The sequence below is a fragment of the Ostrea edulis genome, chromosome 10, assembly GCF_947568905.1.
Source record: "Ostrea edulis chromosome 10, xbOstEdul1.1, whole genome shotgun sequence".
Classification (NCBI taxonomy): Eukaryota; Metazoa; Mollusca; class Bivalvia; order Ostreida; family Ostreidae; genus Ostrea; species Ostrea edulis.
In genome coordinates, this window is record NC_079173.1 from 24,447,401 (window position 1) to 24,519,489 (window position 72,089).

Consider the following 72,089-nt stretch of genomic DNA (forward strand, 5'->3'; position numbering starts at 1 on the left):
TTTCATAACATCTGTAATGAATGTTTTAATATCAAATTTATTTTGTTATAGAATAAAAGCTACTTTGGAAAAGAACTTGTAAGAAATGATGTTTTTTAATAGTTATTGGTACAGTATACGTTTTACATTACGACCCCAGAGTCGAGGCCTCTGCTGGTGGACTGTTAGTCCCCGAGGGTTTCTACAGCCCAGTAGCTGAATACTTCGTTACTAGCTTGAAAATACGGATGTATATTTAATTGCTGTGATAAAATTTAAAAATTCATTTCAAAATTAAGGATTATCTCCCTCATGCATAGCTCTGATCCTTAGACGAGTTTGACTCTAGTCTTTGGTACTCTGGGGTGTTTTTTTTGGGGGTTGTTGTTGGGTTTTTTTGTTTTTTTTAGTTCTTACAAGTTTGTTGTTATTTCGGATTTCCAATATTTCAGCTTGAGCATCACTGAAGAGACATTATTTATTATCGAAATGCGCATCTGGTACATCAAAATTGGTTCCGTATAAGTTTTACCTTATTTCAGATTATGTACCTGACAACGCCCACACCAGATTTGACGTTATTATAAATATGATTCAATACAGTTGCACTAATACAAGGAAAGAAACGATTCTCGTATTCATAGGGGGACTTTTTCTACTTTATATAGATTGAAGATTAAAAAGATAAAGAAAAAATACATAACCTTGGCTTTCACTTCCAGGGTCAAAATTTCAAACACATGTATATGCTTCGATAATGATTGTTTTTCTATAATAGAATTTTTGATAGCAGATTGATTGTATATTGTTTAACGTCCCTCTCGAGGATTTTTCACTCAAATGGACATGATAGAGGACACTTAAACTAATTAGAAATGTCACGTAAAATTTCACATAAGATGGTATATCGAGGGACTCTCGAGAATATCTCACTCATATGGAGACGTCACCATTGCCGGTGAAGGGTTGCAAAATTTAGGCTTATGCTCGACGCTTTCGGCCTTTGAGCAGAGAGGGATCTTTATCGTGCCACACCTGGTGTGACACGGGGTCTCGGTTTTTGCGGTCTCATCCGAAGAACCGCCCCATTTAGTCGCCTCATACAACAAGCAAGGGGTACTGAGGACCTATTCTAACCTGGATCCCCCAGGACTCTTCACATGAAATAATGTATATAAGTATGCTTAAAATCTTCATATCAGTTATTTTGAAATGCCTTTTATCACTTTACAAAGTTGAACGTCCAATTCTGTGGAATGAATCCCGTGGAGATCCGGGTTAGAATATCTCCTCAGTACCCCTTGCTTGCACGATAAAGACTCCTCCCTGCTCAATGGCCATAAACGCCGAGCATAGGCTTAATGTTGCATCCCTTCACCGGCAATGGTGACGTCTCCACATGAGTGAAAGATCCTCGAGAGGGACGTTAAATACTAATAAATCAATCTTTCGAATAAAATATTGATTACATGCATTTTCCATGATTTATCACGTTGACGTTATCTCCCTTAGAAGAGTCACGGGGCACCTCGTAATCTTGCTTCCGACAACTAGTAGCCGCTCCCAGCTGAAACTTCCAAACGTGGTTCAGTTAGTATATGACGTCACAATCATTGACAATGTTATTACTTTAATGAGTTTTTCAAGAGATTGTTTAAAGCAATATTAGCTGTCATTTTATTATCGGAAATTTTTGTTGTAAAATTGTGATTTACTATTTCCATGACAAAAAGCAATAAGGTTTATAAACTTTGGCACCTCGTAAACTTGTTTCCGACAGCTAGTAGCCGCTCCCAGCTGAAACTTCCAAACGTGGTGTAGTTTGTATATGACGTCACGAGCAATTGACAATGTTACTGAGTTAAAAACTATCATTTTATCATCGGAAATTTTTGTTGTTAATTGTGATTTACTATTTCAATGACAGAAAGCAATAAGGTTTATAAACTTTTGTTATTAATATTTGATTTGGAAAACTTATTCAGAGGATCTGCATTAAGCAAAATTACATTATTGTCTTTCCGTACAAAAATTAATGTCTATATATTCAATAGAACTGAAATCTTTATTTTGATAAAATCTTAGTTTGATTGATTTTGGTTAAAGTTACATGTACATACAAAACTATCATAATAACACATGTTTATGACGAAATGAAATTTTCAGATTTAGAACTAATATGGTCTTAAGAAATAAATGTTTGCGCTTATTGGGGTACATGCTGACGTGAAACTTTGCAGCTTGTGTATGTTTCAAAAATTTAAATTTATTTTTATGATATACCTGTACATGTATTTACATTCTAATTTCATTTCTGTTAGTATTCTCAGCCGTTACAATAAACACACTATATCTATCAACATTCATACGCGCATTGTTCACAATTGTAACGCATTCATGAGGAAATGACTATCACTGCAATTTGTAAAGATATGAAAGGCAAACACATATTGGAAATGCAAATATTTGAAGGTAATGGGATAAATTTTTCACAGTACAGCAATAATTAATTCCCCCTGAATACAGTGGGCGCAGAACACCGTGCGATCCTCCATTCATTGCATCATTATCAGGAATAGCTATTCAAGAATGTACTGTAAGTACGAGTTAATAACAAAAAATTATTTAGTGTTGTTACTGACTAGTGATATGATTGTACAATAATTTTAGTCAATGATTATACATGTATTTTTGTGTTCCTTGTGCGATATTTCGCAGTCCTAAACATCTTTAGATTATGTTAATTTAGTCTAAGTTCATTGTTCTAATTTTGTATATAATCATATAATGTCAGCAAAAAGAATAGTTTAATTTAGTCTCAATCTAATTAAAATTAGATCTTCCATCCGCTCCCCAGTTTTCGATACGTCGCGTGGACCGACGTATCGAAAACTGGGGAGCGGATGGAAGATCTAATTTTAATTAGATTGATTTAGTCTTAGCTTAATTCTGTAACTTTGTATATATGATGTCAGCAGAAAGAATAGTTTAATCTAAGCTCAATGTTGTCATTTTGTACATAAAATGTTAGACAGAAAGAATAGTTTAACCTACGCTCGATGTTGTAATTTTGTATATATAATATCAGCAAAAAGAATAGTTTAATCTAGTCCAAGCTCAATGCTGTAATTGTGTATATACAATGTCAGCAAAAAAAAAATAGTTTAATTGATTGGTTGTATATTATATCTACACTATGATTGATTGGTTGTATATTATATCTACACTATGGTTGATTGGTTGTATATTATATTAACACTATGATTGGTTGTATATTATATCTACACTATGGTTGATTGGTTGTATATTATATCTACACTATGGTTGATTGGTTGTATATTATATTAACACTATGATTGGTTGTATACTATATCACACTATGATTGATTGGTTGTATATTATATTAACACTATGATTGGTTGTATATTATATCTACACTATGGTTGATTGGTTGTATATTATATCTACACTATGATTGATTGGTTGTATATTATATAACACTATGATTGATTGGTTGTATATTATATCACACTATGATTGATTGGTTGTATATTATATTAACACTATGATTGGTTGTATATTATATCTACACTATGGTTGATTGGTTGTATATTATATTAACACTATGATTGGTTGTATATTATATCACACTATGATTGATTGGTTGTATATTATATTAACACTATGATTGGTTGTATATTATATCACACTATGATTGATTGGTTGTATATTATATTAACACTATGATTGGTTGTATATTATATCTACACTATGGTTGATTGGTTGTATATTATATCTACACTATGATTGATTGGTTGTATATTATATTAACACTATGATTGGTTGTATATTATATCTACACTATGATTGATTGGTTGTATATTATATCTACACTATGGTTGATTGGTTGTATATTATATCTACATTATGGTTGGTTGTATATTATATCTACACTATGATTGATTGGTTGTATATTATATCTACACTATGATTGATTGGTTGTATATTATATCTACACTATGATTGATTGGTTGTATATTATATCTACACTATGATTGATTGGTTGTATATTATATCTACATTATGGTTGGTTGTATATTATATCTACACTATGATTGATTGGTTGTATATTATATCTACACTATGATTAATTGGTTGTATATTATATCTACACTATGGTTGATTGGTTGTATATTATATCTACATTATGGTTGGTTGTATATTATATCTACACTAGGACTGATTGGTTGTGTATTGTTTAACGTCCCTCGCAAGAATCTTTCACTCATATAGAGACGTCAACATTGCCGGGAAGGACTGTAATATTATTGTCTATCCTCAATCCTTACAGTCTTTGAGCAGGCAGGAATCTTTGTCATGCCACACCTGCTGTGACACGGGGCCTCAGATTTTACGGTCTCATCCGAAAACCCGCCCCATTTAGTCGCCTCTTAAGACAAGCAAGGGGCACGGAAGACCTATTCTAGCCCGGATCCCCACGCTTTGATTGCTTCCCTATTACATGTATAAGAGAAAAGAAAACGGGAGTCTACATTATCAGACGTACACGATATCCGTTTATGAAAGGTGAAGATAACGAGCAGTGATAAATCTCATAACTCCTATAAGCAATACGAAATAGAGAGTTGGGCAAACACGGACCCCTGGATATACCAGTGGTGGGATCAGGTGCCTAGGAGTGAGCATCCCCTGTCGACCCATCACACCCGCTGTGAGCCCTATATCTTGATCAGGTTTCGTGCGCCATTTTAAAATTTTGTGTGCGCGTATCCCAGAGTGTTCCTTGATCAATTAAGACTTTGATGTTATGATATTGCTTACGAATACATTTTGTGAAACGCAAAATGGTTTTGTATACATGTATAAAAATGGTGAAAAGGACATGTTTCACGCTGTTTGAATCAACTGTTTTAATGAATTTTGTTCAAATATAAATACATAGGGTTCAACTTACGATCTGAGGAACGAGATTTCCTAGCATCGTGTGACCAACACGCCAGACCGCTCAACCATCTGGGTAAGTCAAAAAACTTTCTTTCGATGATGATGGAATTCTCGCCACGCTGACACTCGTTACACGATCATTGAAATTGGGCATGGAATACAGTTACCTGACGTAAATTAAAAGGTGAAGATGACGAACAGTGAGCGATTAATCTCATAACTCTTATAAGCAATTAAAAATAGAGAGTTAGAGAAGGATATAACACAGGTGGGTCAGGTGCCTAGGAAGAGTAAGCATACTCTGTCGATTGGTCACACCCGCCTTGAGCCCTATGTCCCGATCAGGTAAACGGAGTAATCCGTAGTCAATGTGTCAATTGGTATGAAACACATCAGACAGCATTTGACCCAATGGCAGGTTGTATTGGCAAACTTGATCGTTATAACGGCCTTAGAATTTGCGAAATGCTGCCTAGATTTAAAAGCTGACCTTACGCAGAACAAGCTTTTGCTTACCGAATCAGTTGAAAAATATACACACCATATGTAGGTGATAATGGAATAGTGCTACCTAAATATAGGAAATAAGTTAAGAAGCTGAAATCATCCCGTTTGTCATAAAGTTGAGTTGTTAGTTGGTCGATAATATCTCTTTTCAATAAAATATCTAAATACGTAGCAAATGTGGAGGATTATGTGGTGTCTTTTATTTCGAGTTCAATGAGATGTATTGAATCGACATACAATGTACAAATGAAAATGAATATTGTTGATAGATAAAACGTAGTCGATATACATGTATCTAAATGTCAAGTTGAAGGCAACAGAACGAGATATGTTTCCTTTCATGTTGAAGCTTTTGAATAAATCCTGCATCATAAGAATAAAAAAAATGTCAGCTAACAAAGGAGCACAATTCGTGTCCATGGGAATACCAATAGACTGTTGGAAGACCTGATCACCAAAGACTATGAAAATACTGTCAATAAAGAACTCCAGCATATTTTTATTTTCAACTTCCGAGTACTTGTGCGTGGAATCAGATTGATGTTTGACAAAGTAATTTTTTGGATGACTAAGAAGATATTACTTCATTTGAAATATTTTCTATTGTTGATTGATTGTGTATTGTAATGAACTCCTAAATTAACATAACTGCCCTAATTGGAAAAAAATTCAATATCAAGTTCAGAAAAATTCACTTTATTTTTGAAACCGAATATGCCTAGGGTTGAACACACAACCTGTGAAACAAAATCCCTTAGTATGGTGTGAACAGCACGCTCGACCATCTACGCAAGTCAAAAACCTTGCTTTTCATGACGATGAAATTCTCACCACGCTGCCACCCGATGCACGATTCTGAATGATCGTATAACGAGTTCATTGCTATCTTTATGCTTTATATAAAACTAGATGACACCCCGCGCAAATCATAATTGAATACATGTAATGTCGCATAAAGGAAGGGCTTTTTAAATGCGTGTTTGAATTGTTGCACACGTGAATTGAACCATAGCGTTAATTCAAATGAATTTTAAGAACAGTTTTTGAACAATTGCGTGCATTAGTTATGTTACATTTATTGATATCATGCATATACAGTAAATAAGACTTGATTATTAGGAAGTCACTTGGAGGTCCAAATCAAATGTTCCTTATGTAACATTCATATATATGCAAGGTGAAGATAACGAACAGTGATCAATCTCATAACTCCTATAAGCAATACAAATTAGATAGTTGGGCAAACACGGACCCCTGGACACACCAGTGGTGGGATCAGGTGCCTAGGAGGAGTAAGCATCCCCTGTTGACATATAATATATATATATATATATATATATATATATATATATATAGTTTATATAATTGTAATTTCTTATGTTCATTATTTTGTGAACTTTACCTTAGGTGCTGCCTGATCCTTATTAGGCCTATGTTATACATAATAAAATACTGTTTAAAAAATAAATGACCTCTCTCCGTATTGAAAATTAGGTAATGATTTTACGAATGCAACTGTAATCCGTCATGCCGAATAGTTGACCTGAGACAAAATGAACGGTCATTCAAAATCGGTATTGCGAATGTGTTTATAATGGTAGTTTTTGTCCAGTGCGACAATTTAATGGCACAATTATGAATACGTGTCGTTTCGTTTCGTCAAACGCAATAATCGAAAACATAGTGCGCTATATGAATGACAAACAGAAAACCTGTAAACAGTGATTCGATTTCTTGGACATTGTCAAGTAGTGCACAACCTAATTTCGCTAAAATGTTTTAACTTTAAACTTAAAAGGTGCACTTTTCCCAGAACAGTACCGGACCATTCGATATCTGACATATTGGACAGTTTTCGACTTATTACCTACTTTCAAGATCTTTCTCATCACAAAACATGCTCAACCAAAATAAAAAAAAACCTGTTTGTGTTTATCCATGTGTTCACGCATATCAGTAACTGTTGATAGTTTATTACAAAAAGTCGAAACAGTGATTTCTGTAATCAGATAAATATCGTATTAAAAAAATAATCGATGTATCAGAACGTTGGTCTCTGGGAGGAGGGGATGTCCTTCGTTGAATGAGATGTATATGTATATAAGCAATATGATTATAATTAAACCTTCATAAAATGATAAATATGGACTTATTCAAAACTATTATAAGTGAAAGGTGAAGATAACGAACAGGAATCAATCTGATAACTCCTATAAGCAATACAAAATAGAGAGTTGGGCACACAGACCCCTGAACACACCAGAGGTGCCTAGGGGGAGTAAGCATCCTCTATCGACCGGTCACACCCGCCGTGAGCCCTATATCTTGATCAGGTAAATGGAGTTATCTGTAGTCAGAATCAGTGTGTCAAGAACGGACGAACAATTGGTATGAAACACTTCAGACATCATTTGGCCCAATGATAGGCTATATTGGCAAACTTGATCGTTACATTTTATAACGACAAAGAATTTGCGAAATGCTGATTTTAAACGAGACTGTTGAAACCCTTACAACTTGTTTGTCAGTAGGCTGCCTCGATATAAAAACTGCATACGCAGAACAAGTTCTTGCGTATCGAATCGGTTGTAATCATTGCATAACTAACACTGAACACCTACATGTACACAATCTTATGCTGATCATGTTGTAAACCAATCTCAACTGTTCGACTTATCGGAAAGACCCGAAAATGTGCGATTGGTTACATGAATTATGTGAAACGAACAGGCATATCTTGTTTATTCAACAGTTATCAAAACTTATTATACCCCCCGCAACAAGTTGTGTGTGTGTGGGGGGGGGGGGGGGGGGTATACTGGAATCGGGTTGTCCGTCTGTCTGTCTGTCCGTCTGTAGACGCAATGGTTTCCGGACTCTAAAGCATTATCCTTTCCACCTACCGTCACCATATCATATATATGGACTACCATGAGATGAAGATGTTTCCTATCGATTTTGGGGTCAAAAGGTCAAAGGTCAAGCCCACTGGACATCGAAGTAGCAATATGGTTTCCGGGCTCTAAAGCGTTATCCTTTCCACCTGCAGTCACCATATCATACATATGGACTACCCATGGGATGAAGATGTTCCCTATCGATTTTGGGGTCAAAAGGTCAAAGGTCAAGCACACTGGACATCGAAATAGCAATATGGTTTCCGGGCTATAAAGCGTTATCCTTTCCACCTACAGTCACCATATCATACATATGGACTACCCATGGGATGAAGATGTTCCCTATCGATTTTGGGGTCAAAATGTCAAAGGTCACGCGCACTGGACATCGAAGTAGCAATATGGTTCGGTTTGTCATGCCATTTGTTTTTTACACTCAGAAAAGAGGTAGTTTATACCTATTACCAACACCCTTTGGGAGATTGGGGTTAGCGGGGGGTATTCTTAGTGAGCATTGCTCACAGTACCTCTTGTTTCTTCTGTAAGATCAAAATCAAGCATTGATAAACAGCGGATAGACATGTGCTTCCTATCGTATTATCTGAAGTTGACACGGCCTCTCACCTCTGTCGGCGCGAGTTCGAATCCCGCTCGCGCCGGTAAGAGAGAAAGTTTCCCAGTTTACTTTCGGAAGGTCGGTGGTCTCTTCCCAGGTACATTGTATCTGGGTTCTCTCTTCCACCAATAAAACCTGGGCCACCAGATAACTGAAAAATTGTTGAGTGTGGCGGAAAACATCAACCAATCTTAAAGTTGTCGTTAGCAAAACTGGCTTAGATCCGCCACTGTACTCTTATTTTCCTATTTCAGGTTAGTTTATCGAAAATGTAAGTAGGATTTTAATTAATTTTACGATATTCACTGATCAAGTCATATTCTATTATATATAATAGCTTTGGAACTTCACTCCATATATGATACGATATTAAAGGTGCAAGCAGTAACTCTGGAGCAAGCTTTTCAGATTTTATTGGCATACTTTGTTGATTTATAAGTACAGATATTCTAAATGCAGTGTGTATCTTGTATGGCCCTCTTAGACTTACGTCAAGTAACTGTATCCCTTTTTCATTATCAATGATCGTGTAGCGAGTGACAGTGTGGTGAGAATCCCATCGTCATCGAAAGCAAGTTTTGATATGAGTCTAGCACGCTGATCACACGATGTTAGGAGAGTTGGTTCCGCAGGTCTTGAGTACAACCCTGGACGGGCGGAAGTGGGTATTAGAATATAGTGAATGTTTCTGTGCTTGATATAAAATATTTCTTCGTATCGAAAAGATATTGAATTATTTTCAATATTTCTTCAATGAAGGCAGTTATGCTTATTTAGGAGTTCACTGCAATCATCTATTAGGGGTGAAACGATACATCGCGATGCGGCCGAATCGCGATGTAGAGGTCTCGATTCGATGTTCGATTTATTCCGGGTCTGCTTCAGTTCGATACGGTTCTAGAATCATAGCATACATTGTTTTTGATAACACGGTTTCTGATTGGCCAATGGAATTGAATATTGCCCAATCAACGAACGAGTAAACTTTGCTGTACCAAAATCGACACAGTCGAGTTGAAAAATGCACCCTCAATGTATAAATCCTGGGTATAGTGACAGTTCGGCTTTAGGACAAGTGATAAGAGTGTTGCTTTATGTTAAACGTTTTTATATTATGTAGAATTTATCTGCAGACAACAATAATTACAATAAACATAAAAAAATCTAAGCATTATAAAGAATTTGGAACATGCTATTGTATCGAATAAAAAATCATCGAATCGAGACTAAAGTATCGAATCGAATCGAGAAGGTACTGTATCGTTTCACCCTATCATTTATGTGCGTTTTTCAGAATGTGTGCGATATTGGAATGTAGAAGTATTGCCAAAACGGCGTAAAACCATAAACAATCAATCAATCAGAATGTATAAAACGAAATAATAATAAAAACTTCAAAGTCCACTAATCAGTACAATTGACAATGCTCATTATATATTGCCATTTCTTGATTTGAATTGAACACATTTAATATCAAATGGATTTTTGATTTGACTAAGTATATGTATAATGTATGTATATACATGCCTGTACATCACATGTACGTAAAACAATGTAAAAGTCAAACTCTGTATGAAATAGAAACATATAATCATTACTTTGATGTAAACGGATGTGAAAGCAAGCAGAAATTAAAGGCACAGCCTCCAACAGTTATTGAATTAATCATACTAATCGTGCATATATTATATACTGCATCCACAATTTAAAACATTTCCATTCTTCATTGTCAAAATTCCAATTCGATTGCGCAATACTATGAATGTGCTAGTTTCTTCTGAGTCCGTTACGTCACAAACAGGTGCTCTAGCACTAAGGTCAGTATCCAAAGGGTTGGTATAATTAGTAGACCTTTGAGAAATACCGCTGTCACAGGTCCCCATACATACTGAGTACGACACCCCGGCAGGGAAAAGAATATCTTGATCAAATCCCAGATCAGAAAATGACACAAATTCTTCATGCCTACAACATTTTTGAGTATCCGATACTGAGGAACAATTATGTATAAATCGTTTAGATCGATGGTTATGCCTAAATCGGTATATAAGAAATGGCCTATGAACTCTCAATTTCTTTTGCTTCTTTTTCTTCTTTGTGTGTCTCTGTTTCCTTTTATTGCCTTTTCCTTTATTTTTCTTAGTCTTCTTCCGTTTTCGACGTGATGGATGAGTTTTTAACGGAAATGTTATCTTCGTTCGGCTGTTGCATCGTTTACAGTCTATGCACATAGATAGCGTTCTGTTGTTCCGGTTTTCCACACTTTTCATCACAGATAGCGGAAGTGACACTTTATACCATGCTGTGTCACTTGGCCGAACTTTTAATTTGGCGACAGTCGTCTTTCGTTTAGTTCCGGATAGTAGAGAAAATACTTTTAAGACAACCCGTCTTGTTCTTTTACGACGTTTTTTAACTTTGAAATAGATGTAAATATCTGCTCCAAGTATATCAACACCCTCCTCCAAGTACTCATCGGGAACTCTAAACGTCATACACTTTGGGTCCATTGTGGTTTCTAAAAATAGACACAACCTATTTAATGATTTATCAGTCTCCTCTGTATCTCTACACTGTTTACACGAATATATACGTAATATCATTTCTTTGATCTTACGACTTAGAATATGTCCTCAGAACCCCCTTGCTTGTCGTAAGAGGCGACTATATAGGGCGGTTCTTCGGATGAGACCACAAAAACCGAGGTCCCGTGTCACAGCAGGTGTGTCACGATAAAGATTCCTCCCTGCTCAAAGGGCATAAGCTCAGAGCAACGGCATTAGTGACGTCTCCATATGAGTGAAATATTCTCTCTCGAGAGACGTTAAACAATATATAATCAACCAATCATATACATGTATACTTAGCTACAATAATGTAGCCCTATCCGAGTTGGTTTTTTTTTTCCTTCTGACGTTTTCGGGATAAGGCTACAGTTCCAAAGGATCTCCGTAATGATGCAAAATAATTCTATGAATAACCGATAATAAACTCCGTGTATTAGTCTCAAATGTTGTTTACACCAAAAGGAGTACCAACTTTGTGCTTGGGCATTTCTAATAAAGGTGTTTTTCATTAAACATCATGTACAGCATGCTAAATTCTTCGTCTGCTCCGTCATACTTGTTATCGCGAGATCTCGTAGGTGGATTTACTGAAAAACCTAAACATTGACAATTTGCGCGAAAATGTAGTTACTCGAGCCACTCCGACAAAGAAAGGAAAATCATTTGGTTGCGGAAAGAATTTACATTCTGCTATTCATTTTTAAACTTGATATTAAATCTAAACCTTTTTAATACCGACATAATAGCTTTTTCCTCCGTACTTGTCCATTGATGTAAATACTACCTTATATGGCATATGCAAATAACTTAACAATCGGAAGTTGAAACTTCAGTACATCAACCATGGTGAACAAATATGAATCGAGAAATTAGAATATACCGAAATTGTTGAAAACAGTAGAATAGATCCTCACAAGTCGTAAGTTGCAGGTTGTCAATTTATACCATTACGGAGATCCTAAGGAGTTGTAGCCCTCTACCCCCCACCCCAAGAAAAATATCGGAGAGGGCTACATTATTGCAGCTAATGTATACTGTATATATGAATATTTCTTTATTGGATACAGTGGAGAGAAAGGATGTAATTATACATGGATTACCAATATCTTTATCAACACCGATAGCTAAATAAAAATGGAATATGAAAGCTAAATATAATCCAATGTTCCACAAACAACCCCGCTAATGGGAGTTTAAAATACAAACTTTAATAGTAATTATATAAAAAAAATATATAGATTTTTCAATATCTAGTTCATGCATAAATCTTTAAGTGTTGACGTCATTAAGTAACACAAATAGTCATATGAATGGTGTAAAATTAACGATTTTAGGGGTAAATTAAAATAAAATGAATAGGGTAATTAAAGGGACTGATTCACGATTTTCCCCAAAAATTTCTTTTTCACTTTTAATGATCAAAATTTACTGTCTAATGTGTTTAAAAGAGTTCACATAAAAATTAAGGCTGTACATTATCAAAGAAGCTCAATTTAGAGAGTTTATTGTTTGTTTTGTAAACAAAGATTGCGGTATGTTATTGTTAATGAAATTTTCAAAAGAAATGGTTATCGATGTAAGTTTATTATACATGTATCTTCCACATTTTGAGCATTTGGGGGGCAAATGTGTCATCTAAAAGTTAAAATTTGTGACTATGCAAAATTAAGATGCTTTATATTACAAAATCAATATTTCACTTGTTTGTTTGTATACATAAAAAGACTCGAGTCTTTGTTTACATAACACAGATTTAAGGCTAAAATATTGCTTTAATTCATTCTTGCATTCAGAAGGTCAAGATTTTGGCTGTCAATATTAAATAAGTTATATTTTTAATGTTTACCATCAAAAATGAAAAGTATTTTTATCAATAATCGTGAATCAGTCCCTTTAAATCTAAATTATTTTCATCTGTGTGGATTGGTTGTAATAGTTAAATGCACAGTACCATAGATCCCTTATTTTACGCGAGTAATTGATATCGCGAAATGACTCGAATATAGTACTTGCCCTATTAGTATGTTTCCAAAGAGAATTTCCTCTATATAAAATTATTTCATACAAAATCATATATTTTCAAACAATTTTCCTGAACGCATTTCTTGATCAATTTTGATGAAATGAAAGGTACTGATCGCAGAAGTATTCACATTATCGTCTAATAAATTCAACATAATTATGCAATAATCTATTGTAAAGATATGACAATTCTTAAACGAAGTTTAATTTGAGAGTATTTACTCTTTATATAAGTACGTGTAATTTTGGAATAAAAAATCAGCATTATGAATAAACTGTTATCTCTCTGCAATATTTCATCGTAACATTTCTTTTCTAAATTATGACTGTTACTTCTGATATTTCTGATCAAAATGGTGTTAGTTTCATTCAAATAGAGGGAAAATTGGCTCATGGGGAAGATTTTGAAAATATATATAGTTCTGTATGACATATGTAGTGGAAATGTTCTTTTGGGGACATACTAAAGGTCAAGTATTGTGCATCAATCGCGATAACATAAATTCGCAAGCGCTCTGTTGATCAAGAGTCGTGTAATTTAGCAATGTAGAAATAAGAGCGAGTAATTTTATTTTGTGAGTGATATTTCTCGCGAAATTACTCGATGATAAATTCCTCGCGTATATTTAAGAATTTGCATTAACACCTGTCAATACGGATGTGGAAACAAAATGTCGGAGTCTAGGTTTAGGACACTGTAGTACTATAGTACTGGTATTGAGATGACAGCTACAGGATCCATGAAATGGGGATTGTTCAGTGTATTTTATTCCAGCATTATTGTCTATCGTGAAACGGGATCCTTCCAAAAGCTCATATAACTACGTACGAAACAGTGAAAATAACAAATCGTAGTCAATCTCATAAATCCTATAAAAAATGAGAGAGAGAGAGAGAGAGAGAGAGAGAGAGAGAGAGATCGAGAGAGATCTGGATTGGACACACTAAAGGTGGGAAGCCTCTTTGGAACAAGTAATATTCGCTGACCAGTCACACCCGCCCACGCCATGTGCCCTCTATCAACGGAGTAATTTATAATCAAAATCAGTATGTAAAGAACGGCCAACACGTGGTATGAAACACCCCAGACATGCACTGACATATCGAAACAACACCATAGGCATGCGCAAGTGGACTGACGGGAAGTTGACGATGGGGAAGCTGAAATCATCGAGTTTGTCATAAAGTAGAATTATTAGTTCGCTGTTAACGCCTATGTTCAATAAAATATCCAAATATGGAGTAGAAGTGGAAAACTATCAAGTATCTTTGATTTCGAGTGTACTGGGATATATCGAAACTATGAATGAATGAAAGTGAGTATAGTTAATGGATAAAACGTCGACGGTGTATCTAAATGTCGAGTTGAAGGTCATAGCAAGATAATTCTTCTAACTAGTATGTAGCTGATTTTGAATAAATACCGTCTCATAATAATACAAACAAACAGGTCAGTTAATATACTGAACTTAACAGGCATTAATTTACTAAAATTGTCATCGATAAAAATATGGGAATAACTTTCAGGTATACTATGTTAAATGTCAGTTGAATTACAGGCTGTAGGCTGTGCTTGTTGCATATAAATCCATTTCATGATGATATACCGGTATTTCTGAATGAAATGCAATAAGATGTCAAACGATATTTATGATATAACACAAGATATTACAGGGGTTTCTGTGGTCTCGTTTATAGTCGGTATTTCGCCAGTTCTATGGCCGTTAAGGTGATCTAATTTACACATACAACCTGTCATTGGGTCGAATGCTGTCTGACGTGTTTCATACCGATTGTTAGGTGGTTCGCTAGAAAGTGAATTAGACCGCACATTGTCTGATCCGGATGTGGGGTCATACCGGATATGGCCGGTCAGCGGGTGGTCCTGGCTCCTCCTGGAAACATCTGGGTGTGTCCCAGGGGTCCATTAGTGCCCTGCTCTCAATTTTACGGTCTTTGTGTGATTGATCACTGTTTGTTATCTTTATTCATCTTCTTACATCGTTTAAAATTTGTTCAAATGATATGGTTTTTTTTTGTCGACCAGGATTTAAACACAACGTCTAACAATAACGTTAGCTACATTTGTACAAGTCTGTAGCTCTCTGGGGAGACTAAACAACTCCAAATCCAGTAATTATCAAACCCTTCACTTAGCGCAATTATTTTGGGCGCAAGATAACTTCTCCGTGTTTTCGTCAACACTACATTTGTGTCAATACATACCTTTAAACTATTATCATAGCCCTATTTGCACTGAAAGAGATAGAGGAAACCTTCGAACAAAAATGAACGGAACTGGTAATTTAACATGGTTACGTAAATAGACGAACTTCGTTAATTTTGAGAGTTGACTGTCTGGGGTCTTGTCACAGGTCGTAGTATATTTAAAGCGGCTAAAAAACACCCAATCGATGAGCTGGAAAAACTACATTGTTACGATGACTGGAGCGAAGTTCTCTTGTCCATATCAGTGCTACTGGGCTTTGGGTATGATATTACTAAATGATTAGTAATTTTACTGCATGTTTTTGTCAACTTTCATCCTCATTTTAAGTACTACATGTAAAATGGCTGCCAGTAGAGGATGATGTCACTTGATATGCCAGTTCATCACATGATATTAATCTTTGACATATAATTATTTCATTACTACAGCGAGGCGGATCGCGTCAAGTCGAAAGGCGCGGATCAGCATACCAAACGAGACGCGAAGAGTCGAGTTTGATATGAGGATCCGTGCTTTTCAACGATACGTGATCGAACTCTTCAGTTCAAGTTACTGTAATAATCATAAAACTATAATTATATATCCATTTTTAGGTACACGTTTATAAGATAATGAATTTGATTATCAAAATTTCAAACATACGTTGATATTATATCTATGTACGCAGTTTTGTCTGTGACTTTCCATAGACAACGTGCGCCAATACATTGGCATCATCAATTTCAGAAACCACGTGATCTGGAATCAGTTTACCCCAGTATGGTGGTCCGGAAAGATGGATCATATCTTGTAAATTTAACATGATCAAAACACGGATTATTGATAGGTATCTAATTTTAGATAATTTTATGGAACACTTGCCTGCTGGACTTGAGAACACTGGTTTTGGTTTGATCACAGGGGGCGTGACTTTCTCCACCTCTTTTTTATCGAAATCTGGCGGTTTTATAGGTGTGAAAATGATGCCGGGTGCTGTGTCCTTTCTCGCCTGTCCACCTCTGTTATCACATCGAATAATTTCACAAATTCGGCGTTTTATTTGATCTTTCCAGATCTTTGGTTTTAGATTTATGCTTCTAATGCCCGACTGTCTCCCTGCAGGTGTGAGGTTAAAATCTGCTATAATATTAGTAAAATTTTACAGGTTAGGTGTTCATATTAATAAGGTGTAAGCATTCTTATTCGGCACAAACATAATTGTTTAATTTGTCCATTTACAATCGATCCGGGTTAGAATAAGCCCTCAGTACCCCTTGCTTGTCATAAGAGGCGACTAAATGGGGCGGTGCTTTAGATGAGATCACAACAAACGAGGCCCCGCGTCACAGCAGGTGTGGCACGATAAAGATCCCTTCCTGCTTAAAGGCCGTTAGCGCCGATAATAGGCCTATATTTTACAGTCCTTTCACCGGGAATGGTGACGTCTCCATATGAGTGAAATATTCTCGAACGTTAAACAATATACAACCAACCGACCATTTTACAATCGGTGTTGTTAGTTTGTATACCGCGTTTCGTTCTATTGAATAATTTTGCACTGATATCGATATGCCGCTAGCACCAGATTGATAACTGAAGGTACAATATAAACATATTTGTATGGGTTTCATTTCAACAAATGTTTCCCAACATTATATAACTTCATAGACATCATAACGAAATTCCGTACATTATTATCACTAAACATAGATGTTAATTGCAAATTAACAACTCATCTTCATGGCAAAGGAGATGAATTTAGTTTCTCCATCGTCAACTTCCCATATTTACATGTACATATATGTAGCAATATATCATTATGTCTCTCAACTGATCCGATACATATGAGCATGTTCTGCGTATGATCATTTTTTTTAAAAATCGAGGCAGGATACTGTATAGATGGCGTTACAGGGGTTTCAACAGTCTCGTTTAAAGTCAACATTTCGCAAATTCTATGGCCGTTACATTGTATAACGATGTAATTTACAAATACAACCCGTCATTAAGTCGAATGTGCTCTGACGTGTTTCATGTCAATTGTTAGGCTGTTCTTTACATACTAATTTTGACTACGGAGTACTCCGTTTACCTGATGCTCACGGCGGATGTGACCAGTCGACAGGGAATGCTTACTACTCCTACACACCTGACCCCGCCTTTAGTATACTAGTATCCAGGGGTCCATGTTTGCCCTACTCCTAATTTTGCATTCCTCATAGGAATTGCGAGATTGTTCATTATCTTCACTTTTTCATTTTGATATTAAGATCTATCACAAGATAACTTTTATCCACATAATCTGAAGAATTAATTTAAATATATAAATAAAGAGTAACAATACCTACCTGTTTGTTTTTTAGTCTGTGGCCATGAAAACTCCTTTGTGTAATAAAATTGTACAGATAGGATGGATATGATGACCCATAACGCTGTGTTGGAGATGGTTAAGGGGATTAAAAAGCACATGGTCCCTTGTCTTTAATAGACCTATATAAATAAAGAAAGAATTGTTATTCAATACTTGTTACATAATTAAAATTATGTTGGTCTTAAATAAAATTTGTTTAGTGTGTACACGTATGTACATACATGTATCATACTATACTCCGCACTGTGGTAAATGGTAATGGATTCCCTGAATCCATACTGGAGTTGCAATGTGTTTCATTAAATAAACACTCGTACGAGTTTGTCTAGCTAGTCCACCACCATTATGTTCTTAACATTGATAGAGGGTTTCAGGTTACAATGACGATACAGTTAGAAAAGGATAAAAGATTTCAAAAGATCACACTTAATGTACATGCACATGCAGTAATTAGGATAAAGATCAGAATAATAAAATCGATATAGCGCCTTACATGTATATAAAACAAATTACTCTAAGGTGCTTTACAAGGGTAAGAAGAGGAATGCACCGATAAAACAAAGAATTGAGCAGCACTTTTGAGCTGTTCATGGTCAATATGAACGGATTTGGATTTTAGGCGAAGTCTGTGAATCGAGCTAGCTAGGAAAATGCGATCTGTAATATAAATATAATTAAGGTAACTCCATACTCGCAGTTTTATCTGATACAAGTTTGAAAAATGTATTTATTTCCATTCATTAGAGTTAAAACTAACAAATTATCAAATAAAATACATATGGCATAACACTTTTTAAGATACGAGACGTACATAAACAGAATCATATATCACCGTCAGAAAATTGCAATTTTCCTTAAACAGCGTTATCAAAATTTCATACAAACTGGTTATGACGATATAGTAGCATTCATAACAATTTCATGAAACTGTATCTTCCCAAAAATATATAAAATGTCTGTAAAAATAAAGGAAATCTATCGCATAATAGACTTGATAAAGAAATCAATAGAAACAGAGTTATTGCCCTTGGATTCAATAATTTAAAACGTATCATTGATTATTCATTTATAACTAAGACTTTTAAAATAATTTATTTTTAACAAGATTTTTTACAATAACTATCGGAAAAGACTCCAACAAAATTCATGTTCCTATCACGCATAAATGTAAATAAATCATTGATTTTGCAAAATCTGATGACATCACAGGAGGGTGGAATTACTTTAAATGAAATTAAATGAGATTTGACATTTGACATCCGATTGTATTCGATAGGTAAAAGGTGGGGTGTTTTGGTGGGGTTTTTTTGTGTTTGATAATTAAAAACAACCAGTTTATACTTGTTAGAATCTAAATAGGTAGTTGATAAAAAATAAGTTTTAAGACTTTCATACCTGAAAGTCATGAAGAAAAAACAGCAACACACAATGTGGAGAATTTTTACTTGACGTTCATGATTTTGACATTTATAACTATTCCCTGACACCCATTAACATTGAGGGTGCATCCACGTACACAAGTGAGTTCAATAAGTAAATGTCAGCGCGGATTAATACAGCCAGGAATAGAAGGGACCATCAAACTCTGCATACACTGTGATGTCGTAGGCTTAGTAGTAAGAAAACATAGTTAGAAATTTAGTGTAAACATATCAGTAAATTGAGTAATAAGCAATTTGTATTGAATTTTAAAATGAAGACAAAATTAAGAAATAATCTGTCGTTAAAGATTAAAAATTTTCTCGATAGGGAGTAATGAATAAGATACGTAAATTCTATAATCTGAAAGTCAATGTTTGAAATAACCGTGCGCCCGACCGTCCGAGACGCATACATTTGCTACGGGCGACCACATTTCTTGGTATATACGCCCGCGACCGGACGTGTGAAAATTTCCGTGAAAAATTTAAAAGAATTAAATTTATTATCGTACCGATAACAAACTGAGGGACAGACCTCGTCTTTTTTGAAAAAAAAATTATGATCAGGGTCGAAGTTATGGGAGCTGAGCACTAATCACACAATCGCTTTCAGGACGACGGATTTCGTGGTTCTGTGCATAAGCCGTATAAATCGTAGTACGTATGCACTACGAAATAAAAGAATGGAATATTACACGATGATTTAATACTTATATATATGATAAAGTTTTTTTCCGAAATCCATTTGATTATTTGGTGTAAAGGAAACATATCAAACCTAATGTAAAATAACTTATCGTTTTCTTGTTTGATATCACATTTTCCTTTAAAATTGGTCAAAATTCACCCTTTAGCATGCTCCCCCGAAACATTTAGGCTGCCGACCTATATTTTTTTCTTATAAGTTTTAACATTAATATCTTCTTGCTATCAGCCTCTATTTCGATTTGGATTAAAAGCCTATTGTTGGTTTTTTAAGTTTAAGTTAATTTTTTTTAAATTGCAAAGAGGGATTTTCAATTTTTTCTCTCTTTGAAATTACGAAGTTTTCCCAGCCTACTTCCGAAACACCCCCTCACAAATCAAAGTTGATTATCATATGTCTTTCTTCATGATTTTAAATCCATTAATGCATATTTTACCATATATCAAAATTTGAATAAAATCTATATAGTACAAACGAATTAGGTCCGTAAGTAGATAGAAATAAAAGTGATTTTTAAAAAAGCAGTTGTTTTCTCGGGGCTGGTAGGTCTGTTAACCTTTACAAGTGGTCAACCCTGTATGTTTAGCTAATTTTACAGCGCGTTTCAAACACTGTGAAAGACTATAGTAGTGTCCTCACACCCCCATGTACGTAAATGAGAGCTGGATGTGTTCTCCGCCTGTGAATTTACACAGACTAAACTGGTTTAAATTATTTTGTCCAATATAGCGTAATTTGATGAGATCCAAGCTCTGCAACATACATACTTTTCCTCCAGTGTAACATTCTTAACATTAATAAACACACACAAAAATAATCACGTGTCCATTTGAAATGAAAATGATTATCCCACATGTTTTCCTTCACAACGAAAATTTAAACATTTGAATTACAGCTTTATGATACGAGTGTTAGCATATGTAACATGTTTTTCAAATATTTTTAACCAATAACAATGTTTCTCTGTTTGTAAGAATCCGAAAATTGCTTCCTTTTATCGAGACCTCACACCGGGACCCTTGTACGACAGAGCGGCAATGTGTTGGATTTATGTACATGTGCTAATGGGGAGACGCTGCTAATAAAATTGTCTAAAGTTACGAAACGCAACTTATTTGTCTTTTTAATTCAACTGAACCAGTAGAAACTTCATTGCTCGAAAACAAAATTGCAACACATCTTTTAATCTGTCTTGGTATTGTATGCAATATTTCTATAAAAATACAATTTTATTCGTTCTTAGATTTAACTAACAGATATGTTATTTATACGTTTAACGGATGCGGCGATATGTGTTACCTTATAGAATTAAATAATTCACATGCAGGTGCCCGTAGATTACAACCAAAACACAATATATGTAACGTACTATTATTAAGATCGTTTTGAAGTACTTTCACATACAGATACCAAACAATAAACAGTACCTACCTTACACAAAACGGAACCACACGATTGCATTTTTCAGACAATTGTGAACCTAGTTAGCATGGAGACCTCTGGATGTAGAAAAGGGGGTAGATCTGCACTTAATTCATCTCTGTACGGACAGTCTAGTCAGAACAACTCCATATCCAGATACACTCGGAAGACTGACACTTATTTCAAACTGTGGTCAATTTGAATTCCTCTGTCTAGCGAGTAGGTAGTTTGCTTAATGAGGAAGGATGGAGCAAATTAATTAACAGTTAATTAATGGTAAGGATAGCGGAGACTCGGTGTCCTCTGATACAGATTTGTTGGTGATCGACAAACGTGTTAACATGCACCGCGGCGTAACCTGACAAATGTACTTGCACCACAAGAATTACCTGGAGATGAAATTTTCTGAAATTAAATTCTTGTTCGGAAATATTTTTGAAAGTCGTAATTAATAGCACCGGGTCATCGTGTACAGGAAAATAACAGCAGATTGCACGTGCACACCCTCTTTTTGTCTTTCGCTTCAAGAGTACATATATATGTTTAATGTCAATTGACAAGCTGGGATAGGTTTCACTAGCAGAACACAATGAATCAGGAAGAATTTACCTTTCATTCTTAATACTCTCCATGCACCTTGTACTCGGAAGGTTCCGAACCGGTTTCCTTCGGGGCTAGATCTAGTTGTAATTTATTTCCCAGATCTTTGCCTTGTCGTTTTTACAAGGATTACGATTGAACTTTTAAGTGCAGATTTATTGAGATTAATTGAACTCCTCTTTTAGTCTTATACATCGACGCAAATTGCCAGAGAGACAAATGTAAAACAAAAGAAACAAAGCGACGAATGGATTCTAAGCTGTTAAGTAATATTTGACGAATACTTTGATAAATAAACATATTTCTCCCGTATTCAATCTTACATGAACCGTTTGATATTGCTGAATAAATACAGTACCACGGGTTTTGTGTAGTTTAAGATTAAGCAATGTAGATAAAACGAATAAATTTCAGGGTTCAATATTTAGCTCTTCATTCATAAAAATTGTAAATTCGGTCATGACAAATGGTAGTGTACTTTTGTAGTATACTGAAGCCTCTAAAATGATGAACCTGGTGTCTTATTTCTTCTTCCAGGTATCAACACCATAAGAATCTATGCACGTGATTTGATTAACTAAAAATTAATCAAATCAATGTTAATTACTTTAAATACATGTATGTGTTTAATTCAGAGATCAATGTGTGAATTAAGAAGTTTAAATTAAAGAGTGGTAAATCCCTAAAGATTATTAATACTCCCGATGCGTTTATCGGTTATTATGGTACATTGTGCTTAGACCCATATATTTATACGACATTGATTACTCTCAATAAGCTGAACTAAACTTGTTTTTCTTAGTTTTTTGTTTTTGAACGAATCTCACATATTGTGACCATGTTAATTACATGTCTTTTAACCAGTATCACTTGTAGGTGAAGGTTCAGTTTAAACATCAGTATCACTTGTACGTGGAGGCTCAGTTAAAACACCAGTATCACTTGTACGTGGAGGCTCAGTTAAAACGCCAGTATCACTTGTACGTGGAGGTTCAGTTTAAACGCCAGTAGTACTTGTACGTGGAGATTCAGTTTAAACACCAGTAGTACTTGCACGTGGAGGTTCAGTTTAAACACCAGTAGTACTTGTACGTGGAGGTTCAGTTTAAACACCAGTAGTACTTGTACGTGTAGATTCAGTTTAAACACCAGTAGTACTTGTACGTGCAGATTCAGTTTAAACGTTGACATGGCTAGAAGCGGTTTTTAAAAAACTTCTTGACTGTTGATGCCACATTTCTGTATTGTTGCAAGTTGATGAAAAGGGTAAAAATAGTCCCGTATGGCGTGTCGGACTAAGTGCAGCGATTGCATATTTATTGGTAGGTCTGGTGAGTCAGTCTTGGGACTCGGAGAAGAGGGTGGGGGTAAAAATGGCAATCTACATTGTATATACTTTCTGTTCCCAGGAGATGAGACATAGCACTACGCTTTATTGTGAACAAAGGCTATTACGCACTGAAAGTACGGTATACTGGTTGTGAACAGATTCTGAGAATGGGATGACGCTCTTTGCTTTTTTCGTTTTGTTGTTGTTGTTTCGGTTATCAGCAGTAAGTTGCTATCATTTCCTACAGTATTTCTCCATTAAATAATCAAGACAAGACAATATTTTGTAATTTGTTTGCCAGTATACATAAACTACACCGAGTGATCTGTAAACAATGTCATGACATAATCTGTAACCTGTCTGTAATCTGTGTGTAACCTGTCTGTCATCTGTTTGTAACCTGTCTATAACCTGTCTGTAATATGTCTATAACCTGTCTGTCATCTGTGTGTAACCTGTCTGTAATCTGTGTGTAACCTGTCTGTAATCTGCCTGTAACCTGTCTGTAATCTGTCTGTAACCTGTCTGTAATCTGTCTGTAACCTGTCTGTAATCTGTCTGTAATCTGTCTCTAATCTATCTGTAACCAGTCTGTAATCTATCTGTAACATGTCTGTAATCTGTCTATAAGCTGTCTGTAACATGTCTGTAATCTATATGTAACCTGTCTGTAATATATTTGTAACCTGTCTGTAATCTATCTGTAACCTGTCTGTAATCTATCTGTAACCTGTCTGTAATCTATCTGTAACCTGTCTGTAATCTATCTGTAACCTGTCTGTAATATATCTGTAATCTGTGTGTAACCTGTCTGTAATCTATCTGTACTCTGTCTGTAATATATCTGTACTCTGTCTGTAACCTGTCTGTAATCTGTCTGTAACCTGTCTGTAATCTGTCTGTAACCTGTCTATAACCTGTCTGTCATATGTGTGTAACCTGTCTGTCATCTGTGTGTAACCTGTCTGTAATATGTGTGTAACCTGTCTGTCATCTGTGTGTAACCTGTGTGTAATCTGTATGTAATCTGTCTGTAATCTGTGTGTAACCTGTCTGTCATCTGTGTGTAACCTGTCTGTAATCTGTGTGTAATCTATCTGTAATCTGTTTGTAATCTATCTGTAATCTGTTTGTAACCTGTCTGTAATCTATGTGTAACCTGTCTGTAATCTATATGTAACCTGTCTGTAATATATCTGTACTCTGCCTGTAACCTGTCTGTAATATGTGTGTAACCTGTCTGTAATCTGTGTGTAACCTGTCTGTCATATGTGTGTAACCTGTGTGTAATCTGTCTGTAACCTGTCTGTAATCTGTGTATAACCTGTCTGTAACATATCTGCAATCTATCTGTAACCTGTCTGTAATATGTCGGGGATCTGTCTATCTTATTAAAGAGGAATAATTAAAATATGAAATAAAATAACATTTCTTTAACAAGGAAGTACAATTCGACCTTTTCTAACTTCGATATCCGTGCCCCAGAGCCCAGAGAGACAAAATGGCATAATTCTGATTCAATCTGCATCCAGTGTCAATTACTGGGGTATAAATCATACAGAATATAACGATGAAGGTCAAGTATAATCAAAACAATTACAGAATATTATCACTAACGACTCCCGGCTTTGTATACAGGCTATTAGTTTTGACTGCATAACATGAATCCGGGTACACGCAGTATAAAACTATAAACTAAACATATCATAATCTATTGCTGGGAACTCGTTCTGTGCAAGCATTTCGATATTGAAAAATAAATATTTCATTAATGCCTAAATTGCAGACTTCTCAGATTCATCCGTGGCCTTCGGACGCCCGGAAAAATGATACGCGCACTTAAAAACCCCCAACTCTATTTTTTCCACTAGGTTTTACTGACATGCAACCTTTAACAAATATCACTCTGTAATCAATCAGACTCTCAGCTGATAGAACTAATCTGAGAGAACATGAGCGTTAGAAATAACGACCTGGGAAGTGTGTCGTAAGGACAAATAAAAGAGCTGTAGGAAATGTTAATTTTTGTAAACTCAGCATTTTAGGAGTTCTGAAAATCACCATTTGGAAGGAATGACAAAATCAACATTTGGCGTGCGGCGGATGGTTTTCCTTTGCACCAGAATCAACTAGACAATGACGTCAGCAGAATAACTATGAGATTAATCCAATATGTGTTTCGTCAGCAAGCATTCATTTTAAGTTTCTATTGATAAAACATGCATCTTAATACTGTTGAATTTGAGAAAACTACCCGATGTCAAATTTAAGAAACAAATATTTAATAACCATTCGTATGACGTAGGGCTTGTCCAATTATAAGTCCTGTAGTATTATTCTGTGGGTCATGTAGGGATTAATAAAGAATTATCGTTATTGATCTCCGGGGTTTTGATTTAACAGAGGCGGAACAAGACATACCGGCGTTCATTGCCTTCCATATACACTTCAGGTACAAGCTGCACTCGAGAGAAATTAAGGGATTTAATGTGTCAACATCAGACAGCCTGTGACATAATAAAAATGACCCCACACTGCTTTCGATTCATATAATGACACTTTGAATTAATGCATTCTGTAAATTATACTAGACCAAAATACTTTCCTTTGCAATTTTTTCTTAAGTTTCTTTTTAAAATGAAGCCCTATGTCCTTAAGAAAGTTCCTATTTTGGTAATTAATCATAGTGTTGAAAGGTCGCAAATGCTTGCTGTTAATCAATGGAGGCCGTGCTATGAATTGGTATCGTTATTTTATTGGTAATTGATTGTACTGATGCACAGCGGTCTATTTCAGAGATAGCTAGTCGGTGCAACTCGTCTTCTTTGCAAGATGGTTTTGAAATTATAATGATACACATGTATATTGCATTACATGATACATGTATATACAATATCGAATATCTGCACACAGAGTTAGAATTGTATCCGGCCGATACTTGGGTCTGTCCCGGACTTCGAGGATCTGCATGAATTGCACACTTAATTAATAAGATTTAACATGGAGAAAATAGTAAAAACAAAATAGTTTTAGGATTCATTGACAATTTTCGTTGTCATGGCAACCATTACAGCATCATTATAAACTTAAAGATTTTTCTTTTCAGGATAGATAGGTTACATTATGAAACTGTGACTAGAAAATGCTTCGATTTCAAATTGAAATATTTACATCAGCTTTGAAGGGAAACCCGACGATTTCTGGACGTTAAAGGGTTAAAGAAATTTTCTGCTCAATTGTCCAAGGAATGTAAGCATCAGAAAATTGTTATTTTTGAAAATACAGAGCACTTGTCGACTATTCAATAATTTGACCTTGTCCAATAAACTTGTTTGGCTTGTGAATAGTGAAGACTTCGATTCTCTTTATTTATCAATCAGACCCACTTACTCCTTGACCAACCTGATATCCACTCACCTCTTTATCAACCCGAGACCCACTTACTCCTTGACCAACCTGAGATTCACTCACTTCTTTATCAACTCGAGACCCACTTTCTCCTATATAAAGCCGAGACCCACTCACTACTTTATCAACCCGAGACCCACTCACTTCTTTATCAATCAGACACCCACTCACACTTCACATACACCCCAGAACCCACTTATCTAATACATGATATACGGTGTGAAACGTAGAATGGTTGTATCATTACAAGTTTGGTAATGATATAAAACAAATGAACTGAACAAAGAAATACCATTTTCAGGTATCTAGTTATCTATTTGTTTCAAACATGAACTCACGCCCCCAATGAAGACATAAAAAGTTTCGATATCCTGTTATGAGATTAATCCCTGTTCGTTATCTTCACCTTTTCGTGTGATTGAATTCGAACTAACTAGTATCTGTGAATAAATGAATTTTAGGCGGAGCTTCCACAGGGAGCGTATGACAGATCCGTAATGATCAGTTATGACCACGCGTGATGTGTCTGTTGAGACGCCTCTCGTACAACACGTGCAAAAACCTAAATTTATTACTAAATACTTACAAATTGTAATGATATCCATTTTCTCATGAATGCTATGCAGTTGTGAACAGAAATCGTGATAAGTATAGTACATCTGTACGTCTATTTAAACGTCTAGACATTCCGACAGGAATAAAAGTAAAGCATCTATTAAAAAAAATTGAATTTCGTTTTGGAAAATACATGCGGGCATGAACTGCGATGCTTCATCCCGTCATACTTCATAAAGCGCGTCATCGCCTCATGAAAAGCATACTGGTATATGATTTGATTTGATTTGATTTGATGTTTTCCGCCACACTCAACAATTTTTCAGTTATATGGTGGCGCCCAGTTTTTGTTGGTGGAAGAGAGAACCCAGATACAATGCACCTGGGAAGAGACCACCGACCTTCCGAAAGTAAACTGGGAAACTTTCTCACTTACTGGCGCGAGCAGAATTCGAACCCGCGCCGACAGAGGTGAGAGGTCGTGTGATTTTGAGTGCGATGCTCTAACCACTCGACCACGGAGGCTGGTATATGAAGCGTTGCAGTTCATACCTTGTTGTATTTTCAAAAATGAAATTTCTTTCTTTAAAATACAATAGGAGATGGTAACACATACTATATATTGGGGATGTTTTGTCCAGAAGCAGAGAAGAAAATTATTTCGTCTCCTTTCGTTCAAAAATGTGTCTCATTTGCCCATTTAGGTTGAAGGCAGAATAGTCGGGAAACGGGACGAAAATATTCGGTATAAAATGTACAGTAATTCCGTGTGATTGAGATATTTCAAACAAACATTGTTTTAAGTTACGCGAGCGATAATTAGGAGATACAGTGTACAGGGAAATATTCGCCCCCGTTTTATTTTCGTCGCTTTCGCCCGTGTTGTCAGTGGGCGGATTTAAGACTGGGCAAAACTGTTCTCTCCATTATATCTCTTTTAACGCAACTGTGTGTGGGAGAATTTAAAACGGGGTGAAATCGACAGAAAGTGTAGAAGGGCGAAAATAACCCTGGATACAGTATAGTATGTCCGTGCGCCTCAGTTATCGATCTTTAGATTTTGAACATTTCCAACCACTTTGAATACATGGGAATGAATAGGTCCTCAGTACCCCCTTACTTGTCGTAAGAGGTGACGAAGTGGGGCGGTCCTTCGGATGAGACCGCAAAAGCCGAGGTCCCGTGTCACAGCAGGTGTGACGGGATAAAGATCCCTCCCTGCGCAAAGACCGTAAGCTTCGAGTGTAGGCCTAAATTTCGCAACCCTTCACCGGCAATGGTGACGTCTCCATATGAGTGAAAAATTCTCGAGCGGGACATTAAACAATATTCAATCAATCAGTGTCAAATCCCACCCTATACTCAACAACCATCTCTATGAAATCTAATTTTAGTACGGTATTTCCGGCATTATGTCATATGACCACTTTAAATCTTTGATAATTCATTCGTTGACGCACATTCCATATTTTCGTGAAGCACCTCTAAAACCTTACGTGATAAGGATAGTAGGAATTACAGTGTTTGTCAAAAGATTATATACACTATGCCAGCAGCTGATCATTTTATCCTGTTGTAAATGACATCGGATCCTCTCGGGACGATTTGACACTGAAGACTAAGATAAGGTTTAGTCGTGTGACATAGCCTTTAAACGTCCATGCGTTCCGGCGTGGTCGCCCCATGGGTAGAAGAGGTTACAGTATGGCCACTCCAAGGATAGCTGAGGTTAGCGTAAGGTCATTTAAAGGGTTGACGATGTTACGATATGGACACTTAAGAGGTAGACGAGGTCACAATTTGGTCATCTCAAGGCTTGATGACGTCATAGTACGATTACGATCACTCCGTGAGTACATGAGGAGATCATATGTTCCATAAAGGGGAAGATGATGTCACAATATGGTCACTCCAGGAATAAACAAGATCATGGTATGGTCATCGCAAGGGTAGATGAGGTCACAGTCTGGTCATCCAGGAGTTGAAGGTTACAATATGGTCACTCCGACGAGGTCACAATGTGGTCATGATCTGTAGCAGTACACGGTCATAGTATGGTCACACCAAGAAGTAAATGACATCGCAATATGACCACTCCAGGAGTAAACAAGGTCACGCTATGGTCACCACTGGGGTATATGAGGTCCCAGTATGGTCACTCCAAGATTAAATGAAGTCAGAAAGCTTTCAATATTACTACTGATTACAGTGATCCTTGTATGTGTGAAACACTTGTCTCTGTTTACAGCCTTGGCGCTATAGTAGAGATTTGTCTCAGTTTAACAGCGTTGGTGCTATAGTAGAGGGTTGTCTCAGTTTTACAGCCTTGATTCTGTAGTAGAGGATTGTCTCAGTTTTGCAGCCTTGTTGCCATAGTAGAGATTTGTTTCAGTTTAACAGTCTTGGTGCTATAGTATATATTTGCCTCAGTTTAACAGCCTTGGTTCTATAGTAGAGGGTTGTCTCAGTTTAACAGCTTTGGTGCTATAGTAGAGGGTTGTTCCAGTTTTACAGCCTTGTTGCTATAGTAGAGATTTGTCTGAGTTTAACAGCGTTGGTGCTATAGTAGAGGGTTGTATCAGTTTACAGCCTTGGTTCTGTAGTAGAGGGTTGTCTCTGTTTTACAGCCTTGGTTCTGTAGTAGAGGGTTGTCTCAGTTTAACAGCATTGATGCTATAGTGGAGGGTTGTCTCAGTTTTACAGCGTTGTGTCTGTAGTAGAGGGTTGTCTCAGTTTACAGTCTTGGTGCTATAGTATAGGGTTGTATCAGTTTACAGCCTTAGTGCTATAGTAGAGAGTTGTCTCAGTTTTACAGCATTGGTTCTGTAGTAGAGGGTTGTCTCAGTTTTACAGCCTTGGTTCTATAGTAGAGGGTTGTCTCAGTTTACAGCCTTGGTGCTATAGTAGATATCTGTTTCAGTTTAACAGCTTTGTTGCTATAGTAGAGATTGGTTTCAGTTTAACAGTCTTAGTGCTATAGTAGAGGGTTGTCTCAGTTTTACAGCCTTGGTTCTATAGTAGAGGGTTGTACATGTATCAGTTTAACAGCCTTGGTTCTGTAGTAGAGGGTTGTCTCAGTTTACAGACTTGGTTCTGTAGTAGAAGGTTGTATCAGTTTTACAGCCTTGGTTCTATAGTAGAGGGTTGTCTCAGTTTTACAGCCTTGGTTCTATAGTAGAGGGTTGTCTCAGTTTTACAACCTTAGTTCTATAGTAGAGGGTGGTCAGTTTTACAACCTTGGTGATATAGTAGAGGGTTGTCTCAGTTTTACAGCCTTGGTTCTATAGTAGAAGGTTGTATCAGTTTTACAGCCTTGGTTCTATAGTAGAGGGTTGTCTCAGTTTTACAGCCTTGGTTCTATAGTAGAGGGTTGTCTCAGTTTTACAACCTTAGTTCTATAGTAGAGGGTGGTCAGTTTTACAACCTTGGTGATATAGTAGAGGGTTGTCTCAGTTTTACAGCCTTGGTTCTATAGTAGAGGGTTGTCTCAGTTTTACAGCCTTGGTTCTATAGTAGAGGGTTGTCTCAGTTTTACAGCCTTGGTGCTATAGTAGAGGGTTGTCTCAGTTTTACAGCCTTGGTGCTATAGTAGAGGGTTGTCTCAGTTTACAGCCTTGGTTCTATAGTAGAGGGTTGTATAATTTTATAGCCTTAGTGCTAACTTTATCCACCCCTTGCATCAACATACATCACATCTAAAGTTATCGTTACGGCCAATGAATACCGCATGGCAGTGACAAGAAAAGCTATTGAGCTATAATAGATTTTTAATTAAAATTAAGCCTTGGAACTTTTTGTCCCAAATCTCTCGCGACTCATTTTATTTGCTGATCTTCCTATGTAAACTTCACGTATTGTGTTTATAGTAATATAAAGCGAAAAGGCTTTCGTAGTTCACGTCTCAGAAAAGATAAATTCTCATCGCGTGTTTTTAGTGCAGTTCCATTATCGGTCACTTCAAACATGCAAAAGATTATGTCAGTAGGCCATGCACTCTGTGCTATATGTGGGTTCGTGTAAATATCAGCTTCCGGTACGTTTAGAAATGTTCTTATCGGGCCAAGTTTAGCACGAGAAATCTATATTTGGATCTGGGTGGGATATTCCATTGAAATATCAAGCGCATCACGTTGAAAGAGAACTGGAGCAGTCGTGACGTTTAATTTTCGTCCTTCCATCGATATGTTTTATCTGGCGATAAATGGTGACCAGTCAGATTATCTTGCGGTAAGGGAATACGGATCACGTGGTACAGCCTATTTCTCGTCTTATGATCTGGTGCAACATATTTATTCAAGCAATATCTAATTTCTACTAAGGATAGGGATTAGGCAACTAAGTAAATCTCATGTAACTAATGATAAAATGGCAAACAGTATTTTTATTAATAATTAGAACGGTTCAGTCATTCTGCAACTATGAAATCCATCGTGCGTGTTCCTGAAGTTATTTGGGTGGAACCATTAATATCATGCAGAGGACAATAAGAGGCCAGTGGCGGATTTATGAGGGCGCAGTCGGCACCCCTCACCCCCCCCCCTCCCGTCAAATTTTAAAATTTAAGGTAAATCGTGGTCTCTTGTTTAGAAAAATGTAAACGATAAAAAAGAATCAACCATTTCGTCCACTCTCGGAGAAATAAATGACAAAATCGTTTGATCTATTGAAATTATTTTATTGGGAGAACTTACATTTTTTTTCCCTAAAAGACTTACAATTTGCATCATTTTATTAATTTCACCTCATTATAAATGACAGAAAATAGTAAAAATGACAATATAATAGATATATTTCAAACCCTATAAAATCTAGGAGCTTTTGGTGATTTCGGGCCTCTAAGCGGCCCTCAGACTTCCTGCCTCATATACGTATGTCGCGAACTTTCTTTCAGAAGTAGGTTCTGAATGCCTATGTTTGGTGTACATTCGGGTATATCGTGTTTGATATTTTGTAAGTTAAAAAAAAAGATTGACTGAAATATTTTTGAAAAGTCTTTGTTGTAGTTGAGGGTGATTTATTTTTTTTTTTTTTTTTTTTTTGACGAGCTGACTTAGCACATTGTTGTCCTCACTGTATATTGTAACCACACTCTCATACTTTGCTAGATGGGACAAGCATGTTTGGTATGGACATGGTCATTAAGAATAGTACTACATGGCATGAAAGTAAAATTTATGAGAAGTTTACTTTAAGGGAGCAGGGTCAAATGAAAAGTGAGTAATTTTGGTAAATACATATAGGAATGAGAGTACCAAACCCCCGCATGCGTAACCCGGACGCAGTTTACCCAAGATTGAGCGGAGGTATAAATGTCTTGGTGTTGCGTGATTGGCTAATATCAAGAGTGAAATTATTTGGAATTGAAAGAAATATTATAGAGGTTCAAATTAATTGTCAGGATGAAAAATTATCGCACAAAATCGAGAAATGACTGAGGAAATTACCATGGTACGGGTGTCCTTAAAATGAAGTGTGTAATTTACTGCAGATTGCTATGTGTTGTAAAAAAAAAAAAAAAAAAAAAAAAAAAAAAAAGTTCAAATATGGCCTATAAAAGGCACGGGACCCTATATATTTTTTGTCATTTTTTATCAACATTTGGAATGAACTTTGAAATATTTGCGGTCATTTGTTTAAAATCGATATAGTTAATTAGTGAGAGGGCCAAAGGTTAACATTGAGGTCTATGGGAAATGAATTGGTACTCTTTTCCCTTTAGGTAAAATTAATAAAATGGCGCAACCTGTAGGCGAAGCCACAAAAAATGACCTACATATGCTGCTTCAGGAGCGAAACAGTGATGGCATTTTATCGTACCACCGCCTCGGAAAGTTTGACTTTTCCATAAATAAATGGCCAGCTTTTGGCGTAGGCGTACAATAAAGCACTTTTCACGTTACAAAGATCTTATCATTAACAGAAGAACAAGTCTGAAACAGTTTACACTTAGAGACAGATATTGAGGCTAAGGAAAATCATTTATAGGAGAATCATGTTTATGACTGCCTATAACGCGTGATATGACGATCGACTCGTCTAGCGATGTCTGAGGGGAACTGACGACACTAATCTCCAACTCAAAATGCAGATAATAATTTTGTTAAATCTCAGATAATGAATAATTTTCCTCAGAATCTTAAAAGATTGGAGCCCATCGGTAATTAATGGGAAATTTCTTAGGTACTTAATAGACCACAATGTGTAGTTATCTGGGCCTGAAATAGCGTTCTTCACTTTAAGTTTTATCGTGAGATGAAAAAATTCGATTTTTCCAGCAATTTTCATTCACAAGAGCCCAAACCGGAAGCCTCTTTAGTCTCCCATAAATCCGTTTCTCCCACACACTGTCTTTGATGATGCCGGCATTAATGGGAAAGTTCACACATTTTCGTATATGGAATACTCCTAAAACACATTTGAATTATCCATTGTCGCTATCTGTAATATTGTTTTCTTCATACAACACATGCCGTTATCATTCACGTCATCCATACATGTGACCGAGTTTCAGAACATTGGCAGTTGCCTCTACTTGATTGACCCAAGAGCATTAACTCGCAGAAAGGCCATCGAACAACTGTCAGTATGGTGGAAATAGTCTTAAACTAGATTAATCGTGATAAATTTCTGTATGACTCATTCGTCTCGGACTTGATGTATCACGTCGGATCAGGGCAGAAAAAGCAAAACAAATACAAACACATCACAAATAAAAAAAATAAAAAAATAGCAACTCTGATAAATATATGTTTATTGATTTCATAAAAGTGTAAGAAAAGAAAAAAAACCCATTCTTCACAATATCGCAGGGCATTAAATCGTTTGTAGCGAGAGTCCTTCATTGTGCAAAAGTCTATCGTCACACCGGGCTTCAGCTTCAAAAATATTCTCCAAAACACAATTGACTTTAAACTCCCAATACCGAGCGTCTGTTTACAAAAATACCTTAACAATGGTATATTGTCCACAACTTACAAATGCGTGTACTTTTACCATCAGCTTATGTTTGGCAAGCTAACAGGGAGGAATCATAAAAATAAACAGTTAGAGAACATCCTCATGTTTGGAGCCAATCATTATGCTCTTATGTGATACATTCGCAAAGTACAACATAAAATTTGTATTGTATCCATAGAGCTGAAATCGGGCATACTCACACCATATTTCACTTTTAAATCCCTTTCATATTTAAACTCAGTATATGGGTTTAGTGCCTTGCCTATAAACTAGTATAGGTAAAGGTATCACATCGGTAATTCTCCAATCAAAAATATTAAACTTAATAGTTTCATAAATTTTAAAGATTTTTTTGTTCATGTACCATTTTCCCCCATCATTTCCCATTATCATTTTCTAATTTTTGTACCCCTGATTAGAGGACTTTGAATATTTTGTAGAAATAATCATTTTTTTTTTTAAAAAGGAACTATTTGATGTTGGTGGCTCAGATTACTTCTAGAGATGCACTCGGGCTGCTAGTTTGTATATAGAAAAAAATTATTTTTAAGGCTAATCTTTTTGCGGGAGAAAGTAATGAAGAAAAAACAACAACAAAACAAACAAACAAAAAAAAAAAAAAAAAAAAAAACCCAAGAAAATAACGTATAAGGTCGAAATATTTCAATATGTATGTATGTATCTGTTGTAATGAATCAAATCGTGAACATAATTGAAAATAAATCTATTATTTCATGAAGCATAATGCAGTATGGTTGATATGGATAACTATCCTTACAAAAACTGATCAGAAAGTATCAATTATGGATATTAAAGAGGACTTGTAATGGGAATTTACAACATCCATCAAATATTTTCTTGATGTCGTAACAGATCCGCCAGAAATGTCGAAAAGCATCGGCTCGTAAACAGGAAATATGTCCCTTGTTTACTGCTAAACAAGTATAAGCAAGACTAGACCGCCATTCCTGTGTTAGACGTGGGAAAGTTCTTCTGTGTTAGACGTGGGGAAAGTTCTTACGTGTTAGACGCGGGAAAGTTCTTACATGTATGTGTTAGACGCAGGGCTAATTGTCAGTCGATACTACCACCGTTACAGGTAATGTGATATGAGGTATCATTAATATGAGTGACATACTCCTGCAATTTCATTGGTTGTATTCAAGTGTATTTGGCTAAATCACAATGATCACAGTAGAGAAGTATAAATCATGTGTTCATCTGTTTGATTTTTATATCGCCCTTATTGCTCGCATTAAATAGTAATATATTTTGGCTTGCATTGTGACGTCATTCAGACGCAAACTTTTAGATATTCAGATTTTGTATAAAGATATAGGAAATTTTTGTCAAAATTCTGAATTTTGCTTTGGTACAATTAATGACATTTTGAAGTCAATGCCACGTTTTTGCTACCTGAAAAGTACAAAATGTGAATACTTAGTGTATTATATGATATCTTGAAATTGGTTACTAGAACCTACGAAATGATATCTGGTCGGCCATTTTTGTATACAACTAGACGCAAGACCTAATCGAAAGTGTTTGCTTATAATATGACTAAATATTTTAAAAACATGGAAACCGGCTAATATAACATGTAGAAGGTACTAAACGATAGCTGAGCGGTCTTCCTTAGATCGGGTTCGATGTTGTATGAAAAGGTGAAAATAACGAACAGTAAATCCACAATTGTCAATTGTACATCCTCCAGTACTCGCCTTTTCTTTACAATGAGTGCACGACAGTTTTCATAGAATAACCAAATATAATGATTAAGAGTATCTATGTTGGGAGTAGGCCAGCTGTTAGAAATCAAAAGTTTGTATTTACCTCGATGGTGCAGGTAAATACCTTAACGTTCCATTTCTGTAGATTGTTGGATATCAGCCAATCGGAAAACACGTAATATTTCGCTCATAAATTAAAATAAATTATGAATACGAGACACGATATTGACTCTAATCTGATATTTTGTTTCTTATGTCATCAGTCAATCTATGTCCTCTGCCGTATTTCAAACGCAGTGCTATCTCGAACTATAAAACCTGTAATACAGTGTGCTGATTTAAAGCTCGCATCCCAGAAACTGTCACTTCATATGTCGGGCTTTTGAAGACTTCCTGCAAAGTCACGCCCTCCAGTTTTGCTGAACGAGTGCTCTGTCAACTGAGCGCATGTGAACATTATCTTTAATGAAGTTCAGATGAAAAGTGAAAATAACGAACAGTCATCAAACCTTAGACTTAAGAATTTAACCAAGTCTTACTTAAAATAAGACTGAAATAAACGTGAGCTCGTCTCGGTGTTAACGTCCCTGAGGCTGGGTCTAATACAGTACACGTGAGATCGTCTCGGTGTTAACGTCCCAGAGGCTGGGTTTAATACAGTACACGTGAGCTCGTCTCGGTGTTAACGTCCCAGAGGCTGGGTCTAATACAGTACACGTGAGCTCGTCTCGGTGTTAACGTCCCACAGACTGGGTCTAATACAGTACACGTGAGCTCGTCGCGGTGTTAACGTCCCGGAGACTGGGTCTAATACAGTACACGTGAGATCGTCTCGGTGTTAACGTCCCAGAGGCTGGGTCTAATACAGTACACGTGAGCTCGTCTCGGTGTTAACGTCCCACAGACTGGGTCTAATACAGTACACGTGAACTCGTCTCGGTGTTAACGTCCCTGAGGCTGGGTCTAATACAGTACACGTGAGATCGTCTCGGTGTTAACGTCCCAGAGGCTGGGTCTAATACAGTACACGTGAGCTCGTCTCGGTGTTAACGTCCCACAGACTGGGTCTAATACAGTACACGTGAACTCGTCTCGGTGTTAACGTCCCGGAGGCTGGGTCTAATACAGTACACGTGAACTCGTCTCGGTGTTAACGTCCCACAGACTGGGTCTAATACAGTACACGTGAACTCGTCTCGGTGTTAACGTCCCGGATCTAGTGCATATAATGTAATCAAGTATTGCACAGTGCTGGTTACTTAAACAATAAAATGCTTGTTATACGTCCCTGGGTATTTTTCATTCATCTGGAGAAGACACCAGCTTTGGGTGAAGTGCATTACATATTAACTTAGTATGCACGGTGCTCAGGCCGAAATAGTGTGGTTTCTTTATCGTACCAACGCCTAGCATGACCTTTTAAAGTTCATATCTGCACGACCTGTGACTTTCACTTCTTATGATGAGGCACTGAGATCGAATACGGGTCTACCGTGTACGAATAGAACGCCTTGACGACTAGGCTAAAAAGAAGACCTAATTTTCTTTTCCTGAAAACTGTAGGTAGTGTAGGTTTCTTGTATTTGTTTTACAATGAAAAAAAAAACCCTCGCCAAGACGGTTTGCCTATCCCCTTCAATATTCATTGAGAAATAAAAGCGGAAATACACAATTGCACACGGTTGATTTCTTGATATTTACATATACATGTTCTAATATATGTAAGTGATTTGGGACGAGGGTAAGAATTGCAAAATGAAAACAAAAACCCAAAATTGAAAGAAAGAAAGTAACACAACACCCAACCCCCCCCAATCCCATGATAACTCTGTTGAAAATGTAAAACATTTCGTAAAGCATTTGTTTCTGTGCTCGAGTTCTAAAAGCTGTTCTCAGTAATTCGTTTAACCTGTCACACAATATCAAGTCGAGCATGATAAAAGGGCTCCACTTAGTGGTATTATTTGGTAAGGTCAAGGTTCATAGCTTTATCGAAAATAGGCCAAAAAAGCTTTAACTTGATCTATAACCCATTCATATAAGTTCAATTCAATAGCTGCCGGAAACGTCATGAGAAGTCCGGGAAAAAATACGCTTGCACGGACAGACTACACACAGAGTGGATGGACACAGTAGGCCACCGCCTATAGGAGGAACCTTAATAGCATTTTACCTAAAAAGAAACATCGCCTCTACAAATGATAGGCCTAACATATGAGCTATTTGTGGCATCGACCGATTTCACTTTGCTTTCCTTCTCTGTGCCAGTAAAGGGTAAACGGCAAAGGAGGGCGATACTTTGCGATCCCTCTTCATGTTTAGGCAGGAGACGGTGGAAGATAAGAATAGTATTCTCCTACCAACATTAGCCATTTATTGTTAGAAAGATACACAGAATACACCTCGTCCTCACAGTAATATCGCCGACACACAAAGCAATTATATCACCTGGATTTATTGGGTTAACTTTTCTGGGTCATGTGCAGGATAAAATCTCAAATAAAAATCTGTCCCTGAAATGTCGTACTTGACAACGTTATTTAATGGCGAACCATCATTACAATCACAGGAATTTAATATTGTAGAATCTCTGTAGGCATCCTTGAAATTACTAGACCCGGGGCTTTGATTATAAGCAGTCAAGCTAATCGAGTTGATAAAACCAAATTTTTGTAAAGAGTAATCGTAGATTGGTAAAGTTTATCATGGTTGTATGGAAATGTAGGATCGTAAATTTTTCCTATCGTCAGTGCGTCATATGATAATCAAATGATGTAACATAAGATATAACTTGCCTACTTTTCATTTGGAACACTTTAAATAGCAACCCTGAAATGGTTTTGTTCGATAATTCAGCATTTTAGTTCATTTCACAGGTGCATTCGCTCATAGAACTATTCTACTCACTACATGCAATATGAGAAGCACCGAAAGTAGACCTATGTTCCGTGGGGATCCGGGTTAGGCTAGGTTCTCAGTACCCCTTGCTTGTCATAAGAGGCGACTAAATTAGGCGGTCCTTCGGATGAGACCGCAAGAATCGGAGCCCCGCGTCGCAGCAGGTTTAGCACGATGAAGATCCCTCCGTACTCAAAGGCTGTAAGTGCCGAAATTATGCAGCCCTTCACCGGCAATGGTGACGTCTCCATGTGAGTGAAACATTTCTCGAAAGGGACGTTAAATAATGTTATCAAATCGGATCGATAGCCTAGGAGTACCACGTCAGGGGACCCCCATGACTCTAATTTCAATGGTGGAGAAGCTTAGGGCACCCCCCGCCCCTTGCAAGTGTTCGTGGAAGTACAACATTGGCTGCTACATCAACTTCTTGGCCAAATTTTCAATTATTTCAATGCTCACATGATGTTAAAGCAAATGATTGAATTCTTTGGCTCCGCCAATTTTTCATTGATTTTATAATCATAAGTTAATATGATATTAAAGTAAAAGGTTGAATTCTAAGATCTAATAAAGTAGTAAATCGAAGCAGGCTACTGAAAAACAAGTTGATGGTGCAGGGTTCCAACAGTCTCGTTTAAAGTCAGCATTTCGCAAATTATATGGTCGTTATAACGATCTAGTTTGCCAATACAACCTATCATTAGGTCAAATGCTATCTGACGTGTTTCATACCGATTGTTAGGCCATTCTTGACACACTGATTTTGACTACGGATAATCCCGTTTACCTGATCAGGATATAGGGCTCACGGCGGGTATGACCGGTCGACAGGGAATGCTTACTCCTCCTAGGCACCTGATTCCACCTCTGGTATATCCAAGGGTTCCGTGTTTGCCCAACAGTCTATTTTGTATTGCTTATAGGAGTTATGAGATTGATCACTGTTCACTATCTTCACCTTTCATTAGCAATAACATCTAATGAGAGAGTACTATATAAACCATTATAAAGGGCAGCCAAATATGTCTCATAGCTTTAGGAAGTTCTGCTCTGTATTACTGTATTGTTAAGAGGGGAAATCAAGCAAACACCCAGGAAAAAAATAAATGATAAAATGGCGGGCATGGACATGACATACGCCGATAAAATCGCTAAAATCACAGACGGTGACAGCCTCTTCAAGTCTCAGGTCTGACTTGGGCGATGTTCGAACTCATGACCTTTCACACGTGCATCGCCTTGTATCGAAAATCCGCGTGAGAGTGGAACCATTTCCTACTTGTAAAATAGATAAATTGTCAGAGATGTACAAGTGAGTACAATTTCTTAAGGAATCGTGCAAAATAAGCATGTTTATTATACCGTCAGAATTGATTTTGTTCTGTGTAACGAATGCTAAACCCTGTAATTATAACTAGAAATATAAGCCATACATCTCTAACTAATGCCGTTCTCGTTGCCTATTTTACCAATTGGCAATTTGTGGATTATATTAAATGCTGTTGCGTTTATTACAACAAGGTATCGTATTGCTCATTAGCCACTGAACCAGTAATATTAATTGCTTGTTAACAAAACCATTATTTCTGCAATCCGTCACATTTATTACTTTTTAAAGAGAAAGAGTAAGCGCTCGGAAAGGTTTATTTTTTTCTAATTATCAACCTATTTTTTCTAATTATTAGCCTATCTATTTTTTTAACACATATCAATGAAACATTTCTACGTATTGGTTCAGATATTTACCATGATGGGTTATTTTAATAATTTGTATAATTTAACTTCACTAAATTATTCAGTACTGGATTGTGTCCCAAAAGCTTTGAGGAAATTATCACAATTTATGAGAAAAGGCAAACATCAAAATTTTATATATAGACATTTAATTTATCGGCAACACTAACAAAATCAGTATACGTGATTAACGGTTGTTACTGAAGCATTGGCGGAAAATACTATGGCTCTAAAAGTGTAAAGTTATAAGAGATGAACCCAGAGAAGATGCTCAAGGGATTAACGACCAGTTGATGATAAAACATGCATGCCATATACAACTGAAGATACATGTACCACCACGAAAAGGAAAGTTTCTGCAAATTGACAAAGAAAGGTAAATTCAGAGTATAGACTCACCTCTTAAATTGTCCACACTGTCAGCTCCTTCCCACTGACTTCATTAATTCTTTTTGTCAAATAGTAATCCTTAACAAGGACGCTTGTAAATGAGCATGAGTCCTCTAGCCATTGTACTTAAGTACTCGCACGTCAGTGGGAAGCAGTAAAGGAATATTTCCCGCCAGAAATTATTGATTAAGGTCAATATCATAATATTTCATAAAATATGATTTATGTCCAATGTCTGACGAACCGAGGACTAGCGTGAATAGTTCTCACTCAGTCGCGGGTTTCCTATGCGTCGCGAATGGTCGCCGGGACCCTTGAAATTCTATTTTCAGATTATCGAAAAAATAAATTTGGGTAATAAGCTTTGAAAAAAGCCTGATGAAAGGCCTAATGTGATCATTGAGACGCTCTTAATGCTACTCTCTGTATTCGTTATTTCTTACAAAAGAGATCGACTTTTAACGAGTTCATTTCTAATAGCAATGCAACGGTCAAATCAATGCATTGGGGCACATACAAATGTTTTCCGGAAATACTGGTTCTAAGGCATATTTTCTGACACAGACTTGATATGTATTAAGTACACTGTACTACTTCCGATCGGAGTAGACTAGCAAGTGGTTAGGGCACTCATTTCGTAACTTAGAGGCCTCGTATTTAATCTCAGTACCGCGTCAAACCTAAGACGTTTAACAGCTAGTGGCTGTTCCTTCGCTGAGTACCCAGCATTCCATGCGAGTAAAGGTCACAGTGTTTTTGGATTTGACCTTAAAAACGTGTCATGGTGGAAGTTGGCACGATAAAGAACCCTGTCTGGTACATGTTTACGGCCGTAAGCGCTATATATAGGCCAAAAGTAGTGGCCCTCCACCTAAAGACGTCTCCATCTGAGTGAAAAATCTTCGAAAGGGGCGTTAAACAAGATACAATCAATCAATCCCCATAAAGCTGGCGATGTCACTTCACAAGTACAATTATATCCTCCGTAGGAGGCAAGAAATTAGAGATGTGCGATTTTATCGGTATATCAGGATAATTCGTCACACGATACGTATCGCGATACGACGGAGAGAAAAAAAAACTCCGGTATTTTTGGATATATGAAAATTCCGGAAAAATTAAGTTTCAAATCAACTGGTACAGAACTTTTGAACAGTAAGTGATAGAGCTTTGATATTTCACATGCGTATTCCTTGTGACAAGACCTTTCCGTGGGTACCAACATTTTTGACCCCGTGACCTTGGAGTTTGACTTACTTTTTGAAAACTATAACCTTGCTAATAACTTTTGAACAGTAAGTGATAGAGCTTTGATATTTCACATGAGTATTCCTTGTGACAAGACCTTTCCGTGAGTACCAACATTTTTTACCCTTGACCTTGGAATTTGACCTACTTTTTATTATTACTTCCATTGATTGATAGATTGTTTTGATGTTTTTCGCCACATTCAACAAGTTATCAGTTATCTGGTGGCGTCCAGTTTTTGTTGGTGGAAGAGGGAACCCTGATACAATGTTCCTGGAAAGAGACCACCGATCTTCCGAAAGTAAACTGGGAAACTTTCTCACTTACCGGCGCGAACGGGATTCGAACCCGCGCCGATCAGAGGTGAGAGGCCGTGTGATTTTGAGCGCGGTGCTCTAACCACTCAGCCACGGAGGCCCCCTGTTCCTTCGGCATTATATAAAATATTGCATGTAGTTGAGGGTAACATTGAAAATTGTCACCCCGAGAAAACCGTTGTGAACCGAGGCGTCACCCTCAACTACATGCAATATTTGTTTTATCATACTGAATGTTATATAAACAACAAAGCAGAAAGACTTACGTCTGTTGACATTTGATCAATCACTGTCATGCGATATTTCATATATCGATGGGGGTATTCTTGTTTATTACAAACGCTCAAACGACGTCGTCTAACAATCTACGGCGAACCGTACGCGCATAAATTTGACGCATGTGATACTTTATTTTATAATATCACCCGTTGTCAAGTACTGTTACCCGTTGCTAGATACTATCACCCTGGAGTGCGTGCTTTCTGTTCTCAGAAAGTAACAATATGGGTTTTTTTTCAAATGCATCTCGATCAATCAGATTCGAGTATTTTACATGAAAGTATAATAAATATTATTTGTTGGATGTCGTAAATATATTGTCCCGTGGGGATCCAGGTTAGAATAGGTCCTCAGTACCCCTTGCTTGTAGTTGAAGGCGCCTAAATGGATCGGTCCTTCGGATGAGACCGTAAAAACCGAGGCCCCGTGTCACAGCAAGTGTGACACGATAAATATCCCTCCCTGCTCAAAGGTCGTAAGCGCCGATCATAGGCCTAAATTTCGCAGTCCTTTACCAGCAATGGTGACGTCTCCATATGATCAATCTTTCGGGTGTGACCTGAAAATGAAGTTCATGGTAGATGCTGCACTGTCCCGAGTCCATAGAATCACGTGGTCACCATATATGTATCACGTGGTCACCATATATGTATCCAGTTACTTCAGTGAAACATGTTCACTCCATCACTCTCCTTACCATGAGTTAGATTTTATTATTCAATAACCTCTGCTCTAAATCTAAAATACAATGTCTACTAGTATGTTTTCTAGAACAATTATCTATACATACAGTTGAATCCCAAAGTACAAGCATTTGTCATTTAATTACTAAATCAGAATAGATTACAGCAAGTTACAGATTTGTTATCGTATTTGTTGTTAATGTATAGACTATAGACAAGTCAAACGCTTGGCTATCCAACACTGTTGCACTTTTCCTCATTCCAGTACAGTGGAGTGAGAAATGTGGTCAGTTGGTTTCCAGATAGCTCCGCTGGTAGAGTACATGACTCTGTCAGGTAGGGTTAAGTGCTCCGGTCTTTTCAGTTTCACTTTTACCTTTTCTGTGGCGCTATTACTTTGATTGGTTGTCCTTCATGCATATCTTTGTCTGGTGGCAAAATGAATAAGTACTAGTTATTGTATATTTATTTCGGTGTATCTTAATTCATTTGGACAAAGGGCGGTGACAAATCAAATTACACCGACGTAAATATGCAATAACTTCCTTGTAGCATGTAATATTTGTCAAGATTGCATGATTTTGTTGATTACCTCAATGAAAAGGAAAGTTTTTGTCAGGTGATCGCTTGGGTAATTTCCTCTTCCCGCCAAGCAAGTTCCTCGCGCACTATTCGCCAGATTGTTAATGAGAGAAGATGATCAGAATGTGTCTGATCAGAGCACTTCAACTATAAACATTGGCGATTTACACGATTTGGGTCTACAGTTTTCATTCAATGATGATCAGAGGATTGTAACACAAGCATGTGATGAAGTTGAAATGAATCACACATCTCGTGAAATTAAACTAGGAGAAGATAAAATGGACATCGACACGGCCGCGGGCCAAGATCTCGTGAATTTTGATTTGAACTTCACCAATTTGAACGAGGAATGTGTTGAAACTGTCAGGTGGTGTTCAATAATTTATTTACACATTTAAAAAATACGCAAATGTTCCGCTCACTGATGTATCTCCAGTTATTGTACACTTTTTATGCCCCCGAGATCGAAGATCGGGGGGGGGGGGGGGGGCATATTGTTTTTGTCCTGTCTGTCATTCTGTAATTGTGTAATTGTGTCATTCTGTCTGAAACTTTAACCTTGCTAATAACTTTTGAACAGTAAGTGACAGAGCTTTGAAAATTCACTTGAGTATTCCTTGTGACAAGACCTTTCCGTGAGTACCAACATTTTTGACCCCGTGACCTTGACCTTGGAGTTTGACCTACTTTTTGAAAACTTCAACCTTGTTAATAACTTTTGAACAGTAAGTGATAGAGCTTTGATATTTCACATGAGTATTCCTTGTGACAAGACCTTTCCGTGGGTACCAACATTTTTTACCCTTGACCTTGGAATTTGACCTACTTTTTGAAAACTTTAACCTTGCTAATACATTTTGAATAGTAAGTGATAGAACTTTGATATTTCACATGCGTATTCCTTGTGACAAGACCTTTACGTGGGTACCAACATTTTTTACCCTGTGACCTTGACCTTGGAGTTTGACCTACTTTTTGAAAACTTTAACCTTGCTAATAACTCTTGAACAGTAAGAGATAGAGCTTTGATATTTCACAGGAGTATTCCTTGTTACAAGATCTTTCCGTTGGTATTGAACCTTTTGACCTTGACATTTGACCTACTTTAATTTTCTTTTTACATTGTGCATAACTTCTAAATGGTAAATATTAGAGATTTCATATTGTACATGAGCATTTCTTTTGACAAGATCTTTCTACTGGTACCAAGGTATTTGCCCTTGTGACCTTGGCCATCTTCGGAATTGGCCATTATCGGGGGCATTTGTGTTTCATAAACACATCTTGTTATGAAAGGAAAAACACCACAAATAGTTACACGCACATTTGAGATTTGATTCAACCCCACCCCCCATTTTTACTTTAGATAATTTGACTTGTAACTTTCATGTGTTCGTTTTGTTGCACAAGTGTATATCATACACGAAGTCGCTCATGTGATCCCTAAGGTACTAACATCTTGGCTCGGTTGGATATTTGGACTGACGTCTTCACCGAATCTCGGAGTAGTCCTTCAAAATTCAGGCCTGGAAATTCACATTTAATTTCGGGCGGTTCTAGGAATTAATGTGCATTGAGGTGACGCAGTCATTCGCTTCAATTAAGTGATTTGATTGTTAAATCAACTCTCTGTCACTATTACAGTGTAACCCTGTACTGCTTGCCATAAATCGATCACCAAAATTTCCCTTCAACTGATGACTTCCATGGCACAATATTTTATCTCCCGAAATTGAAGAGTTCCTATAGTCTGTTTTACTAAATTAGCGAGATATATTATCTCCACATACCTACTGTATATCTTCCCATACTCGTTTTATTGTGGAATTTATATAAGTAGACGGTAAGTAATACAATATTAATGCTTATTATATAATTTCAATTTCATCTCTTCTTTTTTCTTTAAAAGTGTGCGGGCATGTATCACACGATATATGCCCGGAAACATTCCGGCCCGCAAACATTACGTCACAATCAATACACAAGCAAATTACTACGTCGTTAATTTTCAAATTTTTCGTGTTTTTCATCTTTTACTCGGATAAAGAAATTGTAAAAAATGAATTATTGTTAGTTTTTAAATGAAATTGAAAGTATATAATAAAAAGGTTATAGACTTTGTCTGGGAAAATATGACGACCTCGTTTTTTGTCGCAAGCTCGGTCCGTCTACGCGCCAAAAAACGCGGTCGTCATATTTTCCCATACAAAGTCTATAACCTATAAATATAGTGACAGAGAGTTAGTTTAACAGTCAAATAACTTATCTGAAGCGAGCGGCAATGTCACTTAAGTGCAGATTAATTGCTAGAAGCGATGGAAGCTGAATGTATATTTCCTGAACTATGAAGGACTGCTCCGAGATTCGGTGAAGGCATCAGTTCAAATATCCATCCAGCCGGGTTGAACCTCAGCCGCAATTAATGGTAACTCTGTACAAGAGACAACTGATTCAAAATCCAAAGTTTGGGCTACACTGGTTATCCTCAATATTTCTTTCGTTGGATTCACATGACTTGCACAATCCCGGTAACACATCTGCACAACTTGTACCAAAATGTTTCCATCGACTAACGTTCAAGAACGGGACATTTAGGGCTAATCCAAAACACAGACAACAATACGGAACTACGCACTGTTAAATAAATTTAGATACCCGGATGACGTCATGCTGCTACAGACTGCGTGTTGATGTTATAAAGCGAAATATTTCAGCATCAAATTAACTTTCTATTTTCAGAGTAAAAATTATTAAGCAATATGAAAAACAATATACATGTACCGATTGTTTCATAATTCAATACTGAACTAGGAAGAATTGTTTTAGCACATTAAAACTGATGTAGTTCCATTTTCTATAGTATTTAAAAACATTTTAGGGTTCATCATTTGAGTGGAAAATTAAGACTTACGGTACATAACATTCGCCTACATGTATGCGTGGTTCAACCTTAGAACAGTGTTGTAAACATATGATAGTAAATTAAACTTGCCAACATACCACATATCAAAAGTCTTTGTCAAAAGACTAAAACGTTATGGTCGGGACGAAACAATGCTCCAAAAATTCTATTATTTGACCTTTATATAAAAGGTCAAGGTCAAAGGTCAGCAAAAATGGCACGTGACACACTGTCAGTTATGGCTGGGCAAACTTTGTATGAAATGCGGAAGAAGAGGAATTCTGGGAAGGGAAGACATGACAAGAAAACAACTTGACGCAAGTATCAAAGATATTAGGCCTCGGATGATTAAAGACATCATTCTAATTTGTTTGATCAGACTACAGTGACAATGTGTATTTTTTACATCCCTTCAGGACGAAGATGTACATAAAATTATGTAATTCTGAAGTCATATATACTTTATTTAGATATGTTAATCACTATAGTAGCCAAAATTAAGCAGCATACATGTATATGTTTAGAGTTTTCACTTGCCGGGACTCGAATTCCTCTTATCACCTTAAGATATCCGAAACTCATAGGATCTGGGTCAGGATAGGTCTTCGGTATCCCTTGCTTGTCGTAAGAGTCGAACTAAATTGGGCGGTCTTTCACCCCGTGCACAATATTAGTTTTTCGTTGATATTTTTGAAAACAATTGGTTTCATTCACTGACAATATATGCATAAACATCATAGGCGTAGCTTGGGTTCGAATATTACCGAGGCAGGGGGTCTGGGGGGCTATCGACATTTTAACAACGTAAAAGGTGTTGTTGTTTTTTTACCGAGGCAGCTGCCTCGGTTGCCTCAATGGAAGCTACGCCACTGAACATATACAGATAACACGTACACTATCATTATTGGACATATAAAGGTGACGATAAAACAAAGCGTTGCCCTGATATTTGAATATAGACACGCGGTGGTGCCATACTTACCCCGATCGTCGGAATTGTGTTGAGGTGTTTGATAAAACTAGAAAGTGTACAGTGAATATATTTGTTTCCATATATTCCTGAATTATAATGCTTTCTGCCGTAAACATATGTTTTCCTGCAAAATATATCCATAAATTGAGATATTATGCAAAGACGAACCTCGACCACCTATATTACCGCTTCGGTAGCCTACACCCCGGTCACAACATAGCCTACACCCCGGACACAACATAGCCTACACCATGGTCACAACACAGCCTACACCCCGGTCACAATATAGCCTATACCCCGGTCACAACACAGCCTACATCCCGCATGTTAGGGTATACTCGGTGTACAAAATGTAACCGTCTAAGTATGAAAATCCCAAAATAAAAACAGCTGTTTTTCTTTAGTTAGGACATGCAGTGAATATGAGCTTTTCCTTCATTTCGCTAATGAAAAAAAACAACCCCCAGACAAATAGAACTCTTCAATCTTAGGAGATAAACAATTCCGTCACGGAATTCCTCATTTGAACGGAGAATTTAGTGGCTAGTCGTATTCTCTGCGTACGGATACAATGTTTTGGGGGGAGGGGTCCTGAAAAATATGCGGTCGTATGCATCAGTCAATAAGAGTACCGCAAACGGTACAATATACGCCCGTTGGAAAGTAGCATTTAACCTGGAAGCATATTATGCAATTTGAATTGATCCAACACATTCTGAATAGGAAAACCTTAAAGTGGGTCATGATGCACCAATCCATCTGACATGTGAACTGATTATGTATTTCTCTGAGAGGGAGGTTGTGACAAAATCGGTGCAATATCTATCTATGATGATAAAAAGTCCAGGAAACCATTTGATCTCCTTTTAGCCCTAAAGTACATGTAGGTCATGGTCCACCAATATAAGTTGAAATGTGAACTGATTAATAGGTGTTTCTCTGAGAGGCTGTGACAAAATTTCAGAGCATACCGGAAAAAAAATATCTGAAAAACTTACCAATCCAGCTGAAATGCAAACTCACTCTTACACTTTTTGAGGGAGAAATTATGACCAAAGTCCGGAAAATATTACCTCGGACAAACGGACAGTCAGTCAGCCTGCCTGCCAGACAGACACACGTACAACACCATAACATAATACGGGTGTATACTTATTTGTTGATAACCTTTCTAAAATGATTTGATAACCTTCTTACCAGAAATATATATTGTCTGTGCAGCACATGATCAATGGCAACCAAATAGGTCGACATAATTTAATTTAATAATTGAAACGTACTTCTGAAAAAAATATTTCATTTTCTAAGCGCGATTACAAAATTTCTAAATCCTAGCTTCATCTTAGAGATGTCAATAATTATATCTCGGTTAATACCGCTTAAAATTACAGCGTCTGTACGTATGTGATGCAAGTTTGATTTTACATGTAATTTCCATTGAGAGTTTAAGATGTTCTAGTAAACTTTGAGTACTGCCCACGTTTTCCATTATCAGCATTTCTCAGCATAAAGATTATTTCATCCATAAATGATTTATCAGCTGACATAACAGAGGAAATCAAATTTTTTCATGTATAAGATACACTTAAAGGAAACTTAATGAATCTTAAAGCAAAAGCGCAGCCAAGTTACTTCCATTATTGCATTTTTAGTCTCCCAAACAGGTGGTCCATTAAACAAAAATCACAACCCGAGAATATTATTTTCCCTCAGTTTTTAATGCTATCCAACTTCAATAGACATTGCTGAGTGTGTTTCCGCTTTTAGTTGGTAAGCTTCTCATTCTTCTGGGGTTCCGGTTTGATTTTTCCATCCCGGCGCCACATATATCCTAACTCGTCTCTCCTGATATAAGATTTAAATGTACCACATCTTTAACGCTCTTAAACTTAGAACACTTAAAAAACATCGAAAAAAATGAATAAATAAAAAATGACACCATAAAGTGTTTAGGGATTTCGGCATTATAATCACAAAGCAACGTCGCCTAATGTTCAAAATAGATTACAATATAACATTACTCAGACCAGACGAAAATTTTCATTAAACATTACCTCCTTGAACATATCTAATATTTGTGTTTATCGTTCTAAACGAATTCGATACGAAGGAGCATGTGCTGCATTAGATCATTTTCAAAAAGTCTAGTCAGGACACTGACTTATACTTGACGTTACAGTTTTTGGGTAGACTCGTATAAAGTCAGCATTTCACAAAATATATGGTTGTTATAATGATCTACTTTGCAAATTTAAACTGTCATTATATAGTTGCTTCTTCAACAAAAATGGAAAACGGAAATATTCATATCTAGTGATCAGTCATCCAAAAAATTACTTTGTTAACCACCACCCTGATTACACGCACAAGTACTCTGAAGTTGAAATAAAAATATCCTACAGTTCCTCATTGACAATATCTTCGTGGTCTTTGGTGATCAGGTTTTCCAAAAGTCTATTGGAATTGCAATGGGCACGAATTGTGCTCCTTTCTTAGCTGACCTGTTTTTATATTCATATGAAGCAGAATTTATTCACAAACTTCTACGTGAGAAGAAAAACTCTCTTGCTATGGCCTTCAATCCGACATTTAGATACACATGTATCGACGACGTTTTGTCTATTAACAATGGTAACTTTCATTCATATGTCAATTCGATATATCCCTGTGAGCTCGAAATAAAAGACACCACAGAGTCGTCCACTTCTGCTTCATATTTGGATGTTTTATTGAAAGTAGACATTAACGGCAAACTGACAACTCAACTGGGGTGATTTCAGCTTCTCCATCGTCAATTTCCATATTTATAATGATTGGTTTTATGTAGCAATATTCCATTATCACCTGCATATGGTGTTTATATCTCTCAATTGATTCGATACGCAAGAGCTTGTTCTGCGTATGGTCAGTTTTTAAATCGAGGCATGCTACTGACAAACAAGTTGATGGTACAGGGGTTTCAAGAGTCTCAATTAAAGTCAGCATTTCGCAATATCTATGGTCGTTATAACGATCTAGTTTGCGAATACAACCTATCATTGGGTCAAATACTGTCTGATGTGTTTCACACCGATTGTTAGACCGTTCTTGGCACACTGATTATGACTACGGATAACTCCGTTTACCTGATCAAGATATAGGTCTCATGGTTGATTCATAAAATGTATTCGTAAGCGATATCATAACATCAAAGTTTTAATTGATCAAGGAATACTCTGGGATACGCGCACACAAAATTTGAAAATGGCCCACGAAACTTAATCAAGATATAGAGCTCACAGCGGGTGTGACCGGTCGACAGGGGATGATCATTCCTTCTATGCACCTGATACCACCTCTGGTGTGTCCAGGGGTCCGTGTTTGCCCAACTATCTATTTTGTATTGCTTATAGGAGTTATGAGATTGATCACTGTTCGTTATCTTCACTTTTCGTTAGGTCGAATACTGTCTGATGTGTTTCATATTTGGACCCTGTAAGCTAATTCCTCTACCTGATCAAGATATATAGGGATCAGGGTGGGTGTGTATATATGTATTTGTAACATTAGCACGATATGACTAATTTGGACCCGTCTTACATAATACAATGTGTCTATGTTATATTTACAATATGACTATTTTAGACCCAGCCTGAGTTGACACGACTATTAGCGTAGATCGCCTAAAACCTTTGTTGACTATTTATGACCTTGATTACTAACCGCATCAGCATAGGGTGATGTGCAAAGGCCATAACTTTGGATCAATAATGCATTTTATAATATCACCATTTCGTCGTATTTTCAAGTGACAGGTCAGGGTCACATATATTGGTAAGGTCAGGGTCACAGATATTGGTAAGGTCAGTGTGAGATACACTGTATGTACGCCTACGACATGCAATGATTTTACAAACATGTCATCCCGTGGGGATCCGGGTTAGAATAGGTCCTCAGTATCCCTTGCTTGTCGTAAGAGGCGACTAAACAGGACGGTCCTTCGGATGCGACCACAAAAACCGAGGTCCGGTGTCACAGCAGGTGTATCACGATAAAGATCCCTCTCTGCTCAAAGGGCATAAGCGCCGAGCATAGGCCTAAATTTTGCAGCACTTCACCGGCAGTGGTGACGTCTCCATATGAGTGAAAAATTCTCGAGAGGGGTGTTAAACAATATCCAATCAATCAATCACAAACAAGTCTTATTTCGCTAAATTCTGAATTAGTTCCCTCTAGTTATTGAATGCCCAAATGATGTGACGCTATGCAATCTACTTTTCCAAAATATAAATTAAAGATTTTAGAATTAATTTTTTGACTTGCCTAACTGTATACTGTTAAACTATATTGATATGTTTTCCCGTTGCACTTGTAATGTTGTCACTGGATAAGTTGTAACGGAAAGAAATATCACGAATATGGAAATCAACAGGAAATGTCATAAAACTGCAATTTCCGGATCTGACTAAGATAGACGTTCGTTCTCATTTCCGGATTTGCTTACCATAGACCTTTATTCCATCAAATCAGAGAAGTTTTCCTTTGTCAACAGATCTATTTATTTATGTCTATACGGAAGGAGTTCTGGAGAAATTCTGCACTATGTTTTTTTTTTTAAGAAGACCCAATTAAATTGAAATAACTAAATATCATATACAGAGGAGCTCCCGTTTTGTGACATTATTTAAAGGAGACTCTAACTTGATCTGTAACCCATTGTTATAAATTCATGTATAAATTTTATAAGGCAAGAAATCTATAATAATTATCCTGTTCTGCATATCTAAGCTAAATTATAATATTCAGCAATGTTCAATATGTTTTAAAACAAGCTATGTTTTTCAAATAGAAATGCCCTCCCGGAAGTACCCATACCCCTGAAAGTATCTTAAGGTAGTTAAATTTCAAGTTTTCTTATTTCAGGGACACCTGGAAGTATCGTAAGGTAGTTAAAATTCAAGTTTGCTTATTTCCGGGACCCCTGAAGTAAGGGGGCGCTGTCTGTCAGGAGCGTATTTCAAACAATTTTTTTTTCAAGATTAACAGGGACACACTACATGTTCCTAAGGCGTGTGTATTCAAGATCAAGTAGAGTTTATAATATTATATTGATCAGATAGAAAGGACACTTGTATCTACCTAATAAAAATCCTGTGCAAAGAATTGCAGATAAACGTAAACTTAAATCGGCCTCGCATATACACCCGCCATGTCTCGTGTAGTTTATAATAATTATGTCGATAGTAAACAGCTTTGTCCCAGGAATCTTTTGTTTCCTCTATCGCATACATGAAATCTGTCAAAAACAAAATTTTATCTGTATATTACCTTCCTTCAGTGTGTTTAGTTAGGGGAAGAAAAATCCGAGGCTATACTTAAGATATATCGATTCCTTTGTTGTGTCATCCGGTCCCTTTGTATAGAAATATAAGATTGCATCATTTAATCAAATATCTTGGAATAGTCAGGAAAGCAAGATTATTATTGTAAATCAGAAAATACAAAAGCCGGGGTAAATTTCACCCGCGTGATCTTACTGGAAGAATTTCCTCAGATCTTTCTGACCTTGGTCGTTTTCCTGAAAACGATACAGTTGGAGTAAAAACAAATTGTATGCTGCTTTTTAAGGTGAATTGCTCCAGTTGATTGGATCAGTCTTGTTTCTATTGATTCCATAAATCAGTGCAAGAAAGAATGGCCTCTTTGATTCGTCTATCTTTGAGAAAGAAAAAAAATCTGGAACGCAGTAAAGAGATATCGTCTTGCCATGGAGAACACGACGAGTACAGATAATGATATTTAGACGGAATATTATCGTTAGGAATTGGAGCAGAATGCAGGATAATTGTGTCAGAAAATGCACTCCGTGTTTCTCTGCTTCTCCATAAACTCTTTTGTTTGGTCTTTATCGTCGGACGTATCTATCACAAGATTGACACTCAAATTTTGTTTCCTTCACATACGAAATACTCCATATTGTTTGTTCTTAGATTAACCTAGGGCTGTGTCACCTGAGAGGGCATCAATACTTTGAAAGCATCAGCGATAATTGTATATATTATATGACCTACTCACAAGAAACACACTGCTATTGCTAAAATTCAAAAGTTTATCTCTTACAGTTTCAAAGATCTAGGATGTGTCAAGTAAATATAAAAAATGACAAAGTGATCGATAAGTGTCGCTTTGTTTCGCAGGTAACATAAAACTTCTCAACACCATCTACATACATGCTGGGCACGTTCATTTTTAAGAGATGCATGTACATTATAATTATAAGCGTACGAAACGCGCTTACGAGTGGGCATTAGTGTCCGAAGTCTGACCGTGTTTCCGGTCCAACCCCATTTACATGTATATTTCAGACTTATCTGCGTATATTATCCCCTATCAGGCAGAGGACCAGTTTAGTATATAACCAAGGTTGGACAACTCACTCTACTGAGTGTCAGCGGGCACGGCGTAGTATTATATAATTTAACCGAGATATTGTAATGGTACATGTACAATAAAAATAAAAGAGAATATTTTAAGGATTAGAAGTTAGCATTCATTCATTTTATTGTGTATAGGTACTGGTCCAATATTAATTTTATTGTTCCAAACATATACATATATTTCTTAAACCTACTCAACTGAAAAATATTATGCCAATTCAAATTTTGAAAGGGTTTAGGAAGGATTGCATTTTGTGCCCGATTTTACTATTCTATCCTATATATCGTCAATATTTATACTTCTAGACGTGTATATCAATTTTGTAATTTAAGATAAAAGTAGCAGACTTAGAAATAATTCAAATATTGTAAATGCATTAATTTAGTTGAATTATTTTCCCCAAAAGAACTGCAATTTTTCAATAGAGTCTAAATTGATTTACCCTCTATTTTGTATAAAAATTCAGTATTTTTAGGTAAATTTTTTTAGATGTATCGACGACGTTTTATCTATTAACAATAATCATTTTCATTCATATGTCGATTCGATACATCCTGGAAACTCGAGATAAAACCATCACGGGGTCCTCAACATCTGCTTCGTACTTAGATATTTTATTGAAAATGGATATTAACGGCCAACTAACAACTCAACTTTACGACAAACGGGGTGATTTCAGCTCCTCCCTCGTCAACTTCCCATATTTATTTATCAATATTCCATTATCATCTGCATATGGTGTTTATATCTCAACTGATTCGATACGTAAGAGCTTTTACTGCGTATGATCAGTTTTTAATCGAGGCAGGCTATTGACAAACGAGTTGATGGTACAGAGGTTTCATCAGCCCCTTTTAAAGTCAGCAATTCGCAAATTCTATGGTCGTTATTCTGATCTAATGTGCCAATACAATGGTTCAAGTGCTGTTTGACGTGTTTCATACCGATTGTTAGGCCGTTCGTGGGACTACGGATTACTCCGTTTACATGATTAATACATAGGGCTCACGGCGGGTGTGGCCGGTCGACGGGGGATGCTTACTCCTCCTAGGTATCTGATCTCAACTCTGGTATGGTCAGGGGTCCGTGTTTGCCCAAGTCCCTATTTTGTATTCATTGCGGGAGTTATGAGATTGATCACTATTCGCTATCTTCGACTTATTCTATTAATACATTCTGAGTGACCTTGACCTCTCGAGGAGGAAAAACGTAGCAGTGAATTAGAAATGCTGTATGCTTACGCTATGTAATAAAATCTCAGATATATTTTCTGAAAACTTCTGAGTCCTAAAACATGGCTCTTCATACAGACTGGGATCGTTTAGAACTGGTATTAGAATCATTATTTAGACAGGTATGTACATGTACGAAATTTACTTGAGAAATTTAAAAGCATTAAGTTAACTGTTTAGATTTTATTGTGAATTTCTTACTTTTGTTTGATCACTGTTCGTTGTCTTCACCTTTCTATATCAATGAATTCGTCTTTAGTTACAATGTACCTGTGAAAGTTGGACATAAAAGTGACTATGACAAATGCAATTGCAAAACCAATTATAATGACTGCAGATTTTTGTCATGATGATGCTTGCAACAACCTATTCTCGCTAAATCACTACTCTGATTACGTCAGCCTGCGTTTCTGCTTTTCTCTCAACTGGTCCCTTATTGTGACAGACCAGTTAACGTAAACCCGGGAAAGGGGACATGTTGAGAATGGATTAAAAGCAAGTAAGTGTTGATTTCCTGGTGATAGTTTTGTGTTTTACTGTTAAATGTTTGAAAACAACTTGTCTATTGCGTAAATCCAGGCACATCTTAGTCGAAAGCTCGTTCAAAGCATAAACCGTCACCGACTCCGGCATTTACACGTTTTCCAGAATCAAAATATGAATGCTTGCGAAGAGAAGTCGAAGGAGGCTATGCCTCTCGACTTCTCTAGAGAAAATAGCGACAACCAAGGGGGTACTGAGGACCTATTCTAACCTGGATCCCCACTGGACTACTACATTGTACATGTATCTAGTTACATACTGCTGCTGATAATTATATACACAGCAGAACTGATTTGTTCCCGTCATTGCTTCGCATATAGTTGTACAATCAATATTGTTTAGTTACTCCCATTAAAAGTAACGTCAAGGATGGTCGTATATATATTTCAAGCGTCTCAATGATAACTTTTGTTGACACTGTACAATGAAAGAATTAGTCAGTTTCAGACCAAGGATGCGGTGTAGTATCGAAGGAAGGGGGGTATTTAATGAAAACACCATCAGTGTTAAATGTTAATTGTGTGGCCACAAAAGAGTAGAGCATTGCACTTCCTGGGATTTACCGACTCAGTGGTTCCGTACTAGGTAAAACTAAATATACATTGTAATTAATCAATTTAATATCATTAAAACTATCATTGACGAAGCGCAATGTGTTCAATATTTTGGGTGTGATTCAGGAGATATTCTGTGACTCGGAGAAGTGTGTATGATTGACAGACCGTGCAATGTACACTGTAGCACTAGCTGTTTAGTTATACTCATGCAGTAAATATAAGACCTGAAATATTGACTACGAGATCAAAGTTTATCACATGTTTACTTCTTTATCCAGTGGATATCACCCATAGCATAAATTTTAATTATTACAATATGTTTTCATACGCCGTTTGTGGCGTCACAAACAAACGTCAGTATTACGTAGTTTGTTTATAAAATGTCAGAGAGCGAAGCAAAATTCCCAACAATGCAGTAATTTAAATGAATAACCGGGGGAGGGGGCAAACTATGTGATAAAAAGAATCTCACAAGGCTCGGAGATAGAAAACGCATAAGTCGTTGAATATAAATCCTATCAAACCACAAAGCTTGTGAGATCCTATATATATATACACGTGAAATGGGGAAGAACAGCTGAAGGAATGACAAATAATTGTATGTATATGTGAGGAAAGTACAAAGATATTAACGTGAGATATCTCTCAATTGTTATGAAAATCCCAAATTAGTTTCGTCTCTGGCTGATTTATACCCCAAACCAAACAAATTCGAGATCTTTTTGCACGATATTGAACTTCACGCCGTGACTCATCGTTTTGTTTTTGATACACAGAAGCACGGTTAGACAGAAAAGAGCCGCGTAGAAATTGCTTCTGACAGTGGGAAGACAGACACATAGAAAACTATTTGTCGGGATACTTCATTAATAGGCGATATAGTTTGACCTTCGTGAGGCGTTCTTTAAAACATCATTGAGCTAGACAGCACTTCCGTCACGTTTCACAATTGTTACGTCTGATCTGATTATATGTAGTGCAAATAACCCTAGAATTTAATTTTTACTTACCAATTAATAACATAATTTTCTTTCTTTTCCATCGATTACCCTTATATCACCACAAGTATATGCATGTGAAAGCGGATGGGCTCGGTTGTCAGATATTGAAGTTTTGTATTATTTTGTATTTTAGAAAAGGTGTATGATATGTACATTTTTAAAAAGTGATGTACACTGTACATATGGTACATCTTCTTTTTTTTTAAAGTGACGAAAATAGCGGGTTTTGGTGGTGAATTTTATTTAAATATTATTCAGGAACAAATAATACAAAACTTCAATATCTGACAACCGAGCCCCTGTGTGTGATAAACAGTCATAAGTTTTGTATGGAATTTTTATTAAAAACAAGGTCATCTTATAAAGTGCTCTCTCAATGTCTTGCATTATCATAATATAGTTTTTCTTCCTTAGAATTACCGTTTGATACGCATGTAAAGTTTTCTACTCATTTAAAGTTTATAAATCATCCAATTCATGGATACTACATTTTCTAAAACACATGAATTATACTATCATAGTTTATAGTCCAGTAGTATTTTGTTTTATGGTGTCATAAGATAAGGTGAAATGTACATGTAGCATTTGACCATGCTTTAAAGAAGGTTTCGTCATTTTCCAAACTTCTCCGTGTCAGTAAAAATAAAATGACATGCAACTTGATTGCTCAGGAATGAATATTCCATTGTTCTATTCTTATTTTTGAAGAAACGAGATACATCACGAATATGTCTACGATGCTGACTGTTCAATTTAGTAGAAGTAGGCCAATGACCAATAAACAGCAGAAAACTACGGTCACCACGGCCAAGGCCAGACAATTCCCGTCCTGCATCCTCCCAATAATCCACGAGATATTATGGTGCATGCTGGGGAAAAAGTCCCTCTGTCATAAAACATAGTCATTCTGGTTCATGTATTTTTTCCTATTGGAGTGATCGGTGTTGTTATCGAGGAAATACGTTACTCTGCACTAAATGTTCGCCAAAAGCTATGATGATTGGGTCGTCTGCAGTAGTTGCTTTTGGGTCAGTATTTTTTATTCTGAGTCTATTCTCAATTGGTCCCATTGGGATCCAGGTTAGATTAAGTCCTCGGTACCCCTTGCTTGTCGTAAGAGGCAACTAAATGGGGCGGCCCTTCGGATGAGACCGCAAAAAACCGAGACCCCGTGTCACATTAGGTGCGGCACGTTAAACAATATACAATCAATCAACTATCTTCAGTAGTCTCGGAGCAAGATGTGTCAGAAAGTTGAGATATTTTTAATTCGTGTTTTGGTGACTGGGATCGACGACAGCCATTTATGCGCTTCTTGGATAACCGTCGAAGAACGAGGCACGTTATTGGCAATATTCCGCCGAGAATTATTTTCTTAATTTTTTGTTGTTGTAACTTTCGCACTATGCTTAATTACTTATTTCATCTACACAATTAAGACATAATCCTACTTATATGAAAATGGTGTAATATTTTATCAAGACACCATGGGTGTGCGCTAAAGTAGGGTTGTTTCGTGAAATCTGTTGATTTAAAAAAAAAATTGAATATACTTTATTAAAAACAAACACTTTCGCATGGTACAACCAGATTTATATTTTTAATGATAATTATCCGTTAATACTATAGAGGGCTTTAATTTTGTGGGGCTAAAATTTCGCGATTATTATCGTTCGGTATTTCGCGATGGTTTGAATTCCTCGTACATGTACAAACCTCTTCGAATACTAATAGAAGTTTCCCCCCTACAGCTATTGAAATGAATACTGTCACTTCTAATCATAATAAACATCTGACTGCATATCAAAAATGTTTATCAAGATAATATACAATATGCAAGGTGAAGATAACGAACAAGTGATCAATCTCATAACTCCTACAAGCAATACAAAATAGATAGTTGGGCAAACACGGACCCCTGGACACACCAGAGGTGGGATCAGGTGCCTAGGAGGAGTAAGCATCCCATGTTGACCGGTCACACCCGCCGTGAGCCCCATATCCTGATCAGGTAAACGGAGTTATCCGCAGTCAAATCAGTGTGCCAAGAACGGCTTAACAATCGGTATGAAACACGTCAGACAGCATTTGACCCAATGCGAGGTTGTATTGACGAACTAGATATATATGATATATGATATACAATATATGATAGCCAGCTGACACCGGAACTGTCTGTCTGCAAATTCCCTGATGTAAGTAGATTACGGTGACGTTTGCCTGATCAGCATTGACGGGTTTTAAGGGTCAATACCTCGTATCGAAGTGAAGAACGCTACGCCAGTTTCGCTATTATAGTATATTAAAAGCGTAATATTGTAAACAAAATAAGTAAATGTAGGAAATACAAAATACTATAGACAGAAAAAAAAGTGGAAACATGAAAACGTCATATTTGCAAATAATATCCCCATCACTGCATAAGTAGAAGTACCATGCAAGTTTCTCAGAGGCGGATTCATCACTCGAAATCGACTGACACACAAACTAAGTAAATGATAAGTATTCAGGGAGTAATCAAATACACGGAATTCTCATCATATCACGTTATTTCGTTGCTCCTACTTATCATATCTGATATTTGTCCCGCTCCCATTTGTACACAAAGTGCTTCGCGCTTTATTGTGTGCGAGAGTTAACGCAGATGTATATCTAAACCTGCGTATTAAAGTACATCCTGTACCATTTAGTTCCACGGACAGCGTGGGCACCACACGTATTTTAGACGGCAGGTACACTTCAGCCACGACATCACAGATTGGATAAACCCATTGTACCCCGTTATTATGTTATTGTATTGTGACCAAATGACGCGGTTGTAATAACGAGGTCTATCACTCTTTGCTAAATGTGATTAAATGTCACTCTGTACATACATGTATGTAGTTTCCTGTTTGAAAAACGATAAAACGAAATTATTTATAAATTTTCTGAATTTATGGACATGGTACATGTAACTATTAAGAACTATCGGTGTCTTGGCCCACTGATATGACTACAGATTACTCCGTTTACCTGGTCAAGATATAGGGCTCATGGCAGGTTTGATCGGTCGACAGGGGATGCTTACTCCTCCTAGGCACCTGGTCCCACCTCTGGTATATCCAGGGGTCCGTATTTGCCCAACTCCCTAATTTGCATTGCTTATAGGAGTTATCAGATTGATCACTATTCGCTATCTTCACCTTTCATACAATAAAGCTCAACAAGTATTTTTTATAAAATTACATATTTAGTATTTGTACAGTGCAGTAAGATAAAGTTACACTCAAAAATACTTTGGTACTTCGCGTTGGTTTTATTTTCGCCGTAGATAGTTAGACGACGTCGTTTGAGCGTTTGCAATATATGCGAATACCCGCATCAATATACGAAATATCGCATGACAGTGATTGAGCAAATGTCAACAGACGTAAGTCTTTCTGTTTTGTTATTTGTATAATATTCATAATATATAATAAAATAAATATTGCATGTAGTTGCGGGTAACATTGAAAATTTTCACCCCTCGAGGAACCATTGTCAACCTCGGCTACGCCTCGGTTCACAAAGTTATTCTCAACTACATGTATTATTTATATATTACCACATTAGTAATTTGATATTGATTCAGTTCTTTTAAGAGGAGCGAATAACAGCAGCAGTCTCGTGTGTCCATATAATGTTCAGCATCCTCCTCTTGCTCTACGCTCTTGGGGCCTCCGTGGCCGAGTGGTTAGAGCATCGCGCTCAAAATCACACGGCCTCCTATCACTGTTGGCGCAGGTTCGAATCCCGCTCGTGCCGGTAAGTGTGAAAGTTTCCCAGTTTACTTTCGGAAGGTCGGTGGTCTCTTCCCAGGTACATTGTATCTGGGTTCTCTCTTTCACCAATAAAAACTGGGCGCCACCATATAACTGAAAAATTGTTGAGTGTGGCGGAAAACATCAATCAATCTGTCGTAGAGCTCTAAAACTTATTTGTTTGTTCTTTATTCGTACTTTTCTTCTTTGAAGAGACCATTATCAGTTTGTTGATCAGTCATCAGAGAAGAAAAGACGCGTAGAAATGACCTGCATATTCCACATATGACCGTTTATTAGTAACTACACCCCGTGAAGATCTGGGTCAGAATAGGTCCTCAGTACCCCTTTGCCTGACGTAAGAGGCATGTAAATGGGGCGGTCCTTCGGATGAGACCGCAAAAACCGAGACCCCGTGTCACAGCAGGTGTGGATCCCTCCCTGCTCAAAGGCCGTGAGCGCCGAGCATAGGCCTAGACTTTGCAGCCCTTCAACGGCAATGGTGACGTCTCCATATGAGTGGAAGATTCTCAAGAGGGACGTTAAACAATATACAATCAATCAATATTAGTAACTGTTGATACACGGTAGGTATTGCATGCAAGTCGATATTAAAGAGAACATTTCTCTATTGCAAAAAAAGTTCATGCCTCACGAAAAGTGTTGCATGCAACTAATATCATCCCGGTTAACATGCTGCAATTCATCCCTTGGGATTAATTGCATGCAATTAATTGCATCGTGTAAACCGGCCTTAAAAGAAGCTGAACCCCTAGGCTACAGATGCATTGCACATTTCGGAAGTCACCAACGACTTTTTCTCAGCACAGGATGGACGGAGATTCATTTTGGACGCTTTTAAAGTGCAATAAAATTATTGAGATAGAGTTTAATTTGTTTAACTTGCATAATAAAGCTTATTAACTGTCTGAATGAAAATATAACAACTTGGTGGGTTTTTTTTTTTTTTGGTGTTGTCTATAAGATATTGATAAAATGGGGGAAACTATGGAGTATCATGATGGAAGTCTGAATTCAAGGTATTCAATATATAATGCCCCAAACGTTTATTGTCTGTTAAAAGGGAAAGAAGTCAAATTCACATGACTGGTAAATGATTAGCAGTTGACCTTTTTAAACTTGATATTTTTTTGAAGAGTTATCTGCCTTTCATCAAAATAAGTAACATCTAATTTTCTGGAAAAATGTGCAGTGAACGATTAATTTTATTTCAGAGAAAGTGTAATACTATGTAACTTTTTACCAAGAGATTTGTATGAAGATATATATATTTTTTTTAAATATTTCAAAAAAAACATGCTTTTTCCATAGACTTCATTGCAAACTTCTAGGTGAAATAACCAAACAGTAATACAAATTCTAAAAATTCCTATGGTGGAATAGTTTTAGCTAATGAACCCATCAAAATTATACCATGCATACAATATGAAACATGATCGTTATACATTGAATACCATAAGTCTAAAAACGTTAGTGGGAACAACCCCTCTTTTCAATCCAGTTTGCCTCCCCAATGTCAAATACTCGCCAACGGCCCCAGAGTATCATCCCTGCTACAGCCCTGAGGGCTAATCATGCATGTAAGCTAAAAAATCATGGAGTAAAAATTCACGACGAGATGTAAAACATACGTACGGACCTTTCTGTGGGTACTAGAATTACCCTACTGTCATACGGTAGGGGGGTTCAATATTTCTGTGGGTATTAGAATTACTTTACTGTCATGTGGGGGATCAATCTTTCTGTGGGTACTAGAATTATTTTACTGTCATACAGGGGTTCAATCTTTCTGTGGACACTAGAATTATTTTACTGTCATATGGGGGGATCAATCTTTCTGTGGGTACTAGAATTATTTTACTGTCATATGGGGGATCAATCTTTCTGTGGGTACTAGAATTATTTTACTGTCATATGGGGGGGGATCAATCTTTCTGTGGACACTAGAATTATTTTACTGTCATATGGGGGGATCAATCTTTCTGTGGACACTAGAATTATTTTACTGTCATATGGGGGGATCAATCTTTCTGTGGGTACTAGAATTATTTTACTGTCATATGGGGGGATCAATCTTTCTGTGGGTACTAGAATTATTTTACTGTCATGTGGGGGATCAATCTTTCTGTAGACACTAGAATTACTTTACTGTCATATGGGGGATCAATCTTTCTGTGGGTATTAGAATCACTTTACTGTCATATGGGGGGATCAATCTTTCTGTGGACACTAGAATTATTTTACTGTCATATGGGGGATCAATCTTTCTGTGGGTACTAGAATCACTTTACTGTCATATGGGGGGGGGGGGTCAATCTTTCTGTGGGTACTAGAATTACTTTACTGTCATATGGGGGGATCAATCTTTCTGTGGGTACTAGAATCACTTTACTGTCATATGGGGGGGGGGGTCAATCTTTCTGTGGACACTAGAATTACTTTACTGTCATACGAGGGGAACAGTTTTTGTTGTTACAAACACCTCTTGTTTTCAATAGAAATCATGGGCCACATGCGTTGACCAAAACTATTTTCATGTATTTTCCAATATCATGATTTGTTACAGTTTTGTATGTAAATGTAAACTCTTTTAGTTCACATGCAAGTTCACATGTACATGATAGCTGTTCTTGGATGCCGCTATTTCAAAACGGCGTATTATTCAAATAAAAGTTGCAAAACGACCAACGTAAAATTCACTACTCTCAAAGACCAATGAGCTTCGCAAGATTTGTTCACGTGATCAGTCAAGTTCATATCTTGGTGAATTTTTAACAGTATTCTTGATTTGAACATATTTTATTATATAATACCTGTGCATACAAATGGATTGGATGCAAGTTCGCGAAACTTAATGATCTACATTTGATTTGCATCAGTTCTGACATATGCCATGACACAATACGATTGAAGTATTCTTTATTCTTTAAAATAAATTAATATCTGTCTGTCTTAATAAAAACAATAATAACGCTCAGTGAAGCATACAATATGTCATTTATTAAAATAGATTAAATGTGATGACAAAGATATTACAATGTAAAATTCAAGTTTTAATGTAAATACAACGTACATGTACACTGTGCCTGTCATAGTACTGACAGATTGTGACTACAGATTTCCAAATCAGGAAGTTGCACCTGAGAACAATAAGTGTGTCTTCTGGCATCTGGTGACTAGTAAGAATTATGCCACATAAATACCATATGCAGGTGAGAATGGAATATTGCTACATGAATATGGAAAGTTGACGATGGAGAAGCTGAAGTCATCCTATTTGTCATAAAGTTTACCGTTAACATCTACGTTTAAAAAAAAATCTGAGTATGAAGCAGATGTTGAAGACCCTGTTGTGTCTTTTATTTCGAGTTCACTGGGATATATAGAATCGATATACAAGGTATGAATGAAACTGATTAGAGTTAGTATAACCGTTAATAGATAAAACGTCGTCAATATATGTAAATGTCGACCTGAAGGCCACAGCAAGGTATTATTCTTCTCATGTAGATTTTTTTGGGATAAATTCTGCCTCTTAGGAATACAAAAACTGGTCGGATAATAAAGGAATACAATTCGTGCCTATGGGAATTCTAACAGACTGTTGGAAGACATGATCACCAAGGACTACGAAGATATTGTCGACGAGGAACCCCAGCATATCTTTAACATCAACTTCAGAGTACTTTTGCGTAGAATTAGAGTGGTGTTAAATGATAAAATTTCCGAATGGCTGATCACAAGATACATGTATGAATATTTCCTTTTTCCATTTTATTGAAGAAGCAACTCTCTATAATGTTAAAACGTCTAGTCTTTAATTTATCGTTTGGAATGGTTGTGCAAAGTGTTGAAAAGTCAAAACGTTTTTATGTTGTTGATTTAAGAAACTTTTGTGATTTCAAATTTTAGGATGTCATGGCACAAATACGTTTGAATTTTCTCCTTCAAAGCAGTTAATACATTCATGAGGAAAAGGATACGACAAAACAGTTACTCGATCTGACAATGGATCTCTGTAAGGGTGTTTTGTCACAAGTGCTTTTCTAGTGTCCAAGTACAGGTACTCGTAATGGAAAGATAACTATAAAGGATTCAATAGTACTACCCTTTTTTTTTATACATGTACATTACGTGTAATCCTTTGTCCCAGAGGCCACGAATTCAAGGATTTATATAGAATCGCTATATTCAATATATATATATATATATATATATATATATATATATATATGTACATGTACCCAATTTACTTCCTTAAAGACGCTTTGAAAGGGTAACATTGTGAAAATACAAATCTTCAACATTCGACACATATCCATTATTTTAACTGCACCATGTGCAGCCATGACGTAATGTTAAATGAATGCGGGTTTGCCATTGGTTTCATTGGAAATTAACCCTAGTTTTGTTATGATTGTGAGTGAATTAAAAAAAAACCTTTGACTAGGGAATCCCTAAATTTAGCATTAATCATTCATATTATTTTACTTTAATAATTGGATATAACTATGTCCCAAATTTCAATTCAAAAGACCAATGGAACCATGAATTATATAAAATTTCCGTAGACCAAGGACCATAACTCTGCCAAACACTGCTGATCAGACCCGTAGAAGTATCTGATCTGTGTATTGTCATGCTATATCTATATCTCCAAATTCAATTCAAAATGTCTACGCATGACTGAGATATTGAGAACTGTGAATTATTTGACTTTTCCAAAGTCCCAATGGCTCAACTCTCCTCAAAATTATTTGACCAGAACCATTACTAGTACCTGCATATTTTCAAGAGGTATCTATATCCAAAATTTTCAATTCAAAATTCTGTTTACATAATGAGCGGAGACTTTGAAATGTTTAAAAAATTTCCAAGTCCAAAATTCGAATTTCGAAGTTCTAAGCAAGGTCTCGTAAAACCATTTGACTAGATGAACTTGAAATATCCAAGAGTTGTCTTTCAATCAAGGTTATTTCAAAATACGAGATGTTCCAATCTATGTGTTTTAAACCAAATTTAGTGAATCATGTATCCCTCTAATTTATATATAATCACAGAATGCATTGTCCAACAAAAAGAAAGAAATTACAGACTGCCACTGTTCATGTCATGCTTCTGTGGGATTTCTGTCTGAATTCATCATGCAATGGTAATTCATGGTCAAAATTGCTGAACGATCGCATGCTAAACCCCCATCAAGAGGAACGATTTCTGCTTAAAATAGACAAAAAATATTAATAGCTCACGAATTATCTAGCATTCTCTAAACTTACAAATATCCATATGCTGAGTTTGCCATTTTTGTCTTTGAACGGTGTTTTACAGACGGGAATTATTTTAACGAGGCTAATGTCTGTGTCCATGTCCGATTTCCTGAAATTCATCACGTATGAATCTACTGAGGTCTGTGAGAACTAGAAAAATATTATTCACTCCCTATTTAGCAATTTATAAAATCCAATCAAGATGTCATGAAAGGTGAAGATAACAATCAATGATCAATCTCATAACTCCTGTAAGCAATTATTTACACAAAATAGAGAGTTGGGCAAACACGAACCCCTGGATTTACCAGAGGTGGGATCAGGTGTCTAGGAGGAGTAAGCATCCCCTGTCGACCGGTCACACCCGTGAGACCTATATTTTGATCAGGTAAACGGAGTTATTCGAAGTCAAAGTTAGTGTGTCAAGAACAATCGGTCGGACAGCATTTGACCCAATGATAGATTGTATTGTATTGTATACAAAATACTTTGCAGCATGAAACATTGCACTTCATTGGAATGGAAAAATACTGCACAGAGTTTTATACTCTCCCTTGGTTGATTTCACTGGTTTTCGCTCAATTCTATTTTCACGCAATTAAGGGTTTTATGTCCATTCACTGCAGTGTTACAAAAATATTCAAAGTGCGTAAAATTTAGGACTAAGTCAACGCACTTTGAAAAAACTTACTTTTTTACAAATTCTGCACGGCTCGGTCGATTTTCTTGAGGTTTTCAAAAATGATCGATAAGTTTATGAACCTTAATATTTGATGATGACGTCACTTCCGAGCTGAGATTTGTGGATTTTGGTAATTATCATCGTCGCAAGCCACGGCTGAAATGTACGCTCCTCTAAGGGAGAGGGGCGTACATTTCAGCCGTGGCTTGCGAGGTTGGTTAATTATAAGGGCCTGGCTCTGCGAGAGCCCTACAATGATTAGACTGCCCCCCCCCCCCCCCCGACCGTCCGTCCGATACCATTTATCTTGAACAATATTACATTCCCTTGAATAAGTCTGTCCAAAGCTTTACCCATAGATTGCCCATGGGCAGTGACCTTGATCCAATTTCCTAGATTAAAGGTCACTGTAGATAAACCTGTGTAAGATCTTTGTCTGGAGCATATTTTCTCTACCCATGGCCAAATCGGGCTAAAACTTCGCACATAAAGTGTCCATGGGTGGAGGATGTGCAGTGGCCATGAACCAATTTTCTAGATTAAGTGTTAACTTCTCTGTGCAAAATCCTTGTCTGGAGCATATTTCTCTCCCCTTCGCTTTACCAGGCTCAAACTTCATCCATAAACCTTTACTGAGTAGAGAATGGTCCCCTTCGAAAACAACATTTTAGAACTACCTTGCATGTATTTTGCTAAAAGCGGAATCCTTTGAGATGGTCATTATTTCCATGACGTCCACTTTTATTAGGTTACCTGAGTCACTCTTAGGACTTATTGCTACCGGCGTCCATCGTTCTCTGTGCGTTATACCTGTGTCACATTACACTGCGATTAGGTATCCGACTAGGTAGCGGGTTCTGAGCGGCCTGAGAATGCCAAAATCTGAAAAGTGTCCGGCCGGGGACCATGCGGTGAGAACACGCCATTCAGGGCCCGTATACCCCACCGGCAGCTTTTAGCGCGGAGTTAAATCCTGGCGATGTCAACCCCATCGTAAGATAACGCTCACGTGCTTCAGCGATTTGTAGACGTAGGAACGGCAGTCTCAGATGCCTTGGAGGATTGGCCATGTCGATGTTGATGGCAACAGCGTCGATGATGATGTTGGAGATGATGACGATGACGATAGGTATTTATACACCAGTTTGCAATTGCCTTAATTGCACTGAACACGCATGAAAAGGCAAAGGTCACCGAACGATACCCGGATGTTCTCAGAACGGACATCGTCCGGGCTTCATCCGATACCCCTCAGGTGTCCGAGCGGTGACCGCACGGGGGTACCTAGTCCGTACGATGTCCGTATGGGTACCGGACGTACCCCTCCTGGTTACCTACCGATAACCTTACGGATATCGGGCGGCCACCAACACCATCATTCCATACGCTCCCCGCCCGGTAAACATACGGCTGCCTTCCTTGTCCCGCCCGAGGTGCGGGCGGTATATGAGGAGAGCTAATCACCCGGCAGACTTGGAAATGTGTCCCTACGGTGTTAGATCTTGACAGGTCCCCCACCGATACCTATACCTCGCCCGGTACCCGCTAGTAATGTGACACAGGCATTAACAATTGAACATATTCAACTTCTTCTCAAGTACTACTGAGCCAATCTTGACAAATTTTGTATCTAGCATCTGTAGGGGATGGGGAACATACATTGTAATTGAGTAGTGTATAAAATTTGCATTAGCCTTAGTAGTTTTTTTTTTTTTTTTTTTTTTTTTGGGGTCAAAAACTGAACAAATTTGACATTTTAACAAATTAATTATAATGATTATTTTATAATTTTATTTACTGAGTAAATTTGTTTAATCTATTTTCTTAAATCTTCTAATTAAAGGCAAATCTAATCTAGATAATGAAATTTATATCAAGAACGATAACTCCAAAAACAATCCAGCAATACACTTTGTTGCTTGCGGCCTCGAGTTTCACGAACAGCTGAAACCGAATTCATTTGAATTTCTTAAAGATGAACATGAACGCGAATATGCTGTCCTATCCCATGAAACCAAACAAAAAACGATTCAAGGAGGGTTAACAAACGAAGAAGCAAATCATAATAAGAGAATGTATGCCACTAACACCGAAAAATGTCCAGTCGCATCATTAAAACTTCTCATTAGCAAAACAGACCCGAACGCAAATGCTTTGTTCAATCACTGCACAAAAGAAGCGATTAATAATCTCAACGAGGATATCTGGTATTTAAAAAAACGGTGAAAAAATGCCAGTTTTCAAAATTTATGTGCGACATATCTAGGGATGCAAAATGTAAACAAAGGTACACGGCACACTACCTCAGAGCTACAAGCATACAGACAATTAGCGACGCAGGGGTAGAACTCCGTCATATCATGTTCATGAGCGGGCATAGAAACGAAGGATCTATCCGTAATTATGCCAGAAAATGCACAGGCAACCAAAAAATCGCAATTAGCAAACCATTGTCCAACTTGGCGTCACCGAGCAATGGCGGTGCAGGGCCCAGCTGTGTTCCGGACGACCAGAGCACATACCTACTTCAGCAATCAATGTTCAAAGAACAAAATACAAAATTATCATCCAAATCATTTATCAACAATTTTGTTTTTCACAATTGTTTGATCAATGTTAATGTACATCCGGAGCTAGAGTAGTCAACGTGTTGAAATCAACAAGTCCTAAATAAAATCACTCCGCGTGTTAATTACATGTACATGTACTTGTTTGTTTCTTGTTATTTACAATAAATTTAGCTTAAATATACATTATTTGTGTTTAAAATTGAATTATAAGCATTGACAGTATTTTTTTTTTTCTCATTCGGCTTTCATAAAAAAAAGTTTGCGATGCGGTTTTTAGATTCATTTCTCGATGAACAAAAAAATTATACAGTCAGTCCTATAGTAGGCCTTTTTTTATGCACCACTTTTTTTTCCAGTAAAGATTCATGATATTGTATTTTATCGCATTTTTTGTAACAATATTGTGGCTGGGAGAACGGTGTTGTGTATTACTTTTATATATTGCATTTCTAGTCAAGATGCAGGTATGTCTCTCAGCCAATTTCGTTCTGTATTTTTAGGACTCACAGTTTTCGTCATTTTAAATAAATGACAATCTTTTACACCTAACATGTTTTTCTGTTATGATTTATATGGAAACAAACAGAGCTGCAATGTTGCCTTGGAGTAGAGCAAATTTTAACATAAACATCATTAAACTTAATGTCAGAATTATTGCTCTTTGACCAATACAGGCTACTGCGCCTAGCATAGGAAAAGCAAGTCAGCTCCGATACCAAGCAATTTCTAAGCGTTCACATGCAACTGTAGAAATAGGGACTGTGCAACAAGTATCGACTGTAACCTTGACTACGTCCAATAACAAAAACAAGTACTCGTGAGGTATGGGATATTAGAATTTGTATAGATACAGTCTCAGAAGCAGTCTACTTTCCCACTTGAACGTTTTGTGAGAGTGAGAAATATGATACATGTGTGCATCTGTACGAAAATGTACCGGTGCATGCACATTTCGTAAATGCATTTTTGTTTCTTACGAAATGTGCGTTTAGCATAATGCTATTGAATTTGAATACTTCCTGCAGGAAAAAACAAAACCTAGTAAACGATCAACCAAGCAGCAGCTAATGATAGGAAAAATAAATTTTAGATAATTCAAGAAATTGCCTTGCATCTGTATTGATGTTTATTAGTTTAAACATATTTTATAGCATATATAATACACAACGGGTTTGAACACAAGTTCTTACAACTTACGAGGTTCTCACCTTAGATTAATTGATAACAATTGTCATAAAACATATGTATAGATAAAATAAATACATGTACATATAGCATAAAGTGAATTACTATCAAGAGAATCTGCCTGAATTAAGTATAAATTTGTGAACAGCATTAAAAATTTTGCTGTTAGTTTCATACCCCCAAAGTAAAATCCGTGTATCAATAATAGATAATTCTTGTATTTGAAAAAGTTCATTAAACATAACATTTCTTACTACTGAAAATCTTTTACAAACAAAGAAAAAATGATATGCATCTTCTCTCATACCACAATGACAGTTAGGAGAATTGACAATGTTTTCTCAGTGTAAATCACTGTCTTAACTTACACTTTTATGTATTTTCTTTTTTACTTATTATAAAGGGTGCAAAATCATTTACGGGGCTCATGTATTTATATATCTATTTTAAAGGATATTTCATTGATGGAAATATAGAAATCATTATCAATGACAAATAGATTTTCGATGGTTGGAAAAAACCCATAGCCCGATCAATCTCGAAACCAGTCCTCTAAAA

At 36.7% G+C, this 72,089-nt stretch overlaps 2 protein-coding genes across 2 annotated transcripts in view; one reads left to right on the forward strand and one right to left on the reverse strand.

Moving 5' to 3' along the window:
• Positions 1–9,363: 9,363 nt before the first annotated feature.
• On the reverse strand, positions 9,364–41,563 carry LOC125665600 (inhibin beta A chain-like). The gene is made up of 4 exons (XM_048898313.2): positions 41,297–41,563; positions 18,111–18,252; positions 16,645–16,902; positions 9,364–11,482 (listed from the first exon to the last, which is right to left on the reverse strand). Exons 2-4 carry the CDS (start codon positions 18,229–18,231, stop codon positions 10,650–10,652), a joined length of 1,212 nt encoding a protein of 403 aa, XP_048754270.1. The 5' UTR covers positions 18,232–18,252; positions 41,297–41,563; the 3' UTR covers positions 9,364–10,649.
• A 27,262-nt stretch (positions 41,564–68,825) lies between these two features.
• Positions 68,826–72,089, forward strand: part of LOC125665691 (proteasome activator complex subunit 3-like) — a 9,665-nt gene continuing 6,401 nt past the window's right edge. Inside the window, exon 1 of the mRNA XM_048898457.2 lies at positions 68,826–68,905. Within this exon, the coding sequence (XP_048754414.2) occupies positions 68,826–68,905 (80 nt within the window). The remainder of the gene's footprint in view (positions 68,906–72,089) is intronic.

What these genes read in the sequence shown, in the direction of transcription:
- LOC125665600 (XM_048898313.2), bottom strand. Translation starts at nt 18,231, where the DNA reads ATGTGCTTTTTAATCCCCTTAACCATCTCCAACACAGCGTTATGGGTC. An exon ending in ACAGACTAAAAAACAAACAG is followed by an intron (nt 16,903 to 18,110) that starts GTAGGTATTGTT and finishes CTAATATTATAG; the next exon opens with CAGATTTTAACCTCACACCT. An exon ending in AGTGTTCTCAAGTCCAGCAG is followed by an intron (nt 11,483 to 16,644) that starts GCAAGTGTTCCA and finishes GTCTATTTTTAG; the next exon opens with AAACCACAATGGACCCAAAG.